Source organism: Mustela erminea, chromosome 12 (assembly GCF_009829155.1).
Source record: "Mustela erminea isolate mMusErm1 chromosome 12, mMusErm1.Pri, whole genome shotgun sequence".
NCBI lineage: Eukaryota > Metazoa > Chordata > Mammalia > Carnivora > Mustelidae > Mustela > Mustela erminea.
The window spans coordinates 21,642,834-21,714,922 of NC_045625.1; the positions used below are offsets into that span (position 1 = coordinate 21,642,834).

At 40.3% G+C, this 72,089-nt stretch overlaps 1 pseudogene; it reads right to left on the reverse strand.

Annotated features, from left to right (window-relative positions):
- Window positions 1–20,723: 20,723 nt before the first annotated feature.
- LOC116570125 lies at window positions 20,724–21,427 on the reverse strand (annotated as a pseudogene).
- Between the last annotated feature and the right edge of the window lie 50,662 nt (window positions 21,428–72,089).

Sequence of the window (72,089 nt, forward strand, 5' to 3'; positions counted from 1 at the left end):
CCTCTGCCCTTGGCTCAGGTCCTGGGATCGAGCCCCACATCGGGCTCTCTGCTCAGCGAGGAGCCTCCTTCCCCCTCTCTCTCTGCCTGCCTCTCTGCCTACTTGTGATCTCTCTCTATGTCAAATAAATAAATAAAATCTTAAAAAAAAAGAAAATCAAATGCTTTAGCAGACTTCTCTTTTCAGGATATCCACACCCCGTCCCAGTCCCACCCCCAGAGTTAATTTCTCTAATCGGACCTTTTTTGTGCAATACTCTAGTAGTTCTTAAGCTGTACCGTGCTTAAGAATTACCTGAAAAGTGAGTGATGAGCAAGTGGCTTGATTCCTCAGCCCTACTCTAGAAATTCTGGGCCAGTAGGTTTGGATGGGAAATGAGAATATGTTTTTCTAATTAGATCTTAAATGATGCTGATGTTGCTGGTCAACAGACCACATTTTGCTCTTGGCATATGATGTGGATGTGGTATAGAAATACATTGTATAACTTTGTGTATAGTGTTATGTAAATGTTATACCATTTGTAATTTGCTTTTAAAAATTAATAATGTGTCTTGGAAATAGCATCATTGCAATTCATATGGGTCTACCATATTCTTTCAAGTTCCTACAGAATATCTTATATTTCCTTCTGATTTATTGGGGGCTTACTATAATTTATTAGGATTTCCTTCCTCCTTGTCTCCCAACCTCCCTCTTTCCCTTCCTTCCTTCTTCTTCCTTTTCCTCCCTCCCTTCTTTCCTTCCCAAAGATTATTTATTTATTTTTTTGACAGTGAGAAAGAGAGGAAGTAGGAGTATCTGGAGAGGGAGAAGCAGGCTCCCCTCTGAGAAGGAAGCCTGAAGCAAGGCTCCGTCTTAGGACCCTGGGATCAGGGCCTGAGCTGAAGGCAGACGTTTAACTGACTGAGCCATGCAGGTGCCCCTATAATTTCTTTTCTTGCACAACAATTTGTGTTGATACTTGTTTGGATAAGGTTTAGTTTTTAATGTTCTCTTTATTAACTCAAACCCAAACACCAGCCAGAGGGTGTATATCTTCTCTTGGTATAGTCACATACATTAATTATTAATTTCATCTTTTGAAGAAATCTTTCCTCAGAGACTTCTCCAGAGACCTCTGACTTCGTGTAGTGTTTAGTGGCCACTGTCTGGAGTTGGTATAGGACTATGATCTTGGGGTCTGTTTTTATCATTAGCTTGGGGATTGTTTTTGCCTCTGACTCCAGTTGTGTTTCCCAGTTCCTGATTTGAAGTCTACCTTCTTCCTTCTCCAAAGCTACCTGATTTTGTTGACCATCCTTCAGTAGCTTCCCAGAAAAGGGTGCATGAGTAATTTTTTTGAAACTTTGAATGAACATATCTTTGTTCTGTTGATGGTTTGGCTGGTTATAGAACTGTAAATATTTTGAAATTTCTTAATGATGTGCATAGATTTTTTTTCACCCATAGTTTGAAGCTTTCAATCTGAAAGTTTTCAATCTGCAAACTTATGTTCTGGGACATTTAAAAAATATTTATACTTTGGTGATTTCCTTCTCTTCATTTTCTCTGTTTCTCTGGATCTTATAGTATTATGTTGAAATTTCTGGATGGGTACTCTAATTTTCTAATCTCTTGTCTCTCTTTGTGTTTTTGCTTTACTCCCTGGGAGATTTTCTTAATCTCATTTTCCAACTTTTCTGTCTAGTTTTTCCTGGTTTTTTGACCATGTTTTTTTAATTTCTAAGAGCTAGTTTTATTCTTTGAATGATTTTATATACCACAACTTCTTTATCCATTTATCTGTTGATGGACACTGTTGTTTTCAACATCTTGGCTATTGTAAATAAATAATACTGCTGTGAACAGGGCTGTCCAGTTCTCTTTGATATGGGGTTTTAGTTTCCTTTGGATATATTCACAGAAGTGGAATTGCTGGGTCATATGGTAGTTCTATATTTATATTTTTGAGGAACCTCTGTATTGTTTTCCATAGTAGCTGCACCAATTTACATTCCCACCAACATTACACAGGGTTCCATTTCCTATACATTCTTGCCAGTGTTTATGCCTTGTCTTTCTGATAATGGCCACCTTAGTAGATATGGGGTGATATCTCATTCTGGTTTTGAATTACATGTCCCTTATCATAAGTGATGTTGAGTACCTTTTCATGTACCTGTTCGTTATCTGTATGTCTTCTTTGGAAGAATGTCTATTCAGATTCTCTGCCCATTTTTAAATTAGTTTGTTTATTTGTCTTTGCTGTTGAGTTGTATGAGTTTTTTATATATTTTGGAAGTTAACTTTTTATCAGATATATAATTTGCAGATGTTTGGTTACCTTTTCATTATGTTGATGGTTTCCTTTTCTGTGCAGAAGGTTTTTATATTAGACTTTGATTTATATATTTCAAAGTTGTTTAGTTAAATCTATAAAAAATTAAGCTGTTCAATCAAGCATTGCTAAATTACATTTATATGTATTGATACATGGATATGTGCTTGTGCAGTTATTAATATGTAGTTATCCCTCTGGTCCCTCTAAAATTTTCATCCTGTTTTCAATTTAATATTAATATTGTTATAGTTGGTTTTCCTCTAAGCATTTTCTTTTTCTTTTTTTTTTTTTTTAAAGATTTTATTTATTTATTTGACAGAGATCACAAGTAGGCAGAGAGAGAGAGGAAGGCAAGCAGGCTCCCTGCTGAGCAGAGAACCAGATGTGGGGCTCAATCCCAGGACCCGGGATCATGACCTGAGCCGAAGGCAGAGGCTTTAACCCACTGAGCCACCTAGGCACTCCCCTCTAAGCATTTTCTTGTTATACCTTTTCTCATCCCTTTATTTCAACATTACCTTCTTTTAAACCTACCTTTTAAATAGTATAGAGTTTAATTTTAACTTCTTCAATCTGTGAGTCTGTCTTCTAAAATGAAGTTTACTTATTCATATTTATTGTTATTTTATAGTTAAGCTGTTTGTTCCCCTTATTTATTTGCTCGTTCTTGCTATTCTTTTTTTTTTTACTTCTCTTCCCATTTCCATTCTGTTGTTTATTGAACTGATTATTTCTTTATTTTTTCCTGCTGAGATATTAGAATAATGCCATACACATATGTAAGCTTATATTTTCTAATGATGTCTATCAGTTAATATCTATGTAAGTTAGCTAATGCTACCATGATGTTTTATAATTAGACATCCCTTGAACCCAAACAATAGCATTCTTTTTCACCATTTATGCATCTATGCAGTGGCTGAGGTTCAGCTGACATAGGTTGTATTTGGCAACGTAACTCTGCTACTCATTGTAGCTCTGTAGGCTGGTTGGGATAGCTTTGCTTCGGACTGTAGAGGTTGGGTGGCTGTGCTCCACGTGTCTCTCATCCTCTCCTTGGAACCACAGGCTCGGGTAGGTTCTAGTAACTAAAGTGTAGGCACAAGAGGGTGAGCTTAACTGTGGAAGCCTATTTTAGGTCTCTGGTGGACTCATAGTTGCTAACAAGTCAGATGTCCTAGCAGAGAGCGAAAGATAAAGAAATATACTCCAAGGCAATATGAGGGCATTGCAAAATTACATGAGAAAGAGTGTGGATGTATGATCTATTACTGAGGAGAGAGAGAACAGTTAGAATAATGATCCAGTCTACCAGGATGTTCTCCCCTTTAACGGCATGAACTTTTAAAAAATTTATACGGTTCCCTCCTTTTCCCCCGCTCTGTCGTCTCCTCTGTTGATATTTCAGATTTTTGTTATTTGTTATTTGATGGTCATTATTTTTAACTAAAAAAATGTATACTTATTGAGACGGGGACATCCAGGGGGCTGCATGGTTCTGAATTCTGGTGGTGGGCGATATGATGTCCTGATCAGAGTCCCCATCAGGGATGAGGGACTCTCAGCCAGCAGACGGTTCTCAGCTCTCAGACACCATCAGGGGTTGCCTTGACTGAAGACAGCTGCCTTGCCAAGGCATAGCCTCTTCCCAGGTGGTCCCATCCAAAGACTGTTAGTATAAGGGTATCAAAGTCCAGTCCTTTGGGATGGATGGTTCTCAAGGGTAATCCAACTTTTGGAACTCCTCCGAGAATCAGCTAAGTCTTCTGTTGATATTGTAGCACCGCTCAGCTTAATCTGGCTGCCTTACCCTCCCTTCTCCTCCCCAGGTGTAGATTCTCAGAGCACTCCCACCTCTGAGGATTAGTGTGGGCAGTCCAAAAAGTACCCAACCAGACCAAAACAAAAAACACAGATCTGGGAGCAGAATCACCTATTGCCTGACTGGCAAAGAGGACTATTCCTGGTGGTCCGTGAGCCCCTGACAAATACAGGCAGTGTATTTTTGAAAACATCCATTGTTGGGTAACTGACAGTGTATCAGTGGAAGGTAATGCATTAGCTGGTATGAAGTGTGAAGCAGGTGATAAAAATGAGAGAAAAAGCGACTATAAGGATAATACAATTGAGTATTTGTTGCTAAACTCAACTGACACTTGGAAAAAGATAATGAAAAGTTAAGAAAGAATAATTAGAAACTATAAGCTAAATGTGAAAGCCAGAGGGCTTACTTGGTACCATATATAAATGTTCTCATAGCCTGTAGTTGGAAGGCAGAGAAAACAAAGGACCAGGATCACAGATTACTTGTGAGTAGCTGAGTTTTAAAGCAAGGCAGGTCTGCAATACCAAGGTTGGGAAAGAAGGGAACTCTGACGTCTTGGATGGGGACAGTGATATAGATGCCTCCTAAAAATCTCAAATCGTTGGACTTTTCTGAGTCTTTGGGCCTGCAGAAGTGACCCACTTTGCTTATTAAGGCTAGAATTCCTTCCATGCTTGAAGATGATCAAGGATGACTCTCCCATACCCCCATCAGGACATAGCCCCATCTCCCCAATTTAAAGCCAGTAACTAGGGTTGAGGGTTGAGTTATAATATAACCCACAGGGGAGGTACTGGCTCTGAGAGACAGGAAAGCAACATGACCTCAGAGGACCTGTAGTAGTTAGCGAGAATGTTCTGGCAAAAGCATTCTCTCAAGAACAGGAGAATATATATATATATATATATATATATATATATATATATATATGTATGTATATATGTGCGTGTGTGTATCTATAGATGGATACACACACATACATATGTGTGTATATGTATAAAATGCATAGATGTTTCAAATGTAAATATTTTTTGCTCTTTCATGTATCATCACTTTGCCTCATTTGAATAAATGTAGACCTCCATTATTTTCAGTGGCTGCACAGTATTCCATTATGAGAATATGTCATAATTTTAATATTGTTTGGTGTGTGTCTGATTGAACAGTGTTTTTCCTTTTTTGAATGATTACATTTTGTCCATGGGTCAAGCAGCAAATTTTGTCCTACTGTTCTGTTACTCAGTCTCGCTCTATTGTTTGGATGCAGTTCGGATGACCTGTGCTGTTCTTCATCAACTTTGCCCTCTCTCTTTAGAATTGTCACACATCTCTTTAGTGGAACAAAAAGAAAGGCTTCTTAGTGATGTGGCTTTTAGTAAAGACAGTTATGAAAATGCAGCAGCCTTTTTAAGAAGTCTTATTTCTGCAAAACATGCAAACTCTTCCAATGAGAATTTTGTGTTGGTCTGAAAACTACAGGTTATTTCACTACTGTGCCTTGTAGTTGTTTTTTTTTTTTTTTAAATATTTTATTTATTTATTTGCCAGAGAGAGAGAGAGCGAGAGAGAGCAAGCACAGGCAGGCAGAGTGGCAGCAGAGGCAGAGGGAGAATCAGGCTCCCTGCCAAGCAAGGAGCCCGATGTGGGACTTGATCCCAGGACGCTGGCATCATGACCTGAGCCGAAGGCAGCCGCTTAACCAACTGAGCCACCCAGGTGTCCCTAGGTTTTTTTTTTTTTTTTTTTTTTTTTTTAGATTTTATTTACTCACCTGACAGAGATCACAAATAGGCAGGAGGCAGGCAGAGAGAGAGAGAGGAAGCAGCCTCCCCACTGAGCAGAGAGTCTGATGTGGGGCTCGATCCCAAGACCCTGGGATTATGATCTGAGCCAAAGGCAGAGGCTTTAACCTACTGAGCCGCCCAGTGTTCCTTGTAGTTTTACAATAGAGAGAACACATACAAAAGTAAGAATTAATTCTGTTAAGACAGATGGGCCTGCTCACCTGTCTCCCCCCTCATTTTGGAAAATAGAATGTCAGATAGAATAGTCAAATGTGACTGGCTTCATCAAAATATAATTCCAAATCATTACATGAAGATGCCAAAATGGGAAAAGAAGTGTGCACAATTTCTTCACTAGTCAGCTTAAGGAGAATTATATACAATGAACATATCCTTATACAGTGGGGTTCTGATACTAATTTACAGCTGTTCTGTAATTATGAGTGCTTTCTTTATTCTATCAGGCTTAGATTTCTCTTCTCAAACAATTTAGGTTCTGTTGATGCTTTTGTATATGGAGGTCATGAGGAAGCTCCATTTACATAACATTTTTGAGGACATTGAGATAAAGTACCAGGCTAGGAAGATTTCTTAAAAATAGTGAAGGGAATGTTGAGGACAATAGAATTCAGAGGGGGATAAGGACTTCACATACATTTTTGGTGACACAAGGAAAGAATGAAGATATGAGAGTGAAATGTTGGATGGATCTGGGGACATCACTTGGGTCCAACAAGGGGAGATTCTATAGGCATGGCATTCTTGGATTGTTAGCCAAGTGCCTCTTGCTCGTCCAAGTACCTTTTTGTTGGGTTTCATGGCATTATTTCTTTTCATGATCCCCAGAGGACCCTCAGATATCAGCAACTTCTGGAAAAAGCTATGATCATTTAAATAGAAAAAACAGATTTCCAACTTCAGGGGCAGTGGTGGAAAAAAAAAAGTACTGGTAATTGCTCTGGTGGCCAGAGGTTGCAGATGCTAGCCGGTGGGCAAGAAGAACATCAATTAATAGGAGTTCTCTTATGAGGAAATTAACAAAGCCGCATCTTGCCTCAGAGCAAAATGCCGTATTCTCGTTATCCAAGTTCTTTTTTTTTTTTTTTTTTAAAGATTTTATTTATTTATTTGTAAGAGAGAGAGTGAGAGCGAGCACAGGCAGAAAGAGTGGAAGGCAGAGTCAGAGGGAGAAGCAGGCTCCCTGCGGAGCAAGGAGCCCGATGTGGGACTCGATCCCAGGACGCTGGGATCATGACCTGAGCCGAAGGCAGCTGCTTAACCAACTGAGCCACCCAGGCGTCCCTTGTTATCCAAGTTCTTGATATTCCTTCTAGCTGGTATGCTCTGGGCACAACAAGAGTCTGTTTCCATCTCCTCCTCCTCTTCCTTCCTTTGCTTTCTTTTTTTTCAAAGCATGTATTTATATTTTGCATTATCTCTTTCCACGTGCTCTAGTGCAATGTCCCTCCCCCTGGATCTAGACCTTTCTTAATGCCCTATTTTTAGTTGCAAGTAATTTCCTTACGTTAGTTAAAGTAAATACGTTCATCCCAAAGACTAATTCCTAGATTATCTTAAAGTATCAGTTCATGAATGCCTCCTAATTTAGTTTTTTCCAACCTGATTTATTTTGGATTTGGGGCTATTTTTTATTGGCGCACTAGGAGGTGCACCTGCTAATTTTTATGGGTGCACTAGGAGGCACTGTTGAGTTTTAAATATCCCAGTAGTGTTCGCCTGGTTTGGATTAACGCTGAACTTGCAACTCCTTTCATTTTTGTCAGTATTTCACCTTCTGTGTTAGCAGTAGGATATGAAAAAGATGTGTAGGTTTGGTTCCAGTGCAGAAAAAAATAATGATGACTTAAAACAGTGCTTGTTGAAAGCTAGGGAAAGAAAACTGCATATTTGTGAAGGAGTACTGATTTTCTTTTTCTTTTGGCGTTTTTGGGTTGTAAATTCGCATTAGTGATACAGCCAATATACAAACCACAGTTGTAGCAACCAGAGAAGGAAACAGGATATGGCCCCTTTTGTAAGATGCTCATAGTATTCCCAAGGAAGCAGGCGAAATCTCCATTCATCTGCAATTTATTCGGAATGTTCTTTTCTTTTGCTTGTCATTTTGGAATGGATTTAACTGAATTTCACTGATGCTAAAAAGTTACAGGAACAATAGCCTCATAGCTAGAAATCATCTGTTTCTTCACAAAACAAGTTTGCCCAGATCAGCCATGTGACCTGCCCCAGCAGTGCCCAGCCCTCTGACCTGAGTCCTGTTGGAACAGCGTCTCTTTGGGACTGAAAGGAATTCATGTTCTAAGTCCTTCCTGCTATTTCTCTGAAGTTTGTTGCCTGCTGTAACTTCGAGTCCTTTTTCCTTTTAGGCTAGATACTGCAAAGTAAACCTAAAAGCCCAAATTCTTTAGACAGAGACTTCAATGAGCAGATTTGGGATAAAACAAGCCACAAATACTTGGCCAGTTTCACGATATACCATTACACAGTTAAAAGAAATTAATGAAGGATGATTTGAGTTTTCTCACTGGTAAAGCTAAGCTAGTTGTGGGAGCATTTAAACTGTTTTTAGGAACACCTGGGTGGCTCAGTGGGTTAAAGCCTCTGCCTTCAGCTTGGGTCATGATCCCAGGGTCCTGGGATCAAGTCCCACATCGGGCTGGGGAGCCTGCTTCCTCCTCTCTCTCTTTGCCTGCCTCTCTACCTACTTGTGATCTCGGTCTGTCAAATAAATAAATAAATAAAATCTTTCAAAAAACCCTGTTTTTAGTATTATTCCAACTGAACCTCAAGATTCCTAAATTTACGTTTTATTTTTTTGTGTGTGTTAATAGAATCAGATCTAAGTCTTTTTTTTTTCCTGTCTGCATTTAACGTGTTTTTTTTTTATCAGTTTACCAATATTTTAGGAATGATGTGGCCTCGTTAATCTCCACTAAAAAGCATTGATTATGTTGTTACTAAGTATAGCTAGTTATTTGTGATTCTTGTTCACCTGATGTCCACACTCCACTGAGGCACCAAATGTATCTGGATTTGCTTCCCAGCCCAGCGCATTGCTAGTCCTCTGGCTCTCTTGGGCCACTTATTTGATTCTCTGAGTCTCAGACTGATGAGGATAAAAATACTTTCCTCATAATGGCATTGTAGGGATTCAGTGACGCACTCATGTAAAGTGGTCGGGGTAGCTAAGTATTCAGTGGAATCTAGCAGGCTCCCTTTTGTATCCCCTTAAGATCAGTGGTGATGTATTGTTGTATGTTCCCACATCACCCTGGAGAAATCCCACAGAGGTGGAGAAAATACTACAAAGGGGTATGCACTATGTACTCTTGCACTATGGTGTCAATGGAAAAATTCATCTACTGTCCAAAACCTGGAATGAATTTGAGCTATTTATAATACAAGCTGCACTCCAGAGTATTTTAATCAGTCTCGTGAATGATTTTGAATCAAAGAAATGAATCAAATAACCAATGGAAGTAGACCTCTATTTCCTTAAAGCCTCATATGCATGCTTAGAATATGGTGCTTTTGGAAATTTCTGTTAAAAATTTTTTTTTTAGGGGCGCCTGGGTGGCTCAGTGGGTTAAAGCCTCTGCCTTCGGCTCAGGTCATGATCCCGGGGTCCTGGGATCGAGCCCCGCGTCGGGCTCTCTGCTTGGCGGGGAGCCTACTTCCCTTCTTCTTTCTCTGCCTGCCTCTCTGCCTGCTTGTGATCTCTATCAAATAAATAAATAAAATCTTAAAAAAAATTTTTTTAAAAGATAATAAGGCTCAAAGCCCAAGAAGTACAAATAAATATAACGATATAAAGCATTGTACTACTTATTGCCCTTCCTGAAGTTAGCCTCTGCTACACTCCTGAGTATCTTTCTATTGAGAGTAGATAGATAAATTGATAGACAGCTAGGTGGATGGATGTGGATATGGACATATCTATAGATGTAGATACAATCTTTTCACTCATTGGGATTTATCTTTAGGATAAATTACTAGAAAAGGAATTGCTGCATCTAAGGCCATTGGATTTTTTTTTTTTTTCTTTTTTAAGAGGGAGAGAGTAGAGGGGCCAGGGGCAGAGGGAGAGAGGAAGAGGGAGACAGGATCTTAAGTAGGCTCCACACGCATTGTGGAGCCTGACGTGGGATTTGATCTCATAACCCTGAGATCATGACCTCAGCTGAAATCAAGAGTTGGATGCTTAACTGACTAAGCCACCTGGGTGCTCCTCCATTGGGTATTCTTTCCTGCTTTGTGTAAGATTAAGTGACCATATTGTTGTGAGTTCATTTCTGGGTTCTCTGTTTCGTTCCATTGATCTATGTGTTCGTTTTTGTGCCAGTACCATACTGTCTTGATGATTATGGCTTTGTAACACAGCTTGAAGTCTGGGATTGTGATGCCTCCCACTTTCTTTTTCTTTTTCAACATTGCCTTGGCTATTTGGGTTTTTTTCTGGTTCTATACAAATTTTAGGATTGTTTGTTCTAGCTGTTTGGAAAATGCTATTTTGATAGGGATTGTATGGAATATGTAGATTACTTTGGATGGTATATACAATTTAATGATATTTGTTCTTCTATTCTGAGAACATGGAATGTTTTTCCATTTCTTTGTGTTTTCTTCAGATTCTTTCTTTCTTTTTTTTTTTTTTTTTTAAAGATTTTATTTATTTATTTGACAGAGAGAAATCACAAGTAGATGGAGAGGCAGGCAGAGAGAGAGAGAGAGGGAAGCAGGCTCTCTGCTGAGCAGTGAGCCCAATGCGGGACTCGATCCCAGGACTCTGAGATCATGACCTGAGCCGAAGGCAGCGACTTAACCCACTGAGCCACCCAGGCGCCCATCTTCAGATTCTTTCATAAATGTTCTATGGTTTTCAGCATACAGATCTTTTACCACTTCGGTTGGATTTATTCCTAGGTATGTTATGATTTTTGGTACAATTGTAAATGGAATGGGTTTCTTGATTTCTCTTTCTGCTGCTATTATTTGTGTATAGAAGTACAACAGATTTTTTCTTTTTTTAAATGCAACAGATTTCTCTATGTTGATTTTATATTTTGCGACTTTGCTGAATTCATGTATCACTTCTAGCAATTTTTTTGGTAGAGTCTTTCGGGTTTTCTACTTAGAGGATCATGTTGTCTGCAAATAATGAAAGTCTGACTTCTTTCTTGCTCATTCGGATGCCTTTTGTTGCTTTTTGTTGTCTGGTTGCTGAGGCTAGGACTTCCGGTACTGGGTTGAACAACAGTGGTAAGAGTGGACATCCCTTTCTGACCTCAGGGGAAAACTCAGTTTTTCCCCCACTGAGGATGATAGTAACTGTAGGTCTTTAGTATATGTCTTTATGATGTTGAGGTATGTTCCTTCTATCCCTACTTTCTTGAGGATTTTTTTTTTTTTTTATTAAGAAAAGATGCTGTCTTTGTCAAATACTTTTTCTGCATCTATTGAGGGCATCATATGATTCTTATCCTTTCTTTTATTTCATTTCTTTTGAAAAATATTTATTTGAGAGAGAAAGAGAGAGAGAGAGAATGAATGTGTGTGGGGGGGAGTAGAAGGAGAGGGAGCAAGAAAATCTTAAGCAGACTCCCAGTTGAGCATGGAGCCTGATGTGGGGCTCAATCTCATGATTCTGAGGTCATGACTTGAGCTGAAATCGAGAGTTGGATGCTTAGCCAATTGAGTACCCAGGTACTCTGTCCTTTCTTTTATTTTATTTTATTTTATTTTTTTTAAGATTTTTATTTATTTATTTATTTGACAGACAGAGATCACAAGTAGGCAGAGAGGCAGGCAGAGACAGAGGAGAAGCAGGCTCCTGGCTGAGCAGAGAGCCCGACGTGGGACTCGATCCCAGGACCCTGAGATCATGACCTGAGCCGGAGGCAGAGGCTTAACCCACTGAGCCACCCAGGCGCCCCCTTTCTTTTATTAATGTGATGTGTTACACTGATCAATTTGTGGATCTTGAACTTCCCCTGCAGCCCAGAATAAATCCCACTTGATCATGGTGAATAATCCTTTTAATGTATTGCTAGTACTTGTTGAAAAATTTTGTGTCTGTGTTCATCTAGGATATTGGTCTGTAATTCTCCTTTTTAGTGGGGTCTTTGGGTTTGGAATCAAGGTAATGCTGGTCTCATAGAATTAGTTTAGAAGTTCTCTTTCCAGTTCTATTTTTTGGTACAGCTTTAGAAGAATAGGTATTAATTCATCTTTAAATGTTTGGTAGAATTCCCCTGCAGCCATATGGCCCTGGACTCTTGTTTGTTGGGAGATTTTTGATTACTGATTCAATTTCTTTGCTGGTTATAGGTATGTTCAAATGTTCTATTTCTTCCTGTTTCAGTTTTGTTAGTTTATATGTTTCTAGGAATTTATTCATTTCTTCCTGATGGCCCAGTTTGTTGGCGTATAGTTGCTTATAATATTCTCTTATAATTGTTTGTATTTCTGTTTGTATTTCTGTGGTGTTGGTTTTGATCACTCCTCTTTCATTTATGATTTTATTTATTTGGGTCTTTTCTCTTTTCTTTTTGACAAGGCTGGCTAGGTGGTCATCAGTTTTGTTAATTCAAAGAACCAGCTCCTAGTTTCGTTGATCTGTTCTACTGTTTTGTTTCTTTGTTTCTCTATCTTTTATTTCTGCTTTAATCTTAATTATTTCCCTTCTACTGCTGGTTCTTTGCTTTATTTGCTGTTCTTTTCTCACCTTCTTTAGGTGTAAAGTTAGGTTGTGTATTTGAGACTTAACTTGTTTCTTGACGAAGGCCTGTATTGCTATATACTGCCCTCTTATGACCACCTTTGCTGCATCCCAGAGGTTTTGGACTGCAGTGTTTTCATTTTCATCTGCTTGAATGTCCTTTTTTTAAAAATTTCTTTTTAAATTTCCTGGTTAATGCATTCATTCTTTAGTAGGTTGTTCTTAAACCTCCACATATTTGTGGTCTTTACAAATTTTTTACTGTGGTTGATGTCAAGTTTTTTAGTGTTGTGGTCTGAAAATATGCGTGGTATAATCTCAATCTTTTTGTACCAGTTGAGGCCTGATTTGTGACCCAGTATGTGATCTATTCTACAGAATGTTCCATGTGTACTCGAAAAGAATGTGGATTCTGCTGCTGCCTTATGATGAAATGCCCAGAATATATCTGTTAAGTCCATCTGGTCCAGTGTGTCATTCAAGCCCCTGTTTCATTGTTGATCTTCTGCTTAGATCTGTTCATTGCTGTGAGTGGGGTGTTACTGTGCCCTATAATTATTGTATTATTATTAGTGAGTTTCTTTAGATTTGTTATTAACTGATTTATATATTTGGCTGCTCTCAAGTTGAGGGCATAAATATGTATAATTATTAGATCTTCTTGTTGCATAGACCCCTTTATTATGATATAGTGCCCTTCTTCATCTCTTACTATAATCTTTGGTTTAAAATATACTTTGTGTGATGTAAGGATGGCTACTCCAGCTTTCTTTTGATGACTATTAGCATGATAGATGATTCTCCATCCCCTCACTTTCAATCTGGAAGTGTCTTTAGGTCTAAAATGAGTCTCTTATAAGCAGCATATCGATGGGTCTTGGTTTTTTTTTTAAATCCTTTCTTATACCCTATATTTTTTGATTGACATATTTAGTATATTTATATTCAAAGTAATTATTGATAGCTATGAATTTAGTGTCCTTGTATTACCTGTAAAGTCACTCTTCTTGTAGATTGTCTCTGTCTCTGTTCCTTTCTTGTCTTTGTTGCTTTTGGCCTCTCTTTCCTGCTCAAAGGGTCCCCTTTAATATTTCTTACAGAGCTGGTCTAATGTTCACAAACTCCTTTAGTTTTTGCTTGTCTTGGAAACTCTTTATCTCTCCTTCAGCCTTGATTGATATAGTATTCTTGGCTGCATTTTCTCCCCATTTAACATGTGCAGTATGTATGCCATTCTCTTCTGGCCTGCCAAGTTTTTATGGATGGGTCTGCTGCTAAACTTATGTGTCTACCCTTGTAGGTTAGGGACCTTTTATCCCTGAGCTGCTTTCAGAATTCTCTCTTTATCTTTGTAGTTTCCAAGTTTCACTATGATATGTCTTGGTGCTGACCTGTTTTGTTGATTTTGAGGGGAGTTCTCTGTGGCTCCTGGACTTGAATGCTTGTTTCCTTCTCAAGATTAGGGAAGTTCTCAGCTCTAATTTATTCAAATAAATTTATTCAAATAAATTTTTCCTCCACTCTTCTTCTTCTGGAACTCCTGTCATATGATATTAATGCACTTTGCGGAATTGCCGAGTTCCCTAAGTCAATATTTGTGATCTAATAGTTTTCTTTCCCTTTTCTTTTCAGTTTCATTATTTTCCATAATTTTATCTTCTGTATCATGCATTCATTCCTCTGTTTCTTCCATCTTCATTGTGATTATAACCAGTTGGTTTTGCACCTCTGTTTTGGTGTCTTTTCTAGTGTCTTCTGTACTTCTTTCAAGCCCAGGTGGTACTCTTATAACTGTTGTTCTAATTTCTTGTTCAGATATTTTGCTTACATCTGTTTTTAGCAAATCCCTGGCTGTGATTTCTTCTCGATCTTTCTTTTGGGGACAATTCATCGATCTTGTCATTCTGTCTTTTGTGTGTCATAAAAGCTTGTTGTTTTCTCCTCCTGAGAGTTATATTGTATTAAGCAGGGGTCATATACTGTGCAGGGCCTGGCAGTTCAGGAAGTGTTTCTGGTGTATGCTGTGCATGTGCTGCTGTTGCGTTTTGGTTGCTCTTTCCTACAGATCAGTCCTTTACACAATTCCCCCTTGCTTACAGTGGAGAGTTCTTTAACTGGGTGTGCTTTGATTTGTCTGTTAAGGTAAGCCTGATTAAAAAAAAAAAAAAAAAAGGCTGATCCAAGAAAAGAAGGAAAAAGAATGAAAAAGTAACAAACAAAAAGCTATAAGCCTGATTCCAAAAATAAAGAAGGAAAAAAAAAAAAAAGGAAGCTTGATCCAAAAACCAAGAAAATGCAACAAACCAACAAATGAACAAAAAACTATAAGCCCAATTTAAAAAGAACAAAGAAAAAAGAAAGGAAATAAAAAATAAAATACTAAAAAAAAAAAAAAAAAAAAAAAAAAGTCTGGTTCTATTTCCACCAGAACCGAAGCTGAAGCTTTGGAGCACTCTTTCATTAGTATACTTGGTAGATTGGGGTGGGGGGTTGTGTCAGTCTTCTGAGGGAGAAGCTGCTCTGGCTCATAGTCAGACCTGCCCTTGGAAAGATGTCCCTGCTCGGTGCAGAGCTGTGGGGTTTGGTGTAAGGGGCTCTAGCCTTCGCTGGAGGTGCTTGTTTCTCTCTGAGGTCCGACTGTGCTGGTAGGTAGAAGATGACATCATCCTGGTCTCTCCTCCTTGGGGAGGGGAATTTGCTACTGGTGCTGTTCAGGAAGCCCTTACAGAAAAGCGAACAGTCTCCCCTTCTGTGTCCCAGGCTTTCATCAGATCCCTGCCCTCAACCTGTCTGTGTGGGCCATCGGCATGCCCAGTTCTGTGTTTTATTTCTGGCTGACACCTGGCATTCAAAACTCCAAATCTTAAAGGACCCACTCCCTGCCCCTGGAGGAGAACCTCATGGTGACATGACATCATTCTCTCCCAGGAAAGCAGTTGCAGGCCTGCTTGGGTGCCTGGGGGCTAGGGTGAAGCACAGCAGGAAGCTACAACCAGGTTAGCTGCCCTCTGTGCACGCCTCTGTCCCCTGCTGTTGAAGGACTGCTCAGTGGTACCTGATGGGCCTTCTGGTCTGGGAATGGCAATCTACCCTCTTCCAGGTGTCCTCCAGGAAGGGGAATGTTCTCTCCCAGTGCAAGCCAGGGGATCACTACACCGTGGTGCCTTGTGCAAACCCTACATGCTGCTCTCTCCCCCGCTCTGTCCTGCTTCCCTCCAGGTAAAGGTCTCCCTCCCTTCTGCCAGCACCCTGGCATTTCTCTACCCCAATTCATACCTCTGAAACTCGCATCTGCCAGGTTCTCTCCCTCCAATTGTGTACATTGGTTCTCTAATTCTCAGATTTATTTCCTAGTTGTTCAAAATGATTTGAAATTGACCTAGCTGTGTTGGAGGGATGAGGCAAGCCCAGCATCCTCCTCTTTCTGCCTCCTAAAGTTACACTTTTAATATAAGGTTAGAGAAGTGTTTTTTTGTTGACCTTGTTTCCATTATTGATATATGTATGTGTGCGTGTGTCCTTTAGAGGACAATAATGAACCTCAGCAGATAATTTTCAAAATATTTCTTACAAACCACTAGAGCCCAACTTGATGAGTTTTCTCTGCATTGTTTGCAGAACTCGGACTATCACATGCTTACATCTATAAATATTTAAATATTTATAGATAGATTAATAGATAATTAATATAGAAATTAAATATTTCTCCCAAAATTGGGAGAAATTTTGGTTTGTAAAAAGTTCTTGTAGAAATGTACTTGAAAACAATTTACATAATTGTAAAAAAAATTCTCAGTGGTTAAAAATGGCTAGAGAAAGGTGAGGGGTGGATTCCATTTTCTGGTTTCTTCTTAGCACCTCTTAGAAGTCTCTGGCTTATATTACCAAATGGCTACCTATGACTTTACCTAACGGTTGTAACTTAAGGCCACCAAGGCTGATTTCTTAGAGTGAAGGTTGCTGGATTGTTCTTTCCGCAATAAATATAGATTCTGATTTATTTCATGTGAAGCAGACAAAGATTCCCTTTGAAACATGTAGTCTGAGCACCAAACACTAGACTCATTGTCCCTAAGACAATAAGCACCACATTCAGTCTTTAGGAATGGTGAGCGATTTGCTTGTATTCAAGAACCAAAGAAGTTTTACACATCCAGAAAAGTGAAGCCCAGCTGAGTTTTCAATAATGCTAATACTATGTGTCTGAGTGCAGCTTAACCCTAGGGTGTGTACAGTGGTGTACCCTGGCTGGTGGATGCCACTCATGGATCAGCCTTGCACTGACCGCTCACGATGAATTATTTACAATGTCTGCTAACAGAAAGCGATTACTTCAAATGGAAGTAGAAAGGATTCCTATTTTTGTTCCATTTTGCATATGAGTATATAGAATTAGATTTTGCATATGAGTATATAGAATTTTGCATATTTTTGCATATGAGCATATAGAATTAGATTTGTATATGTATATTTTGCATATGAGTATATGAGTGTATATATGCATATTTTTTGCATATGAGTATATAGAATTGGATTTGCATATGAGTATATAGAATTAGATTTGTTATGTATATTCCAGATGTTACGTGGTGTTCAAAATTAGGGTTTTCCTTGTATCACGTTCTGCAGATGCCAACCCTGAACCGAGTATTTATGTGCAAGTGATTTATTTACTAGGGAATTGCTCTTGGGAGAAACAGGTAAGGGAGCAGGAGAAACAGGTCAGTGAAAAGGAGGAATCCAAGTGAGGGTACAGTTTCTGGCACAGTTCTAGCCTCAACTGGGTTGTACAGGAAAGTTTTGGAGAACAAATTATAGCTCATATTTTGTCACAACTTGAGAGAGGGCGGGGCTTTCAGAAGTTACTCCATGGCTCAGAGTCACCCCAACTAAACTAAGGGGTACCCGGTCTCTCAGATACTTTCGGCCTTTTTCAGGCAGCCAAATAGTGTCTGTGGCTGAGGCCTGTCTTCTGAAGATAATCACAGATGGGGCCCATAGAGGCAAAAGCACAAAGAAGCTGGAGATGGGGGTGGGTATGGAATAATGGCCCAGGGGGGTCCAGGTTCAATATCAACAGGGATTACTTGTTAATTCTGATGAAATGATCTTTAGTCATTAAATAGTTCCTTTAGTGATTCTGATACATTCTTTTTAAGAGAATTGTTAATAGGTAAATGATTCTTATCAGATATTAGCTTAGTCAAGGGCTGCAGTATAGGGAATCTCTCTCCCTACTATTTCTCTAACATACACAACTTCTTTTTTCTTTCCTTTCCTTTTCTTTTCTTTTCCTTTCTTTTCTTTCTTTCGTTCTTTCTTTTTTCTTTTTTTTTTTTTTTTTAAGATTTTACTTATTTATTTGACAGAGAGAGAATACAGGCAGGGGGAGGAGCTGAGGGAGAGGGTGAAGCAGGCTGCAGAGCAGGAGGAGCCCAACCTGGGGCTCCATCCCAGGACCCTGAGATTATGACCTGAGCTAAAAGCAGTTGCTTAACCCACTGAGCCCCCCAGGTGCCCATCAAACACACCAGATATGCTTCTATCTCACAGACTTTGTACTTCTTTTTTTCCTGTTCTCACCCCATGGATTGAGTTTTGGTAAAAAGTGAGAAAAATATGACTTTGTGATAGAGGGATTTGGCTGTCTCATCTTGACACAGTCTTGCCATCACCAACTACGCATTGTTGTACCTCTTACTACGATGCAATACGAGGTATACAAATTCCTTGTGAAGTAGTCTTGCCCCAAACTATTTAAACAGAATCTGATCAAACCTTTCCCTAACTTCTGGTGTACTGCATAAATATTATGGTTTTATACAGTCAGTGTCCCTTGGGAACATTGGGTTTGCCCACCTTTTTATCACTTGTTTTGCTCATCCTCTCTTCCTACATCTCAGCCATTTCACCAGGAATAATTTTCCTTCTAGGTATATCTCTTAGCATTGTGCTGACCAATATGATAGCCACCAGCCATGTGGATATGGAGTACTTGAAATATAATTACTGATCTGAATTGAGATTCACTGTAACTATAAAGTGCATACTGGATTTCAGACACCTAGTACAAAAAGGGTGAAATATGTTATTGATGATTTTTATATTGATTATTTATTGAAATCGTTTTTAAAAAAACTATTGGTATTTATTTATTTATTTGGCAGAGGGAGATCACAAGTAGGCAGAGAGGCAGGCAGAGAGAGAGAAAGGAAGCAGGCACCCTGCTGAGCGGAGAGCCCGATGTGGGACTTGATCCCAGGACCTTGAGATCATGACCTGAGTGGAAGGTAGAGGCTTAACCCACTGAGCCACCCAGGTGCCCCTTGAAATCATTTTTTGATCCATTGAATTAAATAGATCAATATTAAAATTGATTTTTACCTTTTTTGCATTTAAAAATATGACTCTATACTAGAGCATTTAAATATATATACTGTTCATTATATTTCTAATGCATAACTTAGTTTTAGAACTTTTTTTAAATCATGGTCTAATGGTGGCTAATTCTTAAATTTTATTTTGTCTGAAAATGTCTATTTTACACTTGCTCTTGAAATCTTTTTACTGGATATATTTTGCTAGTTTTTTTTCTTACCACATTGAACATTCTGTTTCACTGCTTCTGGTTTCCATTTTTGCGAATAGGACATTAGTTAACATTGTCACTCCTTTGACACTGATTTATTGTTCCAGTCTGACTGCTGTTTGAAAAATCTTCTCCTGGTTTTAAATATTCTAATATTTCATTGTGATGAAATCTAGGTATGGATTTCTTTTTATTTATCCTACGTGGAATTCACTGAATTTCCTGAAACTGTGTATTGGTTTCTTCTGAGAAATGACTAGTCATTATCTCTTTAGATAGTACCTCTTCCCCATTCTATTTCTCCCCATTCTATTTCTGTTGCTTCTGAAACTCCAATTAGACTTTTGTTAGATACTTACTTCATCTTCTGTTTTTTTTTTTCACCTAGCTATTATGTTTTCCATATTTTTGTCTCTGTAAGGTGCATACTGCATTAATTCTTCATAACTACCTAACATTTTGGTAATACTATTTTTTGTGTCTAATCTTCTAGTTCATCTTTTCCATGGGATTTGTTAGTTTCAGTGACTTTATTATTATTATTTTTTTTACTAGGAATACAATTTGCTTCTTTTCAGATTTGCTTATTTTTGTCTTAGTCTCTTCAGGCTGCTGTAATAAAAATACCATAGGATGGGCGGTTTAAATAATAAACATTTATTTCTCATAGCTTTGGAGGCTGGGGAGTCTAAGATCAAGGTGCTGGCAAATTTGCATCTGGTGAGAGCCTGCTTCCTGGTTCATAGATGACTATCTTCACACTGTGTCCTTACATGGAAGAAGCAGTGAAGGAGTCTACTGAGGTCTCTTTTTTAAAGGCAAGAACCCATTCATGAGGGCTCCACTCTTATGCCCTAATGACCTCCCAAAGACTCCAACATCTAATACCATCACATTGGGGTTGGATTTTAAATTTGAATTTTGAGGGGATGCAAGCATTCAGTCAATAGTGTTTTTTAATAGTCTCATGTTCTGTAACCATATTTTATTTTTATTTAAAAAAAATTTTTTTTAAAGATTTTATTTATTTATCAGAGAGAGAGAGGGGGAGAGAGCAAGCACAGGCAGACAGAATGGCAGGCAGAGGCAGAGGGAGAAGCAGGCTCCCTGCCGAGCAAGGAGCCGGATGTGGGACTCTATCCCAGGACGCTGGGATCATGACCTGAGCCGAAGGCAGCTGCTTAACCAACTGAGCCACCCAGGCGTCCCTAAAAATTTTTTTTAAACTAAAAGAGTTGACAATTTTATTTTCACATTTCACAATACAAATAAAAATTGCTCCCCCCCCTTTTTGGTCCCATTAGTCACTTACCAAAACTATTCTGTCTTTGATAGGAAGGGAAAGTCTTCCCTGCCCTGTTAGAACACTCTGTCCTGCTAGAAAACACCCAGAGTTACCACACCTTGACCTCCTGGTGAAGTAGAACAAGTTATGTAAAATGGATATAAAGAGGCTCTCCTCTCTATCTTTCTGGTGGGGTCATTCCTGGCTGAATGGCACCATCATGGGGAGGGAGGGAGTTCTCATCATTGGGGGCTAGGCATCTGTGGTATGTAGCCCACCATAGGTGGCCTCGTTCCAGGAGCAGGTCCTACTTGCATCATCCCAGGAATAGGAGACTCCATCATTGGCATGATGGGAGGGCTCCATGATGGGGTGCTGGCATCATACCAGCACAAGGAGGAACTGGGAGACTGGTGGGAGGTAGGATCATTGCTCTTTCAGGAGGGAGAACACAGAATGGAGTAGGAGGTATCTTTTTTTAATTTTTTTTTTATTTTTTAAAGATTTTATTTATTTATCAGAGAGAGAGAGGGAGAGAGAGCGAGCACAGGCAGACAGAATGGCAGGCAGAAGCAGAGGGAGAAGCAGGCTCCCCGCCGAGCAAGGAGCCTGATGCGGGACTTGATCCCAGGACACTGGGATCATGACCGGAGCGAAAGGCAGCTGCTGCCCAACCAATTGAGCCACCCAGGCATCCCAGGAGGTATCTTTCCTTGTTGATATAGAGCTCTGAGCCTACTCTTCCATCCACTTCCGTTAGCAGTCTTGCACATTCTTTTTGAATCTCCTACCACTGCAGTATGTCTTTCTCACAGATGGGGAGTCATGGGTGAAGTGTGTTTCACAGGAGTCACAATAAAACTTAGGCATGTTGCTGTGTAGGTTGTTGACCATTCTGTCCCCCCCCACTTTAAGATTTATTTCTTTGAGAGCAAGAGAGCACAAATGAGTACAAGCAGGGGGAGAGGTAGAGGGAAAGAATCTAAAACAAACTCTGTGCTGAGCATGGAGCCCCACGAGAGGCTCCATTTCATGATCCTGAGATCATGACCTGAGCCAAAAACCAAGAGTTGGACGTTTAACCAACTGAGCCATCCAGGCACCCCTCCAATCTCTCTTTAATCATATTTTTTAACACTTCTTTATTTCTTTAAATATCTTAATCCAGTATACTTTTCCATATTCTGTGTCTAATAATTGCAATGTGTGAACTCTTTGAAAGTCTGCTTTTGCTCTCTATTATTACTGTAGACCATCACTTACGGTACCTTCTTTCCTTGTATATTTTGTGATTTTTTTCATGTATATTTTGTGATTTTGTGATTTCTGTATGCTGTTCATATTCCTTGCAATATATATATTTTTTGGGAAGTAGAATTCTTTGGGATCTGTGTTGAGGGTTGGTTCATTTCATAAGGATATCTGTTTCCGTCTTTGAGGAACCCGGGGGCACTAATAATATGGGACAACTTGAAAATTTCACTTTCAGGTTATAGGACTATCCAGTTCCTCAAAGTTTCAGATTCCTGTAGTGGTCCACTTGTGGCATGAGTTTTCCTTTGAGTTCATCAGAATATCATAAATGGCAGTCTTATGGTTTCTTAAAAATAAAGTTCAAAAAATACTTCTCAACTCCTTCTAATTCATGTGAGGAATTTTACTTAGCTTTGGCATTCTCTGTGCTTTCTGTGGCTTATTCTCATGGAGTTGTTCCTAAACAGCATTTTAAAAATTAATTAATTAATTATCAATCATTTTATTTTTTAATTTTGTTTTTTCCTTTTTTCTTTTTTAAAAAACTTTAAATTTAATTTAGTTAACATATTATATAGTTAACATATTATGTAGTATTGGTTTCAGGAATAGAACTTAGTGATTCATCACTTATAAGATTTTTTTTTTAATTTATTTATTTGACAGAGAGAGATCACAAGTAGGTAGAGAGGCAGGCAGAGAGAGAGGAGGAAGCAGGCTCCCTGCCAAGCAGAGAGCCCAATGCGGGACTAGATCCCAGGACCCTGAGATCATGACCCGAGCCGAAGGCAGAGGCTTAACCCACTGAGCCACCCAGGCACCCCGGTTCATCACTTATATACAATACCCAGTGCTCATCCCAACATTGATGCCTATCACCTTTTTCTTATCAACATTGATGCCTATCACCCATATCACCCATCCCTTACTCCCTTCCCTCCATCAACTCTGTTTGTTCTCTCTAATTAAGAGACTCTTATGGTTTACCTCGCTCTCTGTTAATATCAGTTATTATCTTATTTTATTCCCCCCCTTCCCCTACGTTCATCTGTTTTGTTTCTTAAATTCCACATATGAGTGAAATCGTATATCTGACCGACTTATTTCACTTAGCATAATACATTCTAGTTCCATCCATGTTGCAGATGGTAAGGTAAGGTTTCATTCCTTTTGATAGCTATTCAAGTGGATACATACACACCACATCTTCTGTATCTGTTCATCATCAGGTGGTGGACATTTGGGATCTTTTCATAATTTGACTTTTGTTGATAGTGCTGCTGTAAACATTGGAGTGCATGTGCCCATTTGAATTAGCATTTTTGTATCCTTTGGGTAAATACCTAGTAGTGGAATTGCTGAGTTATACAGTATTTCTATTTTTAAGTTTTTGAGGAACCTCTGTACTTCTTTTCAGAGTGGCTGCACCAGTTTGCATTCCCACCATCAGTGCAAAAGGAGTTCCCCTATCTCTGCATCCTTGATAACATCGGTTGTTTCCTGAGTTGTTAATTTTAGCTCTTCTGACAGGTGTGAGGTGATATCTCATTGTGGCTTTGATTTGTATTTCCCAGATAATGAGTGATGTTGAGCATCTTTTCTTGTGTCTGTTGGCCATTTGGATGTCTTCTTTCAACAAATGTCTGTTCATGTCTTCTGCCCATTTCTTGATTGGATTATTTGTTTTGGGGGTGTTAAGTTTGATAAGTTCTTTATAGATTTTAAACATTACCCTTTATCCAATATGTCATTTGCAAATATCTTCAGCCATTCCATTGGTTGCCTTTTATTTTTGATGATTGTTTCCTTTGTTGTGCAGAAGCTTTTTATCTTGATGAGATCCCAGTAGTTCATTTTTGCTTTTGTTTCCTTTGCCTGTAGAGACATAGTATGAAGTTGCTGCAGCCCAGGTCACAGAGGTTGCTGCCTGTTTTCTTTCTAGGATTTTGATGGTTTCCTGTCTTACATTTAGGTCTTTCATCTATTTTGAATTTTTTTAATGTATGGTATAAGAAAGTGGTTCAAACTCATTCTTCTGCATGTTGCTATACAGTTTTCCCCAGACCATTTGTTGAAGAGACTTTTTTTCCATTGGACATTCTTTCCTGCTTTGTCGAAGATTAGTTGACCAGAGAGTTCAGGGTCCATTTCTGGGTTCTCTATTCTGCTTCATTAATCTGTGTACCTTTGTTTCAATACCATACTATCTTGATGATTACAGCTTTATAATACATCTTGAAGTCCAGAATTGTGAAGCCTCCAGCTTTGTTTTTCTATTTCAACTTTACTTTGGTTATTCAGGGGTCTTTTGTGGTTCCATACACATTTTAAGGTTGTTTGTTTCAGCTCTGTGAAAAATGTTGATGGTATTTTGATAGGGATTGCACTGTATGTGTAGACTGCTTTGGGTAACATAGAAATTTTAATAAAATTTGTTCTTCTGGAGGGTGGGGGGATGAGATAGCCAGGTGATGGGTATTAAGGAGAGCATGTGTGGTGTTGAGCCCTGGGTGTTACATGCAGCTAATGAATCGAACACTAAATCAAAAGCTGATGAGGTACTATCCTGGCTAACTGAATATAATAAAAAAATTAAAAAATAACCCAAATTGCAAAAAAACCCAGTATTTTTTCTTCCAATCTAAGAGCATGGAGTATTTTTCCATTTCTTGGTGTTTTCTTTAATTTCTTTCATATGCATTCTATAGCTTCCCAATTAGATCTTCTACCTCTTCGGTTTGATTTATTCCTAGGTATCTTACTGTTTTGGGTGCAATGGTATGGATTCCTTGATTTCTCTTTCTGATGTTTTACTATTGGTGTATAGAAATGCAACAGATTTCTGTACATTGATTTTATATCCTGTGACTTTGCTGAATTCATGTATGAGTTCTAGCAAATTTTTGGTGGAGTCTTTCAGGTTTTCTACATAGAATACCATGTCGTCTGTGAGAGTGAGTTTGGCTTCTTCCTTGTTGATTCGGATGCCTTTTATTTCTTTTTGATTTCTGATTGCTGAGGCTAGGACTTCTAATACTATGTTGAACCATGTGGTGAGAATGGCAGTGTTGTGTTCCTGACCTTACCAGAAAAGCTTTTAGTTTTTCCCCACTGAGGATTAGCTAAACAACATTTTATTTTAACTGATGAAAGTTTCCTTGCAAGTTTTTTTTTTTTTAGCTTTGAGTGAAAATTTAAAATTATTTGCGATAAGTTTTATAGTTATTTTCCACATGACATTGTTTCCTATATGTACTGACAGCAGTACCTTTAAATTTAGACTTTTTGACTTCTCAGAGCCCCTTTCAACTTCTTCAGCTGTAGAATACACTTCAGGACATTTCTGTCAAGGGCTCATTTGTGGTATTTATGCTGCATCCTTGCATGAGAAGTTTTTCCTGTTGGTTTTGTTTGTGAAGGAGAAGTTGACTAAGTTTGGGATTTTGGCTCGCTAGGATTTTTCCTCTCAACATTTTGACACACCTCCATTTTCTTCTGGAATTTAAACATATGATGAAGACTGAGGCAAACTTGAATTTTTTCCTTCCTAAGTAAGCATTTCTTCTCCTTACATCTTATAGTACTTTTCTTTATCCACATAATTAAAATAGTTTGCCCTTTCATGTCTGGAGAACGTTTTTGTTTCAGTAACTGTTCCTGGAACATGATGAACCCTGTTTTTCCTTTTTGTTTTTAAATAGATTCAGGCCTTTTTTTTTTTTTTTTTTTAAGATCCAGAAAATTTTTCTTCTTTTTCTACTATCTTTTTTATTTGTTTGTTTGTTTGTTTTAGGGTCCTACTATTTTTAACTTCTTTGTTCAAGACACTATCGATCTTAGGTTGGATTTTATTCCTTGTTCTTCTGCGGATGTCAAGTTCATCTGGTTTAATGTGTCATTTAAAACCAATGATTCTTTTTTCTTTTCTTTTCTTTTTTTAAAGATTTTATTTGTTTATTTGACAGAGAGAGACACAGTGAGAGGGAACAAAACAGGGGGAGTTGGAGAGGGAGAAGCAGGCTTCCCAGTGAGCAGGAAGCCCGATGTGGGGCCCTCTTCCAGGACCCTGGGATCGTGACCTGAGCTGAAGGCAGATGCTTAACCACTGAGCTACCCAGATGCCCCTAAGTCTGATGATTCTTTAGTTATTTCCTGTCAGGATGATCTAGCCAATTCCATTTCCTTCCTTCCTTCCTTCCTTCCTTCCTTTATCTCTCTCTTTCCTTCCTTCCTTTTTTTTTTTTTAAGATTTAATTTATTTATTTGACAGAGAAAAAGAAAGCGAGAGAGTATAAGCACAAGCAGGGGGAGCAGCAGGCAGAGGGAGAAGCAGGCTCCCTGATGATCAAGGAACCCGATGCAGGGCATGATTCCAGGACCCTGGGATCATGACCTGAAGAGAAGGCAGACAGTCAACCTACTGAGCCACCCAGTGGCCCCTAGCCAATTCTGTGTTCTTAAACATTATTGTTTTTTCCTGTCACAATTAAATTTTTTGTTCTCATTTGCTTCCTGTGCAGTGATGCCTTCTCAAGTTTGTCTTGAATATTTCTGTTCCAGATATTCAGTGTCACTTCTGCTTTTGACCTTTTGACTACCTTCAATGGATTCTTTTTTTTTTTTTAAGATTTTATTTATTTATTTGACAGACAGAGATTACAAGTAGGCAGAGAGGCAGGCAGAGAGAGAGGAAGGGAAGCAGGCTCCCTGCTGAGCAGAGAGCCCGACGCGGGGCTTGATCCCAGGACCCTGGGATCATGACCTGAGCCGAAGGCAGAGGCTTAACCCACTGAGCCACCCAGGTGCCCCCTTCAATGGATTCTTAATTTCATTATGATATATTGGACTTTCCTCTACTTTTTTCTGGTTTCTTCAGTATCTCTTTCCTCATTCAATTGTATTATTTGTTAAAGCTTGCTATTTCTCCTTTACAAAGGTCACATCTTCTGTATCTTTGGGAATAATAGTTGCCAGCATTTGTTCTGGTTCTTGTAGAAATCATTTTATTATTTTCAACAGTACTTCTGTCTGAGATTTCATGCCTTATGGTTGGCTCCCTTCTTTGTTGTGGCATATTTTCATTGATTCTGTATTGACTTATTTGTTGTTCATATACTCTTTAAATATTTAGATCTATTCAAGCATGATGTGGTCTCCAAATCAAGGTGGAACTTGTCAATATTTATGAGGTATTGAAAGAATTCAGATTCCTTCAGCATAAGTGTTTTCAAAATGAGGCCTACAGATTCCTAGGTTTCTGGAAGTAATACTTCTGGACACCCTCAGGGGTCAGGAAGGAGCACAAGCCCACCTATGTGGGGTCTCTCACCGCTGAAAACAGAGCTGCCTAAACATCAAGTTTCTGCATTAGAAATCGTTTGAAGGAAGGAGCTAGTTGTTTGAGATGTTTCTGAAAGCTACTTTTTTGATGTATGAGTAATATCTTAGGTTAAGTCACTTTTGGAAGCTTAACTGTTTTAGGGTATTAGGATACCAAAAAGTATGAAAGATGAAGGAAATATGTCCCAAGAGAATATAATGATTAATAACTGCCTGAAGGACTGATGGGAGGGGCACATGACCTAATAAGAGGAAATGGATGTAAATTGCTTTTACAAAAACTAGCCAGCCACTATGAAGAAGTGTTTCACTGAAATGAAATATGACTTGCAGGTGAATTCTGAGATCATAGGCAGGTCAGCCTAGGGGTTGATAAAATGGCAGCTCCTTTGGTTCCTAGCCCTTTGTGACAGTGTCTGAACTATAACTGGTCCTCCACTGGATGCACAAGGGTGTTGATAATTTCTGTTAAGGGCACACAAGGGCACTGACTGGCTGCAAGGAGGACAGATGACTTGAGATTGTCCATGGCAGGGACATCAATGGACCTCAGTGGGATTGGAAGTCAAGATGGGAGATTATATTCAAGGAATATCCAGACCACTAAGAACAGAGGTTTTCATACCAGTGTGTTTATTATGTGATGGCTGTATTGAATGGGGTAAAAATACAAGATTAAAACTTGAGGAAGGGCGGGGCGCCTGGGTGGCTCAGTGGGTTAAGCCGCTGTCTTCGGCTCAGGTCATGATCTCAGGGTCCTGGGATCGAGTCCCGCATAGGGCTCTCTGCTCAGCGGGGAGCCTGCTTCCTCCTCTCTCTCTGCCTGCCTCTCTGTCTACTGTGATCTCTCTCTGTCAAATAAATAAAATCTTAAAAAAAAAAAAAAAAACTTGAGGAAGGGCCTAGAATGAACATTAGCATAGGATTTGGAAACATGGTAGAAGACGTCGATGGGAGTGTAGTTCTGGGAGCTTGATCATTTCCTGCTTGGATCTTGTCATTAGCTTCTGCTGGGATCAATTTTATATGTGGGAGTAAAAAGCACGTATTGCCTCTCCTCCCCCTTCTATGTGTTCTTCCTGTCATCTTGTGTTTTATCTTACAGGTACACTCACATACCTGAAATGTTTTTGTTTCAAAGCGTTTTCCTTCCTATGCAAAGGATTGATTTTTTTAAAAAAGGGAATGCATAATTTAACATAAGACTTTTAGATAACCACATATGTATGTATGTATGTAAGTATGGATCTATGTGTTGGAACAGTATTTATCTGTAGAGAGTTTATGAAATCTAAAATATGTGGAGGCTAAGAAGCAAGAAGTGATTTGACTATCTTCAAGGAGATTGCCTTTGAGGGATGGAAAACTTTTTTCAAGAGGACTCGGGCTGATGTGTTGGTGCATTCCAGTGCTCCCAGCCTGAAGCATTTGAAGCATGACTTGGGGATGGGGGAGGATCAGCAAAATACCTGGGGATGTGCGCTTTCCTTCTTGAGGGGTCTGATCTCTCTGCTGAACCAGTGCTGGGAAGGCAACGAAGCCAGCCAAGCCCTCTGTCCCTCAGGCTGTGTCTTTAGGAGGAAGGGGAGGCTGCCCCAACTGTTCCCTCTCTCTCAGGAGGGAACACAGCCACTGTCTCCAGAGGTGGCCCAGACTGCGCAGAAGGACCTGTTCAGCTGGAGTCATTTACACTCTTCTGCAAAACCTCACCCCAGTGCATGACGGCTTCTAGTAGCCTTTTCTGATATGGCACCACATAGAACATGGTGCCCACACCATGTCTGTGCAGCAAGATCGGGGAGTTTGTAGTTTAAGTAAGTCTTCTGGTGCCTTTGGTCTATTCTGGTGCACTCTTGCAAAAGATGTAGTTCAGAACCGCTGATTTAGTGCAAGACAACTGTGATATTGTGTCTGCAGCAATGACAAGCCTAGACGTTTGTGTAGTAAGGAGTTCTACTCACTCTTGAAACATGAACTTCCCTGGGGCACCCCCATTGAATTTGTGTAGTATTAGTAAGTCACTGTAATCCTTGATCCAGAATATCCACAGGAGTTTCAGGTCCTCCCATCCCTTTTGCCCGCACCTCTGCATGAGAGACAGTGGGCTCCCTTTTGAGGCCTTTCTATATTCTTCTTTGCTTCCTTGCCAACAGATCTGATTTTGTTGATATTTGTGGTGTGTCCATCTGAAACAGTACAAATCTCCACCTTCCTTGATCATAGGGTAGACTTTGACCCAATTTTACCCAATGAGATATAAGCAGAAATTGTCAATTTTTGTCAAAATTGACTTTTATAGAAAAGTTACCGAAAAGAACAGACATGTTTTTGTTCCATGCCCTTCCCTTTATTTCTCCCTGAAACGTAGACGTGATGGCTGGAGTGTCAGTGGAAGGCATGACTATGAGGACTTACCCTAAGGATTGTGGTGTGGAAAGCCAGAAGGACACTGGGTCCCTCTAGTAGTGCTTCCATGAAGTCTGTGGGCTTCATGGAACTGCCAACATAGCTTAAGTTTGCCTACCTGGGGACTTCACTTACGTAGTGGAAAAAAATAAACTTCTAACTTGATTGACCCATTGTTTTTGGTTTTCTATTAATAATCACCAAACTAATTCCTAACTTTAATAAACAGTTAAAAACCTCATAATATCTACATTATATCAGCATTTGCTTAATTTCTGGGGACACTTCAGGACGTTCTAAAGAACCTGTAAGATAAACATGTACCGTTAATTTGTGCCCTGAACTAAAGGGTCACCACCAGTCAAGCCAACAGAGATCTCCAGTTCTGTGGCCTTCCAGCTCCAATTGCAGCTTCCAGCTCTTGGTTCAGGTCCAGGATGCCTCTCCCCTTCTAAGCTTGAACATCGGCCCTGATGCCTTATGACGGGAAACCCCAAGTGTACTGTGGGGAATACCAGAACCCAGGGCCCTGGCTAAGAGTGACACTCATGGAACTCTGTATCCACCTCGAGGATGCCCCTCTATACTTAAAAGCTTCTGACTAGGTAAGCCAAGCCAGGGAAACCTTGACTTTACTCTGTGAGCGAGAGGTGGGTTTCGGCACATCTTTGGATTTATGACTTTCGGAACTTTTCCGATTTACTAAAATGTTACGTAAACATTTTACTTAAGCTTTCCTTTACTTCTGTCTTCTTAAAATGAGAACAACAATACCTAGCTCTTAATTTGGAGTGGTAAGTGTGTACTGATGGATTGCCATGTAGAAGGAACTCGGAAAGTGTAAGTTTCCACTTCCTGTGTGGATCCAAAGAGATCCGTCTCCTGAGTTTCGCTGTAACTACATTGTGCTAGACAATAGCTCCCGAGTCAGGAGTTGCCTATTACTGTTCATCCCCTCACCCTTTTCTCCTGTCCCTATTTCTCAGAGTTTCATCCTCTAGCTCCAGAGAGTGGCTTCTGGCCATCCTTTTTTGGATGTTCCATTCAGCCTTCCTTTCTCTGGTTTCGTGGTCTCTTTCTCCTGCTTGTCTCTGTGTCTGATTACTTGAATCTAGTCCTGGGTAAGGGACGTGCTTATCCATCTTGTTCTCCCCTACAACATCTCTGCTGCTCAACCTCCCTATAAGCAAATAGCATTTAGGCACTGAAACTGCTTAGGGAAGTACTATACCCTCTCTATTCCTGATTTTCGTAAGATTTTTTTCCTACAGGTTCCTCTAAGATTCTTTCCTTAGACCCTTCTTTCACAGTCATGAGTGGAGTAAATTACCCGATTTAAAATTTTGAGAAAGGAATAGGGCATGCATAATTCAGCCCCTTCTTTCCTTCCTTTTCTTAGGAGCAAACTGTCTGAAGGAAGCCCACGTACTGATCGGCTCCCCTATGGTACACTCTGCAGGTACAGGCCCCATCGTGGAAAGGGCTGATGACGTTGTCCAATTGGTCTGTGATGGGGAGACAAGTCTGCTTGATTCTGGGGGTACATATATTAGAAAGTCCACTTGACAGCCCAAGAGCCATGTCCTTCCCTCTAGCCTTTACCAGAAATAAAGGAGATAATTGGGGTCTCATCTGTTTTCTTTTTTGCCTCTTTCAGTAGTTTCAGAATTCCGGCAGGAAAAGAGGCATGCCATTTATTTGGGTTCCCTCAATCTTTCTCAATTCTATAATATATGAAGGCCGCTTTTCTAATAGCTCAACGTCATTTGAAATCCTAATGCATTATGCAGCTGGAGTGCAAGTCCCCATCTTCCTCTGTACACTTAGAGAGTTTTTCCAAATGCAAAGGAATATGAGCCAAACAAGGGATAAATTGTGTAAATTCTTGTACTTTGCGGTATACACAACTCACTTTGCTAAGGAATTGCTATAGTAGAGTGAAGAGGTCACATGAGGGTGTGGTGGTGGTGTCATATAGTGAAAAAGCACAGGAGACCAATAATCGGAGAAACCTAAGTGTAAGGAACACTCCGTCACTTGAGAGCTGAGTCACCTTAAACATTTTACTTAAGCTTTACTTCACTTAGGTCTTCTTAACATGAGAACAATAATACTTAGCTCTTAAGATTGGAGTGATAAGTGTGTACTGAAGGATTGCCATGTGGAAGGAACTCGGAAAGTGTAAGTTTCCGCTTCCTGTGTGGATCCGAAGAGATTCGTCTGCTGAGTTTCACTGTAACTACGTTGTGCTAAATTTGAATGCTTTCTAAGTAACGTTCTGCTATGTCTAATAAGAAATTTGGGATATTCTGCTCTACTCCCATTATCTTATGGAAATTACCCCTTTGGGTGTACTTTATAAAAATGGTTTCCCAAGGTGAAGGAGTAAAAGACATTCATCTGCTGAACAAATTAGCTGGATACTACTGTTGTCCTTTGTGCACGGCCAATTTTAAGAGTAGGTTTGGAAGATAGATTAAAACTGTAAAGTACAAAAAAGTCCCTTTACGTTGATCTGAAGTTAAGTTGGACTTCACTGTGTTTCTTTCCTTTTTTGTTTTTTAAGATTTTATTTATTTATTTGACACAGAGAGAGATCACAAGTAGGCAGAGAGGCAGGCAGAGAGAAAGAGGGGGAAGCAGGCTCCGCATCGAGCAGAGAGCCTGATGCGGGGCTCGATTCCAGGACCCTGAGATCATGACCTGAGCCAAAGGCAGAGGCTTTAACCCACTGAGCCACCCAGGTGCCCCATTCATTGTGTTTCTTATTATGTCAGTAGTTAATAAACTTTGAAGTTTGCAATGTCATTTTGCCCCACCTTACTCATATTTTAGGTATCTCCAAGTTGAAAAGATGCATGTGCCGAATCTATTTGTAGACTCCTTGCATGCAGTTTGCAGCCTCCAGTTTCAGATCCCTCAGCCTGGGAAATACTGCCTTTTTGGAGAGGTTTTAGGGTGGAAAGAGTCTTAATTTAGATCAGGCAACTCAAATCTTTCCTTTGGCTTTATGCTGATTTATTTTTTCAGTACACTGTGATTCCCTAAACTCCAGATGAATCTCAACATTTGAATAATGCCCCCTGAAGGTTCAGCATTCAGTTGGAGTCCGTTGGAAGGGCAGTTTCACATCCTCCTGTTTTGTCTGTAATCTTCTATGGCACACAACTAATCCCAGGTGTACCAGACAGTTAATGGGCTCATAGTTTGCTGTTCCCTCAGTAAAAAAGTAAGAGAGGATTACATATTGTCAGGTCAAAGTAATGACTAACAATACCTTCTTTGTGTGGGTGTGTGAGGGAGAGGGAAAGAGAGACAGAGAGAAAGAGAGAAAGAGAAATATATGGGGGGAACTTTTTGCTTTGTCTAATTTTACACAAATGGGACTGAGGATATGTAAAACTGTTCTTCATTTTATTATAACTCGTATGTTGGGACCTATCTGAGAAATTCACACATCTGAAAATCAAAAGAAAATACAGGACTAACTCAAAAACCATGTTTCGACAGACAATATTGATTTTTCCTCTTGTTTTATTATGGGTAAGGAAGATGGTGTTTCAATGCATACCTGAGAACAAGACTTCTTAAAAGTCCTTCTCAAGCATATTTTTTCCCTAAAGTTTCACTGTATTTGGCGGCTCCTAAATTTCTCCCTTTTTTCTTTCTCTTCCTCACCCTTTGTCTGAAGCTCTTCATCCCTCAGAGAAGTCTACCAGCCTATCTCATTCAGGCACCCGTCAAGAAAAAGGCCACCAGAACGGCAGTGAGTCAAATGAATACCCCATCCTGATCATCCTTGTCCCCTAGGTATGCCCACTGGGAGCCTCTGTTCATCTTAGTATATCATGGAATAGCACAGTGGAATGGAACAAGCACTAAATTAGGACTGAAAAGACTTCAGCCACCAGCAAGTGGTGTGGCTTCAGTTAACATTTTAAAGGTTTTTTTTTTTTTTTTTTTAAATTAAAAAAGCAATTCTTTAGAGAGAAGAGTGTGTGTGAGTGGGGGTAGGGGGATAGGCAGAGGGAGAGAAAGAATCCCAAACAGGCTCCATGCCCAGTGCAGAGCCCAACACAGGGCTGGATCCCACAACCCTGAGATTATGACCTGAGCTGAAATCAAGAGTTCAATGTTTAACTGATTGAGCCACCCAGGTGCCCCCTCAATAAACTTTTTTAATGCTGAGCCCCATCTTCCTCATTCTAAAATGGGACTAGTAACGCTCACCTTACCTACCTCAAAGGGCTCTATGAAGATCAGACTCAGCGATGCGTTTACTGAAAGTACTTTAAGAATTAGAAACCAGTCTGACGTTACTGTGAGTTCTAGAATGAGAGTGTGACAGTTGGAGGGGGGTCTTGGAGTTATCTAATCCTACCCTTCCCTTTAACAATGGGGAAATTAAAACCCAGGAAGTGTCATGACTCACTCAGTGCCATAATGACAGGTAGAAACAAAATCAGGTTAGAGGTAGTATTCTCCATGTTAGAGTTAGAATGAGTTTCCTACCGTTTAGTAACGAATCAACCACAAATTGATCAAGTGGCTGAAGTGCTGGACGTGCTGCCAGTAGATCAAGCATGTGATGGAAAAATAGAGGCAGATTGCCGATCGTGGACAGCAGGGGAAAACAACATGAAACAGGGGGTAGGAAAGAGTGATGAGTTGTCACAAAACATTGGCTAGGGACTTGAAGGAGTCCGTAGCATTTGGTATTCTACCTAGTCTAAAATGCTACAGAATATGTGTTGTTTGGAGTATCTATTTATTTTGAATGATTAATGATAGATTATCCACACAAATTGAATTGTCTAATTCCCAGTCTTAATTATGGCTATATAACAGCTGTGGATATGTGTCAGAAATTCATTTACTGGAATGAGAAAATTTCCCTTCCCCATGAGTCATGAGAATCTTCTTTCCACTGGAGTTTTATTTTGATGAAGCCAGGGATTAAGCAATTGGTAAGTTATTTGGTTCACGATGTCCAGATTTTCATCATCTGTCTACATGTGTTCCTTATCTTTTAGACTTGGGTTCTCTACCACTTGTGTGAATAAAACCCCGATGAAGCAGATGGTCAGAACATTCTATTCCTTTTACCTGGCAATATCTAGAGAGGTCCGATGATGAGGTAGTTGCTGGGGAAGGAGCTGGCCCTTTCTGGACATCAGACGGATACGTGTTAGGAATGAAGTTAGCTGGTTTACTCTTATTTCTTTTCTTTTCTTTTTCCATTTAAATGTCACATGGTGTGTGTTCTTAAAACTAATTCTATTGTCAAGTGTTACCATTTTTTCTTAAGCAATTTCTTCAAGGGAAGTTTCATTACCTCTTTCTTTGAAATGATACTCTCCATCTGTTTTTGTTGGCAACCCAAGCAACAGTTTCCAGTACCCAATTAAATTTATGCAGACTGACTTTCATTAATAGGTCACCAAACGTTTCTAACTGTTGTGCATTATTTACTTAGAGAATTAAAAAATCAAGTCCCTTGATAATCATTTTCTGAAGTTTCTAGAATTTACATATATTCTGAGGCCCTTCTTTAGAGGTATTAATGCTTTTTTCTTGTTATGGAGAGAGCAGTGTTTAATGTGAGAGACAGTTCCTTGGACAGTTGCTGTGTTTAATAGGTGATTTAATAAGCTCTTTCAGGTTCTTACTCTAAGTAAATGGCTATGGTCAAAGTTTAATATACATTCATGGATTAGACTATCTTCTTGTAAGATTTTGAAGTTCTCATGACCCAAAGCATATTTTGTCCATCACATCCCAAACTCTTGAACCTATTTTCAGGACGGGCTTACGTATAATATGAATTGATCTGCTCATTGCTCGATTTTCAACTCAACACAATTAACTTAATTGGAAACAAAACAGACTCTGAAAGAGACTCTTTCAGTTATAACATGGTTGGATTTTTCCTGGAAAAACAAAACAAAACAAAACCCCCAAACCAAAACCAAACTGGATATAGAAAAAGAGGACAGATCTTGGGAATGAGAAGATACAAAGAATTTTGCTCTCAGGAAATACGGGTTTGGGGGGCAGACAGAACAGAAAAGGGGGGTTGGGAGAGAGGGAACAGAGAAGAAGGGAGAGGAAGAGAGAATTTAATAACTCCTAGAGAGCAGATGCTGAGATCTGAGATCTTGGATCAGTCATCCTGGTCCTGACTGTGTCTTGGGGAAGACATGAACCCAGACAGTATATTATGTGGGCTGTGTTTACAGCCTTTCTTTTTTTTTTTTTTTTCTTTCTTTTTTTGCTCCTGGGGTTTTATTTTAATGAAAGCAATGATTGAACAAGTGGTCATTTATTTGGTTCATGATATCCAGATTCTCAGTCTCCCTACATGTGTTGCTTATGTTTCAGTCTTTTGTCCTCTATAAACTGGTTGAATAAACTTCAGATATGTCCCATTCCCATTGGTAGAAAAGTCTGAACTGAGGGGGCTATCCCTGGCAGGGGACAGTTACCATAGAGCTGATGGGTTGAAAGATTTTTGATGAAGGTATGTGCCATTTTACCATAAACCTGGCAGGAAACGAGCTGGGTCATGCCTAACTGATAGAAGTTTCTGGACTTCAACATCATGTGGTAATGTCAGGCCCAGTGGTGGTACAGAAAAGAGTTAGGGACTTATAGCCAGGAATGAGGCTTTGAATTGAGGAGTCCGTTCCTGGTGTTGGCAGGCTTATCTTGGATGTGACGATGTTGTGTGGAGAGAGAGAAAATATTTTAAAAATGTGACTTTGTTTTCTGTCCTGAGCTGTTAAAGCAGGGAAATATCCATTGTACAATACTAATTCTATGGGATTGTCCTTAAAACTGGAAAGTCAGGAAATCAGCTTCCAATTGTAGAGAATGCTTATGTTTTTATTATTACATTTGATCTAGAATTTATTGCGCAATATATTATGCAGCAAGTGGTGACTCCTAGGAGACTTCCAGCAGATCTTTTCTCTCCTTGGTTCAGAAGCAGCTCATCCTAACAATTTCTCGTCAGTGTTCTTTATTTGAAAAAGGAATTTCTACTTGTTTTGGATGAAGTAAAAATATCTGAGACTTGCTTTGGTAGGTATAAACAATATTTAGAATTCCAGGTCTTAGTATTTGTACTATGTTTGTCTAATAAGAAGAATCTTATCTAATTGCATGTATTCCCAAACTAACATTCAATTTTTTAAAAAGCCATAAACTTATACATCAGGGAACACAAATTATGACTGTTAGACTAGAGAGGAAATAGGAGCTTTATGACCTTTTAACTTGTTATGACTTATCTGGCAATCCAGTTGTGAAGAAAAGCATCATATGGAAAGACCACGACTTGAAATCATGTCAACCAAGGTTTGAATTGTTTTTTAGTGTATCCTTGAGCCTCAGTTTCCTTATGCAAAAAATCTACTTTGTTTTAAGTCTTTAAAATTCTGGACACCTAATAGTTGCTCACTTAATGGTAACTATTAATATGCATGTTTTTTGTTCGTGAATTGTACTTTTATGTATATACTTTCACGTTCTTACACAATTTTAAAACACATTCTTATATATTTTGCCATCCTTTTCAGAAATTGCATGCATCATATTAGTAAGCCTTGGCAGTTTATTTTATCAGTAACAAAAACCTCCTTATGCGCTGTTTATATAGATATATTTTATATGAATTTATAACCTGCATCTGTGATTCTTTTTCTACTTGGGCATGAGGTCTAAGAATTGGATTCAGAGTCATCTAAAAATCTATGAAAAATTACCAGAGAGGGCAGCGAAATAGAATTTTAATGGACAAAGGAAATGAAAAAATAATTTAGAAAGAAAATCAAGTTAAACAATTGTGGCAAAAAAAATCTCTGTTGGAGGAAAGGAAAGGAGCCAGTAGATACCACTTCTCATTAATGAACTAGCATAGAAAAGAAGGGAAATTGTCAACTAGAACTTGAATGCTTCTAAATGACAACATCCCAGATTTGACAAGGGAATGATGTAAAATGATAATTTGTCTTGTTTTTGTTTTTAATGATAATACATTTTGCAGGAATTAAAAAAGTCACACTGAAACATTATCTATCAGGACTCAAAATCATTTCATCACTTTGATTCACTAACTTACCCCTTCCGAGAATCTAGAATGCTTTGAGTCAGGAAAAGGCTGAACATTTTCCTTACAATATTGGAAACAGCTTAAGTGTTTAAATCCTAGGGATAGTTTAACACACTTTATGGCGAAGAAATATTCAACAGATATGAAGCCAGTGAAAAATCATCAAGACCAAGAGGTACTTGAAAAATTGCTAATGATAAACTTTTAGGGAGGAAAGAAAAATGTAAAAAAAAAAAAAGAAGAAGAGGAAGAATGCATACTATGATAGCGAGTGGTAGGATTTGAAAATGTCCCTTCTCTGTTCTAGTTGGAGGTCTGACTTAATCCTCTTGTCATTACAGCCTCAGATCTTGTGGCTGATGGCCTCTCCTGAGTCCCCATTCCCCCCCACTCCTAAAGTGTGCTTGCTGTTTACAAAAAATACCATTTGCCCACTCTCCCATTCTTTGGGACCACACTTGAGATCTCTGGACTCAGCCCTTTTATATTTATCATTCACTGTCCACAGCACCCCAGGACAGATCCTGAGGGGAAAGGGATGGTGCTGGGACAAATCTGAGTAGCAGACACAAAACCATATGGGAGAGGACACTGACTTCTGGTCCCAACGCTGGGTGCTTGACCTAAGCATGGATGCTCCTGTGTTCCCTTTTCTCACGATGGGTTTTTAACAAAGAAGCTTCTTACTTTTTAATAGTAGAGAGCCCTGGATGGGCCACTCCACCAAACATCTAGTCATGCCCAAACCCACCTCAGTTTAGAATGAGCACAATCTAAATACTATTGACACTCATTCATCCCTCACATAAACTTTTGGGAGGAATTTGTGCAGCATATGGTGAGTTTTTTTTTTTTAATATTTTATTTATTTGACAGAGAGAGAAATCACAACTAGGCAGAGAGGCAGGCAGAGAGAGAAGGAAGCAGGTTCCCTGCTGAGCAGAGAGCCCGATGCGGGGCTTGATCCCAGGACCCTGGGATCATGATCTGAGCTGAAGGCAGAGGCTTTAACCCAGGCGCCCCGCATATGGTGAGTTTTGAATAGACTATTTAATTAGGTAAAATATTAACACTTTTTTTTTTTTCTGAATTCGTTTGGTAATTGACAGGGTGGTTTTCACTGGATGCATTTATTGTTTCTTATACAATCTAGTTCTAGTTCTGCCACTGAATAGTTGTATAAACTTGGGAAACTTTTTACTTTGAGTTCTGAATTTGTGAAAAGAACGGGTGGACATTGATGTTTTTAAGACTCACATCTGAAAGTTCTGGTCATCTTGGTTAAGTTCAAAGTGAGCCTCCCAGGAATATTTAATCTCCCTCTCTGGTCCCCGGGGCACTCAGCCTGTGTTCCTAGGTGTCTCTGTTGGGCTTGTTGAACTCTCAGATTTTTTTTTGGCATAAACTTCAGTATTTTCAGGTCCTTTTTTTCTTTTTTGTGTGCTGAAAGGAGGCAGGTTTGTCTTTGTGACTTTGAGTTCTACTATTGTGAGAAGACAAACAGGGTAAAACTGAAGTAGTAGTCCAGGCAGTTAAAAAATCATCATAGTTACGTCCCTGATCTACGTTTCCCGAGCTCTCTTTTAACATAATGGTTGGAAATGTCTTTTAGATGGTGCTTAAAGTTGTTTTTAGAGTTTCAGAGTAAGCTGCTGAGGTATTGCTATTGCCAGGTCTGATGGAATTTTCAGTCTGTATTCTAACTTTAAATTTGTTAATTTCATTTATTGTATAGATCTATTGTCCGTGAATCTATCCATTTTTTTTTTTGCTAGATTCCTTTTTTCAGCTTTATTGAGGAATAATGGACAAATAAAATTGTAATATATTTAAAGTATACAATGTGATTTAATATAGCTATATATAGTGAAAGGATTCAGCATTGAGTAAATTAACACATTCATCACCTCAATACTTACCTTTTCTTTCTGCATTCTACTGTCTTTTTTAAAATTTTATTTGTACAATACAACATTATCAATTATAGACCTATGTCATATATAGATCCTCAGACCTGATTCATCATACAACTAAAAGTTTGTATTCTTATTTTCCTCACTGTTCTACTCTCTGGGAGCCACATTTCTACTCTTTGTTTCTATAAGTTCAACTTTTTTGTTGTTGTTGTTTTCAGATTCACTTCTAAGCGATACCATATAGTATTTGTCTTTCTCTGCCTGGTTTATTTTACTGAGCATAATACCCTCCAGATTCTTCTATGTTGTGGTACATGACAACATTTCCTTCTTTTTAAAGGCTGAATAGTATTCCATTATATTGAGAGTGTGTGTGTGTGTGTGTGTGTGTGTATTTATATATAAAATCACATTTTCTTTATCCATCTGTCAACTGAGGTTGTTTCCATGCCTGGGCTATTATAGTTAATGCTGCAGGAACATTCAAAAATTCATTGCCAAGACCAGTGTCAAGGAACTTACCCCCTATGTTTTCTTCTAGATTTATAGTTGCAGGTTTTATGTTCAAATCATTAATCCATTTTGAGTTGATATTATGTATGGTGTAAGTGAGGGTCTAAGTTCATATTTTTGCATGTGGATATTCTGTTTTCCCAATATCATTTATTGAAGAGACTCTCCTTTCCCAATTGTACATTCTTGGGGCCTTTGACATAACTAATTGACCATATATACATGGATTTACTTCTGGGCTCTCCATTCTGTTCCATTGATCTAGGCATCTAGGCCAGTATCATACTATTTTAATTACTATAGCTTTATAGTATGGTTTGAAATCAAGAAGTATGTTCTTTGTTCTCTTTCAGGCTTACTTTGGCTGTTTGGGGTCTTTTGGGTTCTATAAAATCGAAGTTTGTTTTCTTGCCTCTGTGAAACATGCCGTTGGCATATTGATAATGATTGGATTGAATCTGTAGATCATTTTGGGTAGTATGGACACTTTAACAATGTAATTTGAACGTGGAATATCTTTTTATTTATTTGTGTCTTCAGTTTCTTTCATCAATATTTTATACTTTTCAGTGTATAGATCTTTTATTTCCTTGGTTAAATTTATTCCTAAGTATTTTATTCTTTTGATGTTATTATAAAAAGCATTGCTTTCTTAATTTCTCATTCTGATAGTCCATTGTCAGTGTGTAGACATACTACTTCTTTTTCCCCCTGATTTTTGGATATTGATTTTGTATCCTGCAACTTTACTGTATCTTTTTATTAGTTATAACAGTTTTTTGTGGAGTCTTTAGGTTTTCTGTATATAATATCACTCATCTGCAAATAGAGGTAGTTTTACTTATTCCTTTCTGATCTGGACGCCTTTTCTTTTTCTTGCCTCATTGCTCTGGGTAGGACTTCCAGTACTATATTGAATAGAAGTGGCAAAAGTCGGTATTCTTGTCTTGTTTCTGGACCTTTAAAATTTGGAGCACTAATTGTATGGTCTAAACCCTTCATTCCTCAGGGTGTAGCTGGGAATTAGGAATTCCCAATCACCCTGTGCTAGGAGTTCAGTTTATGGTGACATTTTGTCTCAGCCTTTCCTACCCGCTTCTTTGTGTGTTTTTGTTTTTGTTTTTGTTTCCCATTTGCTGGATGGGAAGAGTCACTTAGTTAGCGTCTGGATTTCTTTCAGAGAGAATTGCTTCATGTGTAGCTGTACATTGGGTGTGTCTCTGGGAGGAGGGAAACTGGGGAGCCTCCTATGTCACCATGTTGGTCTGGAGTCTCTCATAAGTTTATTGTTTAATGTGATAAACATAACACAATTGTGTACAAAATTAGGGCAGCACATTAGAGAGATTGGCTAATTTCAGGGAAAAACTTCAGAGAGAATATAGTAACTGAGCTAGGTTTTAAAGTAATAAAGTATTTTTTCCAGGAAGACAAGGGAGCACAGAGAAATTTAGGCAGAGGCAATGGTATATGCAAAGGCACAGAGCTATAAAAGCATGTGGTATGTTAGGGCTGTAAGGAGAGTTCAGTTGGGTGAACAGGAGTTGCATCATGAAGAGCTTTGGGTGTGTTGCTGAAGAGCTTGGGTTTGATGTTTCTCTGAGAATGGAGAGCAATTGAAGGATGTCAAGCAGAGGGAGGTATGATCCTTCTTGTTCCCTAGACGGTTGGATTGACAGTAGGCAAGGCAAGAGGCATGGAGAACAGCTGTGAAGATGTCTAAGCCAGAGAAGATGGATATAGGCATTATCAGTTGGGATGGAGAGCAAAGACAGATTTGAATAATATTTAGGAGCTAAATCTGGCATAAATGGATATTCTTTGTATTGGATGTGAGAAAGAGAAAGAAGTCAAGGGTTACTTCCTGCTTCTGATTTGGGAAACTCAGTGACTTTTGTGACCACACACACAGGGAGAGATACTGGAGACATAGAAACCTTGTAATAGGATTCTAGATTAGGCTGTCCCAATAGAGACCTCAAAACACAGCTGCTTAAAAAAAAAGATAAAGTTTATTTTTCTCTCCTGTCAATGTCCAGTGAACTCAGAACTTTTGGAGACCTAGTCTCCTCTCTTGTTGCTCTGTCATTCACAACATATGGTTTCCACGTCAAGATCTGAGATGGCTGGGCCATCTTTGGCCATTGCAGATACATGTCATATACATAACCCCCCTTCAAGGGGATGATTCAGAAGGTGTACTTGTCATTTCTGCTTACATCCATTCTGCTCACATCCATTGACCAATCTGAATCATAGGACCGTAGCCAGATGTGAAGGCGGCTTGGAAAAATCTTAACTTGGGTGGCTCTGTGCCAGTTAAAATTGTGTTCTATTGTGTTTTTTTTTAGCAGTTTCTGTATGTATGTATGTAATCTCTACACTCAACGTGGGGCTTGAACTCATGATCCTGAGATCAGGAGTCATATGCTCTTCTGACTGAGTCAGCCAGCACCCTGGTTGTATTCCATTATTAAAGGAATAAGAGAAGAACGGATAGTGGAGAACAACCAGCAGTACTTGCCGTATGTATATTGACTTCAAGTGGAAATGTCCAGTGTGTATTTGAAATATATAGGTATAGATCAGAAATGGGTTCTGAGCTGAAGGTAAGGAATTTGCATTTAGGGAGCATTAACTCTTCATTCTTCCCCGGTGGCAGAGACTACTAACTCTTCCCAAATAGTAATTCTTCTCATCTTCCCATTAGTAATAGGAGTTTTGGAAGGGCAAGTGACTGCTTAGTTAGAAACTACTTATCGGTTTCTCTTGCAGAGGGATGTTGTCAGGTGATGAAGGAATGGATTATTTTTAGACTATTTATTTGTTTGTTTGTTTGTTTATTTGGTGGAGTGAGAGGGTTAATGTAAAGGGGCAGAGAACCTCAAGCAGACTCCACACTGTGCATGGAACCCTATGCTGGGCTTGATCTTACAACCCTGAGATCAGGACCTGGGCCATAATCAAGAGTCAGGTGCTCAATGAACTAAGCCACCCAGGTGCCTCCAGACTTTTTAATGAAAATCTCTCTCTCTTTTTTTTTGCATGGTGGGGGGTGGGTCCTGGGACCCTAAATGGAACAGGAAGAGAGAGCCTGAGTCAACACGCTAGAGCGGTAGGGGACGAGAGGATGTTGGCAGCTCAAGGCCTTGCACACTTTGGTCTAATGCCTCCAACTTTCACATTTAAATTACTTTTCTTCGGCCTTAGTTGTCTCAGTTCCTTCCTGACCACCAGACTGGGAGCGCCTTCAATTCACGGGATTACATAACTCCCATTTAACCAAGAGCAGTGCCCTTTCATGTAAAAACAATTTTTTAATGTTAACTGTCATTTACATTTAATTATTTTGGGGCAATAATTCCAGCCTTCTTTTGGACTCTACTTATACATGAAATTGTGACCGTTTCCGTCACCGCACTTCGAGTGCTTAGGCCCATAACTTTTTCCTTCATTTTTGTACCTTTTTTGTCTGTCGTGATGTAGGTTGTGCACAGATGCCTCCTGAGGCGATCACACGAGGGCTGACCCAACCAGCGGGTTGGAGCAGCAGCTTTCCTAGCTCATCTTTCCCCTCTCTCCATCTCCATTGCTAGGATATGTTTATTTGTGGGAAAAGGCAAAATGGAGATATTTAAAAGACCAAGGGAGCAGAAAGTTGCTTTGGAAATTGCTTTGAGTCCACAGGAGGGAAGCGTAACAGGAGGTGAGATAATGGGTTTTATACACTGCACAGGAAGGGTAAGAAGCTCCAAGCTGGTTGGACAGCGAGGGTGCTCTGTGTGGGTTAATTGGTGCCCTGCCTACATTCAAGAGGAAAATAAATTTTCAACCACATCAAAGTCTCTTCCAGAAGAAAAAAATGCTCATTAAAAATGCCACTTCCAGGAACCTTGGCAGCCAGACAATAAGAAGGCTGAAAAACCACCTCTGTTTGGCTGCTACTCCCTCTAAACCTTGAACTATTTGCCTTGAGAAGAACAAAGAAAGCATGTAGGTAACATATTTAAATTCAGCTTCTTAGAAAGTGGAGTGATTTAGCTAGAGTTGGCTTCAACCCATTTAAGTCCTTCCAAAGCTTCAATATTTATTATTTTTAGGAATGTAAAAATTCACCCTTGGGTACACATACACCTCCATCCCATTCTCAGGAAATACTTACAGCATAGGACATGGGTGCATGCAAAATCATACTGCTCATGATGAGAGAGAATGCCAAGGAAGAGCAGGTTGACTTCTGGGTTTAATCCTGATAGAACATTCTGTGGTTCATAAATTATTTGACCAACTCCCTTATTTATCCTAAGACTGTGGGTCACTGTAAGTTCTCTAAAAGCAGAGGCCATATTTTGTTACTTTTTTAAAGGATTTATTTATTTATTTGCTAGAAAGAGAGATTGAGGGAGAGGAGGGGAGAGGACAAGGGGGAGAGAGAAGCTCCCTGCTCAGCAGGAAGCCCGAAAGCAGGGCGGGGCAGGGTCCCACAATCATGACCTGAGCTGAAGGCAGAAGCTTAAGGGATGGAGCCACCCAGGTGCCCCTTTATTTTATTACCCTTAAAACATTTTTATTGGGGCACCTGAGTGGCTCAGTGGGTTAAGCCTCTGCCTTAGGCTCGGGTCCTGACCCCAGGGTTCTGGGATCAAGCCCCGCGGACTCTCTGCTCTGCAGGGAGCCTGCTTCCTCCTCTCTCTCTCTCTGCCTGCCTCTCTGCCTGCTTGTGATCTCTCTCTGTCAAATAAATAAATAAAATCTTAAAAATAAATAAATAAATAAACCCTTTTTATTTTGCAGTAGTTTCAGATACATGGAAAAGTTGCAAAGATATTAAAGAGAATTCCTGTATATCCTTTGCCCAGTTTCCCCTGATGTTGTAAGTATGGTACTTTTTTTGTTTGTTTTTGAGAGAGAGAGAGAGAGAGAGAACATATGCACAAGCTGGGAGAGAGGTAGAAGGAGAGGGAGAGAGAGAGGAAAAAAAATTTTTTTTAAGATTTTATTTACTTATTCACAAGAGACAGAGGCAGAGGGAGAAGCAGGCTCCCCAGCCTTGCCAGGGACTCGATCCCTGGACCCTGGGATCATGACTAGAACCAAATGCAAAGGATTAACCAACTGAGCCACCCAAGCACCCGGAGAAAAATCTTAAGCAGACTCCATGCCCAGCCTGGAGCCTAACCTGGGGCTAAATCTCAAGCCAAACAAGAGTTGGACTCTCAACCGACTGAGCCTCTAGGCTCCCCCCATGGTACATTTTTAAAACTGAGAAAATAACTTTAGCCCAATACTATTTTAACTAAACTACAGACTTCAGAGTTCATCAGTTTTTCCACTGTTGTCCTTTCACTATTTCATAATTCAATTCAGGATACTGATTATTTTTACTCTTATTTTCTGGCACTCAGGATAGTAGTGCCTGATAGATGCGTAGTATGTATTTGTGGAGAGACCAAACTGGGAAAAACAACTAGAATTTTAACAGTCAGGTACCTGGGAGGGATCCAGAGTGGAACCCATGAAAATACGTGCTGCCTGGAACTGGAGGCTGCTTAAACATGGACCCTGGGATGGCAGTTGGCAGGGCATCGCAGATGATGGTCTCCAAAGCGTTGGTAGAGTGGTGGGGGCACCAGACAGCATCGATGGGCTGAGCAGTGAGCGGGAAGGAGAGAGAGTGAGGGACCACAGAGAACTTTGGTGGAAGCAAAGGCAAAAAAGCTCGGCGATGGAAAAGAGAAGGGTCCTGAGAACGTTTTGGGAAGAGGAATGGTGAGCTGGATTGTAACTAGAGGTCGGAGGGGAGATCATTGCTGAACTAACACCCAGGAAAAAGCACAGGGAAATATAATTGGGAGTCTGGGTGGAAAAGTGAGCCTTTGGAAAGGAGAAGAAAAACTTCTTTCCGTGGAACCAGGAAGAAAGGGGGTCGCGGTATGTGGCTGCCGGTCATGGATGTTCCTGTCCGGTTTCCCTCTCTTCTTTCTCATTTGCTTTAATGGCTTCTGATTTTCAAAGAGAAATGGAAAGACCAACCTTGGAGAGGGAGGGAAGCAGGAACAGATTGTAACAGAGGCTCTTAGAGACTGATAAATACTCTTGGCGTAGCTGCTGTGAGGTAAGGAAAATGAAACCAACTGAGAGTGGCCGAGAGGAATGATAGAGCATCATGATGGCCCAGAGGCTGTCAGGCTATTACATTTTGGGTCTGGAGCTAATGATACATTGGTGCCACTCTAAGGCTGCCAGACTCCCCTGGGGACATGCTAGCTTTTTAAAATTCACTTTTCCATTTCCTTTCTTATTATTACATCATTGGTGAAATTATTTACTTTGTTCTGAAATTCAGTAACAGGCTTTGTTGAAATAATCACAAATAGCTGTTGTTTTGTACGGTGTACAAAACTGTTGTTTTGTACAGAGTGAGCTGTCATAGTTACAAGGAGTTTTTCTACTGTATTGATAGTCAATAACTCTAGCAGTATTTATTCTAATAAAAGCAGTAACTGGGGCACCTGGGTGGCTCAGTGGGTTAAGCCGCTGCCTTCGGCTTGGGTCATGATCTCAGGGTCCTGGGATCGAGCCCCACATCGGGCTCTCTGCTCAGCAGGGAGCCTGCTTCCCCCTCTCTCTGTGCCTGCTGCTCTAATTACTTGTGATCTCTGTCTGCCAAATAAATAAATAAATAAAATCTTAAGAAAAAAAAGTAGTAACTAAGCCAGAATTTATAGAGCACCTATTATGTTATAGCACTATAGTAGACATTTTACATATGTCAACAAGGCATCTCAGTTTCAGATGTGGAAACTGACCCTTGGAGAGATGTGTTCTTTCAACAAATCTTTACCAACTGCCCTTTATGTGTCATGTTTCATTTGAAGGAATCGGGATACATCCATGAGTAAACTCACAGGCATCTGACCTGTGAAGTCACATTTTAGCATGAAGTGAATGTGGGTAAGTATCTCATTCAGTTGGGGCTTCTTTTAACAGAATACCATAGGCTGCATTGTTTATAAACAACAGAAATTTATATCTCAGTTTTGGAGGCTGGAAGTCCAAGATCAAGGCACTAGCAGATATGACATGTGGTGAGGGCCTGCTTCCTGCTTCATAGCTGTCTTTCCCCTGTGTCTGAAGGGGTGAGGGGACTTCCCCTTGGGTGAACTCTCTGGGGTCTCTTTTATAAGGGCACTGTTCTCAATCATGAAAGCCCCATGACCTAATCACTTCCCAAAGACCCCACCTCCAAATACTATCACGCTGGGCACTAGGTTTCAACATACGAATTTTGAGGGACACAAGCACTCTGTCTATAGCAGTAGGTGATTTGTTTAAATCACACAGTGAATTTAAAATGCCACACATTGACCTTTACCAATTTTTAGCCACCTTGTGTCCATTTTACCTTCTTTTGGTAATCTTTTTGGGAAAGATTACTTTCCCTATTTGATACTACTTTGTAGTACTGTTAGTCAAGGTGTCCTGTTATCAAGACTAGGCATACGATTGGTCTTGACTGGGCTGGTTGACTAGGCCAGTTCAGTGCTTTTCTTCCATGAAATGTGAATCCTGTAAAAAGAAAACGAAGTAGTGAGTCACAGAAGCTTGTCCATCCTTCTGGTTTCCTGAACACTTTTCTGAAATGAGGTCTCCTGATACATCTATGGTTTTTGCCTTTTCCAAGTCTGGTTTGCCAGCCTTCCCTTCAATTTGAGAGCGTCCTCATAATGTTGTGTCATCATTATCATATTTGCATAAATTAGCCTTCATTATTTTCTGTTGCTTACCATTGAGGAACCGACATTTGTCTGATTCCAGAATCCTGGCACCACCCTAAGCTTCACTGGGGTACATTCCACAACACATGGGAATTCCCGAGAGATTGTTCCAGGGATTTTCTCTTTTTGTTACTACACATATTGTGATTGGAATAATTTCTGAATCCAGACAGAGTAAGATGCTGAACTCTTTGCATTTCTTGATATGAAGCACGACTTAGAAAGGATGGACCCTGCTTCCTTTCTCTTGGGGCTAGGTAGCAGGCTGGACAGAATATCAGATTAACTTTTGCTGATTTGGGCCCCTATCATTGTGAAGCACTCCGAGGATTTACAATTGTCTTGTGACAAATGGCTGTGCTTGGTGTGACATTATTCTAGTCCCATGTGCCCAGGCAACAACTCCTACAACCTCTGGAGACCTGCATTACTAGAGCCTTATATTCCTGGCCCTGGTTGTCAGTATTTAACGGATACGAGTGCTGGAGGAATAACTGGTGTTGCTGTCACTTGCAGGGATCATCTATATTTGTGGAAACATGGAAACGCTCTTCCTAGCCTCCCTGCAGGGCTGCGGCATTGTACAAACACCAGGGCACCACTCACATACTAAGCATCACAAACGGCACTCCCAGAGTCAAACAATGAAGTGTCTCTGACTCCTGGTGTGGAATTGGCTTCCTGCCTCTTTCTTCCTGCCGGGTGTATACTTCTGGATGCTGGCCCAGACGTCTTTCTTAGAACTCTTGGGACTCGTAGATGTTTCCTTATGCCTTTTCTAGGAGTTTCTGACTCAGAACTTACCTTTATCCTCTGGATTTATTTTTCTCAAGTGTTTCACATAAGAACTAATTCCTGCATATGCTCTGTGTGTGCAGATGCTCTCACCACTCTTCACGCCTTGCTTGCCCAACTCCTGATCCTATGTCTTCTAGCTTTCTCTCTCGAGTGCCACTAAAGAACCAGCCCTACTGTTTAACAGCTCTCCAGAGTAGAAGAGCAGACCCATTCCTCAAACTGACAGAGCTCAGGGCGAAGATGCAAATGATGATTAAGTATTTAAAAGTTACACTTTAAGCTAACGGTCAATACATAAAATATCTTCTTCTTCTTTTTTTTTTAATTTTTAATTTTTTATAAACATATGTTTTTATCCCCAGGGGTACAGGTCTGTGAATCACCAGGTTTACACACTTCACAGCACTCACCAAAGCACATACCCTCCCCAATGTCCATAATCCCACCCCCTTCTCCCAAACCCCCTCCCCCCAGCAACCCTCAGTTTGTTTTGTGAGATTAAGAGTCACTTATGGTTTGTCTCCCTCCCAATCCCATCTTGTTTAATTTATTCTTCTCCTACCCACTTAAGCCCCCATGTTGCATCACCACTTCCTCATATCAGGGAGATCATATGATAGTTGTCTTTCTCTGCTTGACTCATAAAATATCTTCTATCTACCTTGACTTACATATCTTCATAATGACTTAGGTGGTCAAGTTTGTTGGTTTTCTAAGAGTTCCATTCCTAAGCATGGCAGCATAGGGGAACCTGCACCCCCAGTCCATACTTTGGCTCTCTCTTCTCTTCTCTCCCTGGCTCTGTGGATCATGCACATGTGTGTAGATACCCCAGCCTATAGGCGTAAGTGCCATCGACCCTCACAAACAGGCCTGTCTTGGCCACTTTTGGGGCTTAGGGATATTTTCTCCATTGGTGTAGTCCGTTCTCAGGGGGAAGAGCTCAGGGAAGAGGCTGGCTCTGGCTCTGAAAGTGGGATCAGGGCCATTATGGCAAGGAATTCGGGGGTCCAGGTATAAGATGCATGGTCCTGAGGGAAAAATGCAGGCTGTGGGTGACCAGGTAAAGCCTTGCTCTATGAGAAGTGACATAGCCACAGAAGGCCAGGAATTCTCTTCCCAAGTTTAAGGGTTTAATGTAAAGGATTGAGCCCATCTCATTCCCTTATAATGCTGGCATTGTATGCCAGTTCAGACATGCCCTTCATCTTCCTAGGGAGCGTTTGGGGCAGTTGGGAGATACTGGCTCTCTCTATGTTCAAGATGGCGAAAGATGTAAAATATAATGTTTCTGACCTACTCTTTAGCAGGCAGTGAACATTGAGGGAATCTCATTGTCTTTGGTTCTTCAGATATATACATGAAATGACAAGTTGTTTCTGAATAAGTGCTAGGGACCAAAATGGCAAGCACAAATGAGAAACAACTGAAATATCCCATACATGGAAGAAAGCTTCACACAACCCAAAACAACAGTGAATATCTCACTCTGAATTCCATGGAGGAATGAATGACAAGTTGCCTTCCAGCGCCTTTGTCTTTATTCCATTCAGCAGGCCTGGAGCATCTATTATGTTTTGAATTCCGACTGGAAGAAGACAAGAGGGGAAGGAGGTAAAATTTGAGCTAGGTTATGACTGGGCGAGCAGGTTACGACTGGGCAAGCAGGTTATGACTGGGCGAGCAAATTGGGAGGTGTCATTCAGGGGCAAGTTTCCTCACTTGAAACGTGAGGGTAAGAAGAATGGTTATGTTAGAGGACTTTATGAAGACTCAAAGAGTAACAAAGGACAGACACATAAGTCATAGCTCACACTCAGTAAATATTGGTTATACCTATTTTTTTTTCCTGGGGAGAACAATAAGACAAAGGTAACTTGTTTGAGAAACTGGGAGCAGATTTTTTTTTGCAGAAGAATAGATACAAATGGAGTGATGGTGGGTTAGTTTGAAGACTTAATTGAACTATTGAATTACCTGAAGGAACTCAAATACTGTTTGGTCAGTAAGGGGCCACACCAGTGAGATCAGGGGGAATCTTGAGAGGACTGACACGGTGAAACCAACCATTTTAGAAAACTCACTCTTATGGTGTCATAACGGTTGCTTTGGAAGAGAGTAGAGGCTGGATGGTCTGCAGTAATTCAGGTAATAAACAAGAAGGACTCACACTAGGTATAGGTTGCGGGATGGTTAAGAAAGGGCAAAAGTGACAGTGAATTCAGTGGTGGTTAGTATGAAGTGTTAAGAAGGTGAAGTGATGAAGATACTTGAAAGTTTCAGGCAACTGTGGTATCATGGATGGGGAGACTGTTAATTGAGTTAGGGGATGACAGACCAGAGAAAGATTTGGTGGGGTGAGCCTAAGGTTTGAGACACACGAGACATCTGGTTGACCATTGGTAACAGAGCGATCAGGTGGAATTACAAATTTGGACTTTTCTTCACCTGTATGACAGCTGAGGCCATGGGCAATGATCAGAGATGTCAGTGAGATTGTAGAGTAAGAGAAAAGAGGCCTAAAAAGATTCAGTAGAAAGGATATGTGAAGGAAGAGGAGCAACAAAGGAAGAAGGGAAGGAATAATGAGGATGAGAAGATATGGTACAGATAGTGTTAAAGAAGCTGCAAGAAGGTGGGGTTAAGGTTGGCCAGTGCCAAGGATAAGAGGCTCAAATGAGATAAAGTTTGAAAAGTGGCCACTGGATTTGCCAGCTGGGATGTCATTAGTGATCTCAGTGAGGTTGACAATTGAATAAGTAGCAACAAGAGGAAACAGCCTGTCAGATCTTGTTATTGTGAATTTTGTTTTATCTTGTTTTCTCTGGATTTGAGTATATTTTTTAATTTTTAAAAAGTTTTAAAATTATTTTTTAAAAAGATTTTATTTATTTTGAGAGAGAGACAGAGAAAGAGTGTGAGCAAGAGGAGGGGCAGAGGCAGGGAGAGAGAGAATCTCAAGCAGACTCCGCGCTGAGCATGGAGTCTGATGGCTAGGCTTGATCTCCCTACTCTGAGATCATGACCTGAGCCAAAATCAAGAGTTGGATCCTTAACCAACTTGAGACACCCAGAGGCCTCCAGATTTGAGTACAGTTGATACTACTTTTATAAAAACAAAAATAAAACCATATGTATATTTGTGAATGAATATATATGTATATATATGCACACACATATATAAAAATATATATAAATACATATATACAGATATATATGTATTTGTTTCTCATACAGATTATGGAAAAATAATACTTGGTGGTTTGCCTTAAGATAATGGGAATGAAAGAGTGGGAGAGGGATGTTAGTAATATTTTCTTCATAAACTTTGTATGGATTCAGTATGCTTGTTTATGAGCATTTATTTTGTACTAAAAATATTCAAATATTTCCTAATATTTGGCATTTACTAATAGTTGGCAACTTGAAGAATGAGATTCATGCCTACTAAAACTAAGGTGAATATTAGTAATAATAAAAAATAAGGGGCGCCTGGGTGGCTCAGTGGGTTAAAGCCTCTGCCTTCAGCTCATGTCATGATCCCGGAGTCCTGGGATTGAGCCCTGCATCAGGCTCTCTGCTGGGTGGGGAGTCTGCTTCCCTCTCTCTCTGTCTGCCTGCCTCTCTGTCTGCTTGTGATCTCTCTCTGTCAAATAAATAAATAAAATATTTTAAAAAATAAAAATAAAACAAATAAAACACTGAGCATAAATAAACCACACAAGAAAATAGGTTGACTATGTATCAAAGCTCTGATGTATAGGTGACTTTCTAAGCTCAGAAAAATATCAAGCAGAAAGTCCATTATCTTTATTATGCAGCATCAGGAACACATAAAATGTTACCACGTGGGTCGGGGCTTTCAGCAGGTTCTAGTACAATATTCCTGTACCTCTCTGTTTTCTCTCTCTCCTTTGAAAGTTGATCAGGCAGGAGAGTGTGAGAAGTGACCCCTGTGTGCTTCCTGTTCAGTAGATTTTAGTACAAGAGAGCAATTGTCTCTTCTTACTGGACTCACCTGCCTTCAGATCCAAGAGGTGTTTTGTTTTGTTTCCTTGGTTTTTTTGTTTTGTTTGCCTTGCAGAGTACCAGGTTGGTCTTGCTCCTCCATGAGCCTGGAAGCATTTAAAAATAAAATGACCGTACTAAGAATCTTCTCAATTTTCCAAACCAACTTGACGGGCAGATGTTAAAACAAAAGCCTCATCTCACCAAACCACCTCAGTCCACCTTTGAGGAGTTCCTGACAAAGAGTTTATGCTGTCCTTTGACATAGGATGAGCTTCAGCAGTTTTCAGGTCAAACCAGGGATTTAACCTGGCCTCTGAAATCATGCTAAAGAAGAACTTCCAAATCATTTAAAAAAGCTATAGAAACCAGAATTGATGATTTTCAAGGCTAAAAATCTGGAGCACTCATGGAGGCAGCCAGACTCAAAAGGACCTCCCAATGTACCTTCTCAGTGTGTCATTTAACAGTGACACTGGAAGACTAAAGCTTTAGGAAAATAGGGGTCTTACCTGTTTTGCCCACTTGAGCGCCACCTCTTGGTTCTAAGAGTCAAGCCGTGTTCAAGTGCTTTACAATATACAACGATTTTTATGGGACTTTTGGAGGATGATGGCATAATTTGTCAAGAATCCACATGCTGAAATAAGAACTATGTGCCTGAATTGGGACCATCCATAGAGAACGATGTGTAAGACATTATGTAATGGGATTCTCATATTAGTTTAAATTTTCCTTGCTTAGGATGTGGCAATTTTCCTTAGAAGCTGATTAATTTGGTTCTGATCCAGCCTGGCCTCCGAAACTGTGTTTCTTCACAACTGCTTTAGGATGTCCCTTGCTTGTTTCATGGTCATACCAGGATTTGCACACAGTTCTTAGTTTTTGCATCTGCGAACGTTCAAAGTTCACTTTCTGAACAGAGTTTTGATTCTCTACGATTTGTCCAGTAAAAAAGCTCTCCAGATGTTTGATGTTAACTTTGGGGTAGGTGCTAGTTTGTTTGCTGGGTCTGAAGATCTGAAGTTCTGGGTGTTCCTCCCTATTTTTCAGCTCTCTGCTGGGTTTTTGCTGTCCAGCTCTCCACACCAGTGTTTCTGAACCTTGGATGCCCATTGGCATCCCTTAGGGGAACTTTTAACACTAATCATACTCTTTAGGGGTGTGACGTGAACATCAATATGTTTTGTAAAGTGATTCTAACGCACAGCCTGGTTTGAGAAATATTACTCTAGAGTTAAAAGGGTAAATTTTTATACTATTTCTTTTGGTAGGAATTCACTTCCCTGCTGGATGCCAAAGGTAATTAATCATCTGATTCTAGAGAGCAATGATGTTTCCCGTGTAGCTTTATTAAACATCTCTCTAGCGGCAGTAGCTCATGAATGCAGCTTTTTCAGCACTTTTCCTTCAATATTACGTAGGCTGGTAGCTCGCATTATTAGTATAGGGGAACCTTTTCTAAGAATTGGGCTTTGATGACAGTTCCTTGTAAATTGACCTTCATGGGCCGTGTGGGTATCTGTCCTCAATATTAAGTTGCAGTAGGACTGACAGACTTTTCTTTTTTATTTTAGAGGTGGCATTTCTACAATAGGTTTAAATCTCCATGGTTTTTCAGAGATGCCAGGTTCTCTGTTTTTTATTTCTCTGACACGTATATATACAAGGATTTGCAGACACCATATTACCTACCATCTTCATGCAGAGTGATAGGTTGAAGCTTTCTGGAATAATGCCTGATACACTCTGCCCTGTAGGGGAGGCTTGCTTGGCTCCTAGTATTTTCTTCTCTGAGCTGTTGTGTATAGGGCCAAAGACTGAATTCTGGGGGGAAATGCCCCATTTGAGACTGAGAAGCATGTCCAAGATTGGGCATGAGAGCAAAACGCTGACATGAGGCTAGATCTGGAAGCCTACAGTTCACCTTTGACCCCAACTCTGCAACCATCCAGAGTTCAATGAATTAGGAAAAATGACAGGGGCATAGATCTGAATGAGTAAATGTGAAGTAGTTCTGAAAAATTATGGAGTAGAAGTGAGTAATTCTAATTATGTTTTCATATTATCAGGCTAGGTATCTCTCTATTGAATACCATTACTGGTGGAAGAGATGGGACGGATGCTAAAATAAACATTTTCAGGGCTACTTTGTTTGAATGGTTTGGCACACTCTGAAAGTATTGATATTGCTTGTGTGAACATCAGTTTTGTCTCTGTGTTAGCTCTAACGGATTTCAAATTAATATAGTGAATGTGATGCTTCAGTGAAGTTTACCAAAGCACACAGTTTGTGACCCTTGTGAATTTAAGCCCATTAATTTCTTCATTTCTTCATCCAGCAAACATTTATTGGGTGCCTGTCATATGCTAGGCCTAGGATATAAAATTCGTGGAATTCATTTATGCCACTTAAATCTTACCGAGACAGAATTCACAGACCATAAGATTCATCCAGTTAAAGTTTACAATATATAGATGACTTGCCTGTTGTGGAAATTTACCATATATATTTGCCTAATCTGGATATTTGATATAAAAGACATCACAATAAATGGCTTTCATGTCTGGTTTCTTTCACTCAACATAATGTTTTCGGGGTTCACTCCATGTTGTAGCATGTATTGATAACTTCATTACTTTTTATTGCCACTTTCCATTACATTTTATAGATATACTTTTTAATTTATCTCTTCACTTGATGGTGGACATTTGGATTGTTTGTACTGTTTAGCTGTTATCAGTAATGCTGCTATGATCATTCACGTATAAGTTTCTTCTGGGTATATAGCAAGGAGTGGAATTGCTGTGTCATATGTGAACTCGTAAGTTTAACTTTAGGCTGAGAAGCTACCAAACTGTTTTCTAAAGTGACTGGATTACTTTACATTCCCAGCAACAATGAGTGATGGCTCTAACTTCTCTCCAGCCTTGCCCACATTTGTTGTTATCTGTCTTTTTGATTGCAGGCAGCCTAGATTTTGCTACTTTTTTTTTTTTATTTTGCTACTTAAAAAAATTTTTTTTTTTTATTTTGCTACTTTAAATGACGGCAAGAGTATGGCGTTGATAAACCTGTAGGTTTTCACAGTTGTGCCTTATAGATGACAGTATGGAAATTGTACTTTGAAACTGTGTTGTTTCAATGGACAGTTTTATCATGTGCTGTTTTAGTCTTTATAAACTAAAATGCAGTAGGAGAATCTTTATAAAATAAAATCTGTATGAGAAACAAGGTAGACTGTGTAAGATCTATCAACTTCCAATGAACCCCATGAATGAAAATTAATTCATACAAGAACAAGAGACCTCTGGCACAACAAGCTCCCAGCATTCTGAGAACCAAGGCTGTTCTATGAAGCATGAGCCAGACCTGTACGGGTGTTTGTCTGGTCCCCATGGGAGAATACAGGAGGTCAGCACAGCCTCTCCAAAGGCTTCCTCTTGAAAAATGAAAAATGTGATTGGCACGAGTGAGGAAAAGCACTGCGACTGAGAGCAGGTCTGGCTCCTGATTCTAAAACTGAATAATGACCCCTGGCTTAGGACATGAGAACAAGGGAGCTCTGTATTGCTTGTGTTGGGTATAAGAGGCACGCTCTGTCCTCGGCTGACAATCTTGTATTGCAGGTACCAACTGGAGGCAGGAACGGGAGACAAACCTGCCAGCCTCAGCGCCTGCTTGCTCTCCGCCTCCCCAGAATCACACTGATGGTAGAGCTCTGATCCCGCCAGGCCTTGCCTTCTTACCACTCTCGGCCACCCCTCAACATACAAACCCTTCTTGTCACGTAATTGCTCCTTTGCAATTCTGATAGTGTGATACAGTTCTCTTTCTTGACCCACATTCACACTACTCCTTTCCCCTTCCCACAATTCTTTGTGTGTCTTTGGAACTTTGTCCCTTACTAACCAAGCTGTGCTATCTTCAGTCTCTTTTCTGAAGGGTCCTCTCATCCATTCCTCTTCTGGCTCACTGGTGAAGTTCATCCTAGCCAGCTAGGCCGTCTAATTCCATCTCACTGATGCATCCATGACTGCTGCTTCCCTGTCCATACACATGATCTTGGCTCAGTCCCCTGTCTATGCACATGATCTTGGCTCAGTCCCCTGTCCATGCACGTGATCTTGGCTCAGTCCTCTGTCCGTGCATGTGATCTTGGCTCAATCCCCTATCCATGCACATGATCTTGGCTCAGTCCTTGCATTGTCTGAGGAAGTGCCAGGTGCATACGGACAATGTCCCAGGACCCTATCTTCATTGTTCTTTGACATTTTGAACTCTAATGTCTCTCAGACACCTGCTTCCAGGACTACCCCTTAAATCCACCATCACACCCAGGGTCCACAGCCTTTAAATCTTGGCCCAACAACTCTCTGCATGCCATGGTCTCCTCCTTGGCCTGCTCCCTCTCTTACCTGTTCTGTGCCTGGTCTTTCACTTTGTTGTGGACCTGCTTTGCGTCAACAAAAATCTGTAACAGTGGACAAAGCGAGATTTTGGTTACATTTTGCTAGTTTTAAGCCCATGTTTACTGTTACATAGCTGTCTTTATTTTCTTATCACTTAGTTATTTAGAGTGTCTTTCTGAGTTATTTTCAGGGGAGATAAGTTTGAGGGGCCTTCCCTTAATACCTGATTTCTTCTTATTGTGTTTTACCCACAAAACTCTGGAAAACATTGCTGCATAGCACTTACTGTCATGGGGCAGTATCTGGGGCTGGATTGAGTTTTCCTTCATTGTGTCTAATAGACTGTGGGAGCTAAAGGTTTCCCCATCCGGTTCTTTGGGTTTCTTTGGGAAGATCCACACGGCTCTGTCGAGTCTTAATAATGATGCCATGGAGGATCCCACCCCACTCCCCACTCCCCACATAATACGGGTTGATTGGCAGAGTGCTACAATTGCTGGAAATAGTGATTGCTTCTCAGATGGGATCCTGACCCCAGCAGGACCAATCAGACCCCCCCACGATTGATAGAAATATATATATTGATCGATCTATCAATCGATCATCTACCTACCTACCTATTATCCATCCATCTACCTACCTACCTATCTACAGATATACTTATGTATATATTTGTCAATATGTAATATTTCTACATAGATATGATGCATGTATATATAATATATAATTTATCTATAGGTAGATAAATAGATAAGAAAGGTAGAGAGCTACCTAGACTCATGTTGCTTACTTACCAAATCTGTCAAGAACAATGATTTCTCCTAACTTCTTGTACAGATGTACTAGGACACAGAGGTGGATACAGCTATTTATGGATCGATATAGATGGAAGTAGAGGGAGAGACAGAGACTGAGAGAAGGAATATCAATAGGAAGGTAGTGAGACACACTGAATTATGAAATAGAGACAGCCCTGAAGATATCACTTGGAGCCAATTCTGAAACCAAAGTCATCCTAGCCTTTCCAGAACTCCCCAGAATACATGAATCAAAACACTGGGGTTTTTCTGTTTGCTTGTTTTTTTATTTGTTTGTTTATTTTGGTTGAGCTAATTTCTTGTCCCTAAGCTTAATGTGAGTTTCTTTCACTTCTACTCAAGGGACCTTTAACCAGTAGTCACGAGTCCACTTTTTCTCCCTTGAATATTTGTTGTTTTTTCTTCCCATCCATGACATTCAAAAATGCCTGCAGAATATGGTTAAGTTGAGGTGTTTCCTTAGTAGGCTTGCCTGAATGTGTAAAAAGAGCTGTGTCTTTGATATCTCTTAGTACCACTTTTGTTCTTTTTGTTTTCTCTGTCTGTTGACTATATTTAAGGCTGGTAATCTGTATTTGTCATTTCTTGACATTTCAATGTGTGGATCTTTTTCTTTGTAGTCTGAGAAAACTTCCAGTGTTTGCCCTCCATGTCTCTCATTTGATCTTTGATACTTTATATTCTGGTCTTTACCTCTTCTAAGGAAATTTTGCCTCCTATTCTATTGTTTCCCTCCTGCATTATTGCTGTTACAAAATTCAGGTTTGTCCTAAAATTTCTGCCTATTTCTCAGCCTCTGTCTTTAAGTCTGTAATAATGAGTTTATATCTTCGCAAATTTCTGGAAAGCACCAAGAATTCACCTCAATTTTTTTTTTCCCTGTTACAAGTCTTTTTCAAGTGCATATGCTTCCTCCTTCCAAGGAGGTTCCAAGCAACCTTCCAAGGTTCATATGTTTTATAGGCTTCCCTTTTCTTCTTTTTTTTTTTTTTTTAAAGATTTTATTTATTTTATTTGACAGACAGAGATCACAAGTAGGCAGAGAGGCAGGCAGAGAGAAAGGGAGGAAGAAGCAGGCTCCCTGCTGAGCAGAGAGCCTGATGCGGGGCTCCATCCCAGGACCCTGGGATCATGACCTGAGCCGAAGGCAGAGGCTTTAACCCACTGAGCCACCCAGGTGCCCCTCCCTTTTCTTCTTTTTATATCTTCTTGAATAAAGAGAGTTCTGTTTACCTTTGGTGTTTACCTGTTTAAACAGGTAGCTGAATTATCTTTGGATCTCCTCCCCGTAGGTTTGATTCCTGTAAGTAATAAAAATAAAAATAAAAATAAAAAACAATAGTAGCTCTAATAATAAATATTTGTTTTCGATTTTAAGCTGGAAGCCTGACTGGCATATACTTATATTACCAGCCGATTAAGTTGGGTGGAGAAGGAAAGGAGCAGGATCCTGGACTCTCCCGTGGGCTTGAGTTTCATGTTCATCTTATTCCTTTGAATCTGGTGAACTGGATGCAAACTCTTTGGTGCATGGCTCTCCACGTGGCGTGGCTCTGTCTGTCCGCCATTCTTTTCTGCCTCAAAAGGAAGCCTTTCCGCATTGGGAGGAGTGGGGCTATTTCAGGGTTTTGCCATAGCACCTGTTCCTGCCTGCTGGACTAACAGCCCGCTTCCCTGGGATCTCCTTGAACAGCTTCCTTGGAATGGTCCTGACCTATGGCTACAAATATCATAGGGGTGCTTCCCGTTTATCTTCTGCTACCTTCTCCCAGCCCTCTGGCCTCCACATTTACTAGTGTCTGTAGCGCTCTCTGAGGGTGTTGTCTACTCACTTTTTCTCATTAGCAGATCCTGAGTGTTGTCTCTCCATCCTGTCTTACTGGAACCATTCAGAAGCCATACAAAACATCCTTCTCAATTTTTAGCATAGATGCAAGTTTTCTCCCATTTTTCTATTCCTTTTCCCAATTCAGTGGGGTTCGTTGGTGGGGGAGAGTGGAAAATTGAGCCCCAATTTTCCAAGTATCTCAAGTCTGTCTCTTTTATCTGATCCCAACTGTTTTATCTCATATCCCATTGTGTCTAACTCTTTATTGCAAGAGTCCCCTGCTGCACCTTCCTGCCTCTTTTTTTGGCTCTGCTTTTTAGGCATTGACATGCAGTTGAATAATGGCTTGGCTCCAGGAGATATTTGTTGTACTAGAATTGTGTTCAATTTCGAAGAATCAAAACCCACTCTACTGTGGCTTAACCAGAAAACAAGAAGACCAGAGGTGGTCAGTCTAGGACTCGTTGGCTGACTCGATGATGTGATCACACGCAGGCTCCTGCCTTTCTGCCCTGCTGTTTTGATTGGGGTCTGCCACACCTTCAGGCTGTGTGTGGGTTCTAGGAGGGAGGAAGGGGAAGAGGAAGAAGCAGCACCAAGAGACTTCTCCGTCCATTTCTTTGCTTGGGAGCATGTCTCATTGCCACTCCTAGCTGACCAGAGACAGGCAAATTGAGTCTTTATCTTTTATAGACTCTGTGGCAGAGGCAGACGAGGAGGAAGGGAGTTAGAAAAGGAGGGAGCTCAGCTAAGTTCTGGTGTCTGTCACCTTCTCGGTTCCAGCATCTTTTGGTCAGAGGAAGCTCACCTAGCCCAGCACAATCACAGCCTCAGAATATTGTTTTTATACAGAGGGGGGGGGGGAAAATTACTTGGAGGGGTGTGGCTCTAAGTGGGTGTTTATTTTTTTCTGCATCTACCACTCCCAAACCTGTCTCTCTAAATTGGGGGATATTAGTATTTCCCCCAAAATTTCTTCTGCTTTATCACACCACATTACACAGTTACTCAAGAAGAACAGTGATATGTGAATTTGAAAGTTGTCCAGGTTTGCACTGAGGTTGGAATTTTCTTTGGATTTTACATGCATTACTTTTAATCATTGTATTTCCTATTTAAAAAATATACTCTGTTTTATGCACAACCTCCCTAAAGGTGTCTCTGTTTTTTAATTTATTTATTATTATTTTTTGTTTGTTTGTTGGGAGGTTTTGGGGATGAAGATGATTTTGTGGCCCCAGACCTTTAGGATTCTTGCCTCCTTTATGTCTAGTAGCTCAGTAGGGCCTATAGATTTCTTTTCTTTCCTTTCCCTGGCTGCTTCTTGGCATTTTGGATCCCTCTAGACATTAAGCGGCTTTTTCCACTTCTTTTGTGTGTCTCAGTGGTCACAGCAGGTTCACAACTGCAGCCCAACTGTGCAGAAGGTCAGCGAATGCTAATGGGACATTTAGCACCAAGTGTTCCTGCTTGACTTTCTATGGAAAACAAAACTGAATTGACAGAGGAGGAAATGCAATTCTAATTTAATGTAGCAAACAGTCCCAAGTTAGGGCTGCCTGTTATATTAGTCATTGACAGTTATAATTAAAGATATTAATTCACAAGAAACATGAGGGAGTGGTGGATCATTATGGTATGTGTTACTAGACACAGTCCCTACCGAGGACTTCTTTATAACACATTCCCTACTGAGGACTTCTTTTGTAACATTAAGACAGATTTTGACTGTGCTTAATAAATATGCAGTAATTTGTGTGCACTAGAATTATGTAAAAAATTTGAATTTGAATTTTGAGAATAAATGCATGATTTGGGGATGTATGCTACTACAGTTACAATTCAAAAGACTTCTACATATCTATGGAAACATCACTCCCTATAAATACTATTCTACCTTCTTGCTCTCCCTTGGAGGCAGCATGACCAAGTGAAAAAAATCAGGTGATTTAGAGTTAGAAGTTCTAAGTGTAAGTCCTGGATCTCACATTTACAAATTACGTCAATGCAGAGAAATCACGTGGTTCTTGGCTTTCTGTTTTATTACCTCTAGGACGGCAACAGTCACATAATTCAGAGTTGTTGGAAGTATCATGTGGCAGGATATAGTTTGTAAGTAGCAAAGCATTATATATATGAAATATATATATATATAATATATATATAATATATATGTTACTCTTTGTAAACTTTTTTTTCATGTAACTACAACACAATTTTTTAAAAGATTTTATTTATTTTTTTCATGTAACAAACTACAACACAATTTTTTTAAAAGATCTTATTTGACAAAGAGGGAGACAGCGTATCCATGCACACAAACAAGAGGTATGGCAGGCAGAGGGAGAGGGAGAAGCAGGCTCCGCACGGAACAGGGAGCCTGATGTGGGGCTCGATCCCACGACCCTGGGATCATGACCTGAGCCAAAGGCAGAGGCTTAACCCACTGAGCCACCCAGGCGCCCCTACCACACACTTTTTAATTGGATGCATGTTATTCCATTTATATGAATGAGCCACATAAGTGGTTATACCATATTTATTTACCATGTTTCAGGTTGTTTCCTGTATCTGTCATCTGTCCATCCTTCCATCTCTCTATACATCTATCTACAGATACTCTCTTAAAAACTTTCAAATATACAATACAGTCTTGTCAACTGTAGTCACCATGCTGTATGGTACATCCTCAGAATTTATCCTATAACCGGAAGTTCTTACCTTTTGACCACCTTCACCCAGTGCCCCGCTCTTCACCCTCCCCCTCTGGCAACCATCACTCTGTTCGTCGTAACTGGGGGTACGGTTTTTTGTTGTTGCAGTGTGTAAATCCCACGTATAAGTGAACCATACAGCATTTGGTGTATTGTTCCAATTCATTGTAGTGGTCACTTACTGCTTTTGTAATTGTGAAAAACTGTTTCTGTGGTAAAGCTTCACTCCCAACTTCTCCAATGCAAAAAATACTGCAAATAAGAGAAGATGGCGGAAGACTGGCTGGCAGTGTCTTTTTACAGCATATTTGGCAAATAGGTTAATTTGCTTAATACACAAAGAGCTTTTTAAAAATTTTTAATTTTTTTATTTATTCATGAGAGACAGGGAGAGAGAGAGGGGGGCAGAGGCAGAGGCAGAGGGAGAAGAAGGCTTCCTGGAATAGATCCCAGGACCTTTGGATCATGACCTGAACTGAAGGCAGACGCTTAACTGACTGAACCACCCAGGTACCCCATAAAGAGCTTTTAAATACATCAGCAAAAAAAAGTTGAAAACCATAATATAATTTAGGTGAAGAACATGAATCAGCAGTTTATGGGAAAAAATACAAATGGCAAATACATGAAAAGATGCTCATTTCTTCTAGTTGGAGAAATGAAATTAAAATCAGTTTTTTTCACTTCTCAGATTGATAAAGAGGAAGAAGTCTGAAAATAATAAATGTATGTGAGGAAGTAGGGAAACAAATGCTTTATGGATGTATAAATTGGTATGACTTTTTAGGAGTCAGATTTGCAATATTTTAAAACATTTCAATGCAAATTTTGGCCCATCATTTTCACTCCTAGGATTTTATCTTGTGCAAATATTTGATGCATATAAAAAATAGCAGAAAGTGGTTCTTTTGACATTTGTGAATGTTTGTGTATCTGCAAAACAGATAACTAAACTGAACTGTCTGCATAGTCTGTTTATCTCTCACCATGGTACTGCTCAAATGAGGTATATTCATAAAGGGAAATTTTATATAGCAACTAGAATATGGACTGGTTTCTGCATACTTATTTGAAAAGTTCCTGATATGCCAATAGCTGAAAAAAAAAGTTCAGACTTGCTTTTATGGTTTTATGCACTTACATCATATGTACGCTATCAGGTAGAAAAAAAAGTGCTTAGTTATGCAAAGACAACTTGTGGAAGAATATATAAGAAATTGTTGAAGGGGGGCGCCTGGGTGGCTCAGTGAAAGCCTCTGCCTTCGGCTCAGGTCATGATCTCAGGGTCCTGGGATAGAGCTCCGCATCGGGCTCTCTGCTCAGCGGAGAGCCTGCTTCCCTTCCTCTTTCTCTGCCTGCCTCTCTGCCTACTTGTGATCTCTCTCTATCAAATGAATAAATAAAAATCTTAAAAAAAAAGAAATTGTTGAAGGGGTTCGACTGTATGGTAACTAGATTTGCCGTGATCACTTTGTAGTGTGTACGGATATTGAATTATAAAACTGTACATTTGAAACTTACATCATTAAAAAAAATTGTTGACAGTGACTATTTTCTGGGAATTAGATTGAGGGGAGCAAAAGAAGAGGGAAGGAGTTTACTTTTGACTCTCTCACTTTCTCTTCCTTAGGAATCCCTCCTCCCCAGTGTTTTATTATGCAAAATTTTAAAGATGTAGGAAGTTTAAAGAGCTATTCAGTGAAAACCCATAAATTTACCACCCAGATGCTGTAATGATTTTCTATAATTGTTGTATCACTTAATTAAAAACCAAGGATGCTTAATCATTTTTAGAATTTAGTAAGAAACAGGAGCTTAGCAAGAAGAGTACATTAGAATAGTGATAGAGTAAAATTTTTAAAAAGTACATAAATCTGGAGGAGAAGATGCAACAGGATAACGTGACACATGTAAACAACTGTTGGAGTACAAGGTTCCGTGTCACAAGTCTATGCGAGAGCAAAGGTACAGAGGCTCTGAAGCAGGAGGGGTTTCCTGCTTGCGGCTCCTCAGGCCTGAGGTCAGGGGAGGATGGTCCCAGGGCAGAGAAAGCTCAGGGCAGGTGGCTTGGCCAGGAACGGCTGGTGCCCGTGATGTGACGTGGGCCCTGGTAATGGTCTTCAGACCAGGCTCATCTCACACTTCAGTGGGTGTTAATCACCAGGGAAACTTGCTGACGACACGCATTTGACCCTCCCAAGCTCTATCTCTCGCTCTCTCTCTGTGGAAGAGAAAGATCCACAAAAGTGTTGGAAATTAGCTTAGATTTGAGTGAGGGCAGAGAGGAGTGTTTTGTCCTGCTCTGTTCTGAACTTCTTAGTCATTCAACACTGAACCACTTGTCTCTGCATAAACCTTGATTCAGTAGAAAAGAGTTGGGGTACAAAAATCTGAACTTTGAACAAGCACCCTGGGCGATCTCAAGGCAGGGAGGTGCTGGCAAACATTGTCCTTTACTAAGGATGTGATTTATTTAGCGTCCCCCCCCCCACCCCCCTCAAGATCCAGCTGCCCCAAGAGCCTGCGCATTGCCTTGCCCAGATGCCTGTCTTCTCCAACAGCTCTTACTCATTTTCTAAATGATCCTTAATTACTCAGCTCCTAAGGGAGTGAACCATCAAGGGCTTTATCTCTTGGTGCAGGTGAATGATCTCACCCCTGGTGTGAGATCCAGGCGAGTCTAGAGAGTGGAGATGAGTATGATTCTCAAACTTCGGATTGTTTGATTTAGTGCTGGTGCTGTGCCCCTTGGTGTAAACCTTCACAGGGCATTTGATGCCGTTCTCTAACCTCTGATTCTCGGGGGTCTACCAGATGCCTGTGATTTAACTAGTCCCTCCTCCGAGAGAGAAGAGTCTCCATGTCCCTCTCCCTGGTGTTCTTTTCCTATGGAGGCCTTGCCTTACTGCTCCTGCAGCGTATTTGAATTCTCATCAATTTTCTTGTGACTTCTCTGGAATGTGCTGGTAGAAGTGCAGCTGTTACATCTTCTACTTAGAGCAGGTTTCCCTCCCCTGAAGGATTAATAGGGAGGCAAACTATTTGCAGTTGCTTCGGCCTTACCTCTGACAGCTCTTTAACCCCATGAGAATGAACCACCTCCGAGTTTCTCAGTGCTCCTCAGAGTGACATGTTTCTCTTCCTTGTCAGCTCTTACCTTCTCTTGTTCCATCTTGGCTGGTCGACGTAAGCCGAAAAATGTGTTTCTATGGTGGTCCGTCAGCTAAAAGAAAATATGCTGTCCCAAGTAATGGGTAACTTAATATTTATTTATTTTAAAAAAATACAACGAACATTTCTTGAGCTCTTCCTGTGCACCAAGCGTTGTGCTAAATGCTGGAGACATGGGCGAAAAAGCAGACAGTGGAGCCACGTTTCCCATGAACCTTGACAAATCCAGGTTGAGAGCGTCCCTTATAATGAGGACCAGCACACATGCAGGCTTGGGAACAAAGCTGTAGCATGGAGGACATCCAGGTGTGGTAGGGATACAGGTTGCTTGGTGAGAAATTCAAGTTTTTTTGAAGACTTGGTGCTGCTGTCAACAATTCAATAAGAAATTATTTCTTAATTAAAAAAAATCAAGATACAGAGAACACATCATTCTAAAAGTAAATTGATGTTTCTTTCTTTCTTTTTTTTTTTTTTTTGGTAATCAGAAAAACATGGTACGAGTTGATGAGGATAAAGATGATGAAAGGAAAAGAGGAAGGAATTCATGTGGACAGATGATCCAAAAATAAGTATCAGCACAGGGAAAGCTACATAGAGAAAAAGATGGACAGACGCATATCCTATGGGCCTAGGATAGTGCCTGTTACCTAGTAGGTGCTTATGAAATAGTTCTCCGGTGATAGAATGAGTGGCATGGGGAGAATAAAATGAATGGAAATAGGGAGATGCACATACCTAGAAAATACCAGGATCGTGCAAGGAAAGTATTGAGAGACAAAGCAGACAGAAAAATGCATATTCAGAGGAAGCAGATTGGCAAGGGAGATAGAGAAAGGACCGAGGGGAGGCTCATAAAGTCGGCAAGTGCTACTGAGCAAATGATTCCTCACGTATGGTGCATCTCGGTCACTGTGCTGGCTGTGGGCTGTAGACCTGGGGAAAGTTTCTCAACGTTGTCATCTGTTGGAAGAAAAAGTGTTGAAATGGGATCAAATACAGTATTGTAAGACGTTATGATCTGAGGAAGTTCTGTGGTAAGGATGTGGGATTTTTCTACCATCCACTGTATTTAAATATGTTTAAAATTCTCTTAACACAAAGATCTTACAATAGGAGGGCTCATAACGGAACATGGGCCCATCTAGTTCCCTCCCCCCATTAAGTCACTAGAGTTACCGTTGTCAAGACATGGCCACAGACTGCATATGGGAGGCACATGGCCCAAGATCCTGTTCACGAACGTTTGCATCCTCGTGACTAAGGGGGTGATTGTGCCGAGTGGAATGACAGGTTGGGGAGGGAAACTAATAAACCTACTTGTCTCTAACGTTAGGGGAATGTTCAAGGAAATATTTGTATGTAGACCAAAGGAAGCTCGTGCCTTAAAGAGCTGGGATTTCACAAGGCCCAGTGGGGCGGCTTGCAAGCAGCGAGGCATGGAGGTGGGAAGCCGAGTGGGGACGGGCTGGGAGGGGAGAGGAGAGAGGCTGGGGAGCCTTGGCTTGTACTCTTCCTTAGTGAAGAAGGAGGAGGCAAGGGTGGAAGCCTAGATTGAGGGTGTGGCGAGGCTAACAGCTGAATTGGTTGAATTATCCAGCCCCAGTGTTCCTGGTGGAATGTTGACTTGTTGGCCTCTGCAGAGTTCTTAGCGTGCGGGACACAGTTGCTCAGAGCAGCTCCTGCAGGGAAGGTCAAAGGGTCAGGAAGGAAAGAGGTCAGAGGGGAGAGCCAGAGATATCGGCGTCTGCAAAAGGCACTTATTTTTCTTGGCATCTGACAGGTGGACGGGATGAAATCGAGCTGGGGGCCCTGCCCTGCCCAGCCCAGCCCAGCCCAGCCCAGCCCACAGATTCCCTTAACTGTTCTCACCATTCCCCGTAAGTTCATTCCTTTTTAGGCAGCTCTTCTTCACATTTTTCTCCCCTTTGGTGGACATGCTACAGCATTTATTTGCTAAATGATGGTTTAAGGGAATAAGCACAAAAACCCCTTCAACGGAAGCGATTTTTGAAAGTGACAAATCAGTTTAAAGAGAATTTGATGTTGTTATGAATTTCTGATATTCAGTACCTTTTGCTTTTTTAAGGACTTGGAAGCCTAACTCATTAACTGAATTAGAGAAAGAATTTTTTGATGTCTGAGATTGAGGTAAATTTTTAGTTTTGTCTGTGTGGAGGAAGATTCCTAATGGAATGAACGATTACTGATTGGTTTAGAAAATCATAAAACCACTTTGTAACATGTTCATGACAAGAAACAAATACTATGTCACCATGGATTCCAAACAAAATTAATATGTCCCAAATAAGTACCAGCTGTTTAGAACATCAGAGAGGGGGATGGGAGGATTCAAGCTTAATTAATTATTTCCTTGGTTAGAAAACAAAATCTTCCAACAAAGAGAACATTATCTCTGTATGACACCAGCATTTCTAAGATTCCAGCCACAGTAAGACCAGCAAACAATAAAGCCAAGACTTTAACTGAGTTTTGAATCACTCACATAAACTTGGAAAATTACAACAGAGTAACTGTGAGATTGTGTTTAGATAGTTGGGATCAAAAGACTGGTTGTGCTCCCTTTTCTGGGAGCTGGGTTCCTGCTTTTTATTCTTCTGCATCCAGCTTATCATCAAATCATATTTCTTTTTTTTTTTTTTTAGAGGGGGGAGGGGCAAAGGGAAGGAGCAGAGAGAATCATAAGCAGGTTCCACACCCAGCATGGAGCCCGACTCAGGGCCCGATCTCACAAACCTGAGATCACAGCTTGAGCGGAAATCAGGAGTTGGACACTTAACCCACTGAGCCACCCAGGTGCCCTTCAATTCCTATTTCTTAGGATACTTTAATATCAGTTGTACTCAAACTTGAAAATGAAATAGAGTGAAGAGTCTAACCATAAGAGTTAAAGCTGTTGACCACCAGGCTCTGTCACATACACTGTATCTCTGTATCTTGTCCTTCTGGCAGCCCTCCTGTGAGGCACAGTTATTAGCCTTCCCATCGGGGTTTCACAGAAGGAGAAACGAGGCCTTCGAGCAGTGCTTCTCAGCTGTGGCTGCCCATTTGTGTGGCTGGGGGTGGGGCTTTGAAGACTGTCAGGGCTCAGGCTACCATCTACCCTGAGCAATTAAACCAGAACCTCGCTGAACGTGGGACCTGGGCTTCTGTAATTTGTTAGCGCTTCTCAGGTGATTAAAGTGCCCGAAGGTTAGAACTCCTGACTGTGAGAACAGTGAATTAACCAGTGCAAGGTCACAGGGCTGACTGGGTGATGGAGCAGGGCTTGGAATCCAGGGCTGTTAGATTTTAGAGCCTCGTCTTAACCTCTTTGCTATATGGTCTCTCAAGGTATTTACCACTCCCGGGCATATACCTGATATTCTTGCATCTGGGGACATGGGTAAGAATATCCATAGTAGCCCTTTTTGTGATGAGTGGAATCTAGAAACAAGCAGAAGTGTTCAACTGCAGCAGAATGGATCAATAAACTGGTGTTTATGAAGACTGAATTCTTGTGTCCCCCCTCCCCCAGATTTGTTATGTTAAAGGCCTGACCCCCAATGTGATGGTAGATGGTGTCCTCTGAGAAGTGGTTAGGTCATGGGGGTGGAGCTCCCGTGAAATAGAAGAACCCCAGGAAAGCTGCATCACCCCTTCTGCCATGTGAGGAGATTTTTATCAGACACCAGGTCTTCTGGCTCCTTGATCTTGGACTTTCCCAGAAGTTCCTTCCAGAACTGTGAGAAATGAATTTCTGTTCACAAGCCACCCAATGTGTGGTGTTCTGTTATAGCATCCCGAGTGGACCTGGACAGTGTGTTAGTGAAATGGAATACAACACAGCAATAAAATAGAATTACGTCTGTTCACAAATACGAAACCATATAATTTTATATTCGCGTACATAATCATGTTTGGAGAAATTTTCATAGAGAAGCAAAGCAAAGTTTATGAAGTAGAAGTTGAGGGAAGGTGACGGGTCATGGGAGGAGCATACGGAAAGCTTCAAACACAACGTTCTATTTCTTAAACGGGGTGATAGGTATACAGGGTTTTTAAAAACTGTTCTTTATATTCATACATTTTTATAAACAGTCTTTGTTTTTTAAGATTTTGTTTATTTATCTGAAAGAGAGAGAATGAGAGAGAGAGCATGAGGAGGGGAGAGGCTGGAGAGAGAAGTAGACTCCCCACTGAGCTGCGAGCCTGATGCAGGACTTGATCCCAGGACTGAGCTGAAGGCAGTCGCTTAACCAACTGAGCCACCCAGGTGCCCCATAAACATTCTTTTTATATCTACAAATGTCTTTTTTTTTTTTTAAGACTTTATTTATTTGACAGAGATCACAAGTAGACAGAGAGGCAGGCAGAGAGAGAGGAAGGGAAGCAGGCTCCCTGCTGAGCAGAGAGCCTGATGCGGGGCTTGATCCCAGGACCCCGGGATCACGACCTGAGCCGAAGGCAGAGACTTTAACCCACTGAGCAACCCAGGCACTCCTCTATCTACAAATGTCTTAAGTGATTATAGAAAACAATAATTACTGGTTTTTTAATGAACTCTATTAATGCAATTCTAACAATATGAAGTACTAAGCAAAAAACTAAAGACAAAAAAAAAAAAAGCCCCACCAAAGATGTTACCACTCAGAAACACGTATGAAGTGATAAACATTTCACAGTATCTTTTACGCATATGTAAAAAAAGGACAGATACGTAGGCAAATTAGGGTTGCCTCAATTATGTAGAGTGTATAACAAACCACCTCTAAACCTAGTGGCTATGGTTACAAAACCCAGTTATTTATTTATGATTCTGCAACGGAGCAGAGCTTGGTAGGATGCCTGTCATTACTCCTCGTGTTGGCTGGAGTTCCCTGTGTAGTTGCATTCAGCTGAGAACGTGGGTGGGGCTGGAACATCTAAGATCACTTCCATGTTAGGAACCTCTGCGAGGATGGCTAGGATGGCTCAGGGCTTCTGGCTAGGCTTCTGTTTTTCCATGGGCTCTTATTATTCTGTGGATCCCAAGAAGGAGAAAGCAGAGGTTACAAGTGCTTTAAGATGTGGGTGTGTTAGTCCCAGAACACACCTTCCGTGCATTCTGTTGCTTGAAACATTCACAAGGCCAGTTAAGACTCACGGAGAAAGGAAACAGACTCCCTCTTAATGTGCAGAGACACACATGCCTATGGGGCTGGAGGAACAGTTGGAGGCTCTTAGGAAATGATCTACTACTGTAGATTGGTAGTAAGTATTCAGCTGTTCATGGTCTGCTGGCAGAATGCTGTTTGTTTGTGATTCTTTGAACAACCTCAATAATTACTATTGAATATCTACTATGTGTCAGGGACTGTTTCTTTCGAAGATTTATTTATTTGAGAAAGAGGAGTGGGGATGGAGAGAGAGAGCATGGTGGGCAGAAGGAGAGGGAGAATGAGTCTCAAGCAGACTCAGTGTTGACTGTGGAGCCCGACTCGGGGCTCCATCTCTGGATCCTAAGATCACAACCTAAGCCAAAACCAGGATTCAGTCTGACACCTAACCAACTGTGCCACCCAGGCGCCCTTAGGGACTGTTTTAATCATCGTTAGAGCAGAGAACCAAGAGACAAAAATTACTGTCTTCGTGGAGTCTACATTTGAATGATGTACGCAGTCATTCAGAACATATGCCCTTTTATACTGGAGATCAATAAAACGTGGCAGGGCACCTAGGGGCACCTGGGTTGCTCAGTGGGTTAAAGCCTCTGCCTTTGGCTCAGATCGTGATCCCAGGATCCTGGGATCGAGCCCTGTGTTGGGATCTCTGCTCAGCAGGGAGCCTGCTTCCTCCTCTCACTCTGCCTGCTTCTCTGCCTACTTGTGATCTCCATCTGTCAAATAAATAAATAAAATCTTAAAAAAATAACTTGGCTAAATAGAGAAATTTGGTTAATTGAAATGAAAGAATAAGAACAGGTGAAAGCTGCTGACCTTACTCAGTGGTCTACCTGAGCTCAGATAGAACTAATAGAAAAAAAGAGTTTCCAGAAATAACAAATCTTGAGATTCCACTCACATGAATTCAGCAAATACCTACTATATACAAAGATCTTTGCTGGTCTAGTGGAATGGGAGATAAATTCCGAAGCATTTGATTTGGTTCAATTAAGGATTTGTTATATGTATGGGTGAGGTGCCAGAGGTTGTATACAAGATTAAAAGCCCAGGATTCCTGCCCTCATGGTGACAGTGATGTCGAATACCCATAATTGTGTACCTACAAGGTAAGGTAAGTGCCAAGGCTTGATATCAATATGGCGCTAGGGTCTCCCAGAAGCCAGTATCTTACTCCTGTGTGGGAATCACTGAGTCTTCTTGAAGGAGAGAACATTTGAGCTGGTTCTTGAAGACTAACTACAATTTCATTTGTGTGGGGGCTAACAGGCTTTGTAGAACAGAACCATCTGATGATGTGCTCTGTTATCAT